At 40.1% G+C, this 72089-nt stretch overlaps 3 protein-coding genes across 4 annotated transcripts in view; all 3 read right to left on the minus strand.

The window, feature by feature from the left end:
- Positions 1 to 9458: 9458 nt before the first annotated feature.
- On the minus strand, positions 9459 to 33258 carry chrna6 (cholinergic receptor, nicotinic, alpha 6). The gene is made up of 8 exons (XM_035146886.2): positions 32835 to 33258; positions 22411 to 22550; positions 21374 to 21418; positions 18823 to 18932; positions 17191 to 17398; positions 15527 to 16129; positions 13748 to 14014; positions 9459 to 11765 (listed from the first exon to the last, which is right to left on the minus strand). The coding sequence occupies exons 1-8, from the start codon at positions 32890 to 32892 to the stop codon at positions 11640 to 11642; spliced, it is 1557 nt and encodes a 518-aa protein (XP_035002777.1). The 5' UTR covers positions 32893 to 33258; the 3' UTR covers positions 9459 to 11639.
- Positions 33259 to 46239: 12981 nt separating this feature from the next.
- On the minus strand, positions 46240 to 62109 carry LOC118101285 (neuronal acetylcholine receptor subunit beta-2). 2 transcript variants are annotated; one of them, XM_035146908.2, is made up of 8 exons: positions 61313 to 62109; positions 56454 to 56554; positions 53822 to 53866; positions 53616 to 53725; positions 50379 to 50905; positions 49206 to 49696; positions 48373 to 48518; positions 46240 to 47400 (listed from the first exon to the last, which is right to left on the minus strand). In XM_035146908.2, exons 1-8 carry the CDS (start codon positions 61356 to 61358, stop codon positions 47385 to 47387), a joined length of 1482 nt encoding a protein of 493 aa, XP_035002799.1. In that variant the 5' UTR covers positions 61359 to 62109; the 3' UTR covers positions 46240 to 47384. The 2 variants fall into 2 exon arrangements, with proteins under 2 accessions (XP_035002799.1, XP_035002790.1); XM_035146899.2 differs by having other exon boundaries at positions 56409 to 56554; positions 61313 to 62107.
- An 8544-nt stretch (positions 62110 to 70653) lies between these two features.
- Positions 70654 to 72089, minus strand: part of rnf38 (ring finger protein 38) — a 24954-nt gene continuing 23518 nt past the window's right edge. Inside the window, exon 13 of the mRNA XM_035178587.2 lies at positions 70654 to 72089. This exon is cut by the window's right edge and continues 1140 nt beyond it. The gene's annotated coding sequence lies outside the window, so the exon portion shown is untranslated.

A 72089-nucleotide genomic window follows, 5' to 3' on the forward strand; every position in this document is an offset into this window, starting at 1 on the left:
GCTTTGATTTATAAATACGTCATGAATATTTTTCACGGGATTTTTAAATTACCTGTTCCCTACAAACGTGTTCACATCGTGCCACTTTACCAACCACTCCGCTGTCTCCTTCTCGGGAGAATTCAAATTTAATAACTAGCATTGGCAATCTTTGTTCCAGTGAGCTAACGCACTGGATATGAGGAATACTTTTGGGGGAAATCAGACCTTGATCTGTTGCTGAGAGAAGAAGATTAATCTGGTAAATCTCAGCGGAGGAGATCACAGAAGCAAAAAAAAAGACTTAAGTGAACACAGCTTGTTATTTCATAGCTATACGAGCAGACTGTGGGTGTCCAACATTTGTTCTGAACTATAAGAAATTATGGAGATGATACTCAGAGAAGATCAGCTGTGTCATTGTGCAAACATTTCTCTTGCTGCCCACTCCTGTTCGCTGTAGAGCTCTCAGAGACGGGGTCTTTGATGAGATTTCTAATGAGTGGGTCATTAAAGAACTGTTATGATGAGTACTCTCAGAGCAGTTTGTGCCGCCGCAGTGGGCTGGAGGAGCTTGTGATTGCAGTTGTCTTATGTCAGATCATCCTGTAGATTACGTGACTTCCCTGAAATGACCTTTTGGTATCAGGGATATCTAGTAGCCTGAGGGAGCACTCAACTAAATGAGCAGCACGAGTGGCTGAGTGTATTGATGTTAAACTGTTGTGGTTTTCCCACAGATTTTCAGATTTTCCCACAGTTAGACTACATATAAAAACATTTTTAATACTGTCCACCTTTGTGACTCCGAAATTTGACTGATTTTGACAAGCACGTGTGTTGTTTTACAGTGTTGAACCTGCTGGTCTTCACATGTTAATGGAACTAGTCTGTTTCTAAACCTGCCTGTTTGGAATGTGCTGTTCTCTTGGTCTGTGTTAATGCTTCAGAGGTACTCCAGAATGACCCCTCGTCATTAATGAGTCTTCCTCAAACATTTCGACAATATACTGTCACTTTTTCATTGTTTGTGTGCTGGATGTGTGTGCAGAGCTTTTCACTAACAGTCTATGGTTCAGAGTGAAGTTATTTTGTGTTCATCCTACCTGGTTTATTTGCAGTGAAGTTTTCTCGTCAATGTTTTTCCTAAAACTAAACTCAATTATAAAAGGGTGAATGATTTACCCAACTAGCGTAAAAAAAAAAGTATACATTGCATATCAGTTATTTCATACATCTATTGAGCAATCAACGCAATCATCTGACCCAAGTTCACAACTTCAGCAACAAAGGGAATGCTGTGCTTTTATTTTGAAACCAAAGTGATTCTGTGAATGTTGTTTCCATGATGGAGATTAGCACCCTTTGCAGGTCAGTTCATTTTAATCTATCTCAGTCCAATATAATAAAATAAAAATCAAATTATCAAATTGATGTGGTGGTGTTTTTGATCCACTGTTTGACCCAGTTACCTTACCGCCACAGAGCGCTGGTCGCCTGTTCTGTTTAGGTTTAACACCACACCTTCCAGGACCAAAAAGAATACACATACCAAGTGTGAGGCCAAAAAGATTAAGTGTTCACAAGATATGCTTTCCACAGACAGACAGACGTTAATGGAATTACAGTAGATAGTAGTAGTAGTTCATCATTTAGGGAAATGTAGTTAATGTTTTTTTTGCAGAGCTTCAGATGAGAGGATCACGGGAGAGAGGAGACAGCTTGTCTGGCTCTGTTCAAAGGTTAAAAAAAAACCCACCCACTTAAAGCTCACTATTTTCTTGTTGAGTTTCATTTGTCAAATTTGTTACACATACAGAAAAATGTCAAGTTGTGGTTTAATGTGAAGTTATGCTGTATCTATTTCTTGAAGAACAGTAGTGGAGGGAAGTGACCTGCCTTGTTTCCTGGCAAGCTAGCAGGCGTGCTGGAAGTCGGTTTGTGCACTGCCATGTCCGTCTCCAAATAATGAGTCTAACATGAGGGTTTGTCATGTATGAATAACTGACAGCTTCTTTTTCTTACCCCACCAGACTTGATGTTGCCATGTTCCCAGAACTGAGTAAAACACAAGTTGTTTTGAACCACAGATCACTGAACACTATTATATTATTGACATTATAAAATTTACTCACACAGCTGTTTGAATATAATCAATAACAGAAATGTTTGAGTAGCAGTTCTGCTTGGTTTCAATGGGTCCCAAAACATGAATTATTAAGAGACATGGGGTTTCTTCCTCCTTAGTTCTAGGCAGCTTGTCTGACTGGATGTTAATATTGCTGCATTCTGCACTACACTACTACACACTAGATTGTTCATAACAAACATCCTGCTACTATTTGCTGTCCATATATTGCAAAAATACACTGATCAGCCATAACATTTTCACCAGTAACTGGTTTTATGTTGTGGCCGATGGTGCAGTATCAACATTTCCCTGCTGACCCTGGAAGAGCCTTTTCTGTTATGCACAGGGATAACAACCCATCTCCCATCCCAAATGGTTTGCCCCACCATCCCCTCCATCTTGTTGTCTAGATGAGGAAAAACAAGGAGCTGAAATGTCAGGTTGATGTGTGGAACTGCCTTTGGGAACTGGGACATGGAAAAACAAACTTGTCTCTGATCCCCAAGACAAAAACTCACATGCCGGAAGGTTTTACCGAAGGAGTTTTAAATATTTAACAAACAAGAAAACATGCTTAAAGCATGAATAGAGAAGTACGCTGACAGACGTAGCTATACAGCTACTATAGAATTGCACTGATCCACACACATTTAAACATTTAAAGAGTTAGGGACAACAGGACAGGTCTTAGTCATGTTTGTAATCAATAAGAATCTTTATGATGTAACCAGAAAAAAAAGATACAGTTAATTTTGAGTTTTTTTGTTAATTGTTAATTCTCCACATGCTTAAATCAAGTTTTCAGAATAGTAAAATGTACTAATCGGTTCAATGAGTACAGAGGAATGATCTGTACAAGGAGCTTCGTGGAGGACTCAGACACATGACTTATACATGGCCTTATTGGTGCCATTTGCAGTTTTCTTGACCGTATGATGACATCATACCACTTCCTCTCTGCGGAAAGACTTTTTTGCAATATAGTAGAATATCGGTGGTCATGTTTGAATAGTTAAAACCATTTAAGAGGTTTTACTAAATCCATTTTGGATGCTTATTGTCAAAGTTAGAAACAAACTGAGCAAACCAGTCTAACTACAACAGGCTTTAAGCTGCATTAATTGGACTTTTTTGTCAGTTAAAGGCAGAACAAGCTCCAAACAAAACACTGACATATTATCACCTTAAAAAGTTGTTTATGATGAACCATGAAGCAACATTAGCATTCATTTACAGTTGTGTCTCTGGTGATGTTATTTATTTACTCTCCTTTTGCTCTGTTGTGTCTCCACCAACTACTGAAGAAAATATCTGTTCAGCAGCGAGTTGACACATTTGTCTTGTGCACTGTGTGGTCCTGCTCTGCATTGGGTTTATTAGAATTTATTTTGATTAAAAATCATATGTGTTTGGTTGCAGCGGAAACAAGACAGATTTGATCCATTGTTAATGTAAAACTGTTGAGTGGTGCAGCTTTAAACAAGTGCAAAACATTTATTTTATAATATCTGACTTAGTTTCAACCAATGTGTTTGTCACAGAGCTTTTTATAGCAATGTAGGAAAACATCACTAAATATAGTATATGTTTGCAGTGAAATCATAACATCCACCCCAGTGTGCTGTGTTGTTGTACATCTCCCTCCCACTGTTCTGTCTGAAGTGTGCCTGGGAGAGCTGTCGAATTTAACATCGAGCATTAAATCGTGTGATTTCCTGCCTCCGCCAGCCATCAAAGAAACACCTCTCTGCTGCGGTGGACCATATCTCTGTCTTTCTACTTTTCCTCTCTGCCTCCTCCTCCTCCAGTATCCCACAGCAAGCCGATTTCTCAAAAAGGGAAAGTCCGCAACACCCTCGTAAGTACAGGAGGTAAAAGGTTAGGTAAGGATTTCCACACACTAAACACCTTACAAAGTTTTCAGAATCAATAACAAGGTCTGTGCACATGTTAAATACACGTGTCCTACAGAAACCTAGAGAAGAGAGAAATTGTTAGATGTGTATTTTTTCCTGCTTGATTCCTGTATGTGAGTGTGTGTGTGTGTGTGCGTGTGTGTGTGTGTGTGTGTGTGTGTTGAGTTTGTGAGTTTACTACCGCCAAGGAGGTTATGTTTTCCACCCTGCCTGTTTGTTTGTTTGTATGTTGGTTTGTTTATAAGTAAGAATACAACTTGACCAAACTTGGTAGAGGGATGTGGTATGGGTCAGGGAAGAAACCATTCAATTGTAGTGTGGGTCAGGAATAGGGGGCAGATACAGATTTTTTTTAAATCCATTTCCTTAACATTTTCACCTTTTGCCCAGGAACGAATTCATTGGTGTTTATGAAAAAAGTCAGACATATAGGAAACTGATATCTATATGATTGTGTGTAATTTGGTGCAAGTTGAATGTTGCCTTGGTGGAGCTATGAGCTATACTGAGTGCCTCTATGTACATGTTGCTGTACTAAACTATAATCTAACTGATTAGCATTTTTTTTGAAAGGAACTGATACTGAGCTGTTCTCCTCTCTTTTTTCAGCCACTATATGAGTCTGGGCAATGTCCCATAAAGCAACAAAGCTTCAGATAACACAGTTTGAAGCCACACATCTGAATACATGTTTTATTAGAATATAAAAATTATGACGTTTAAACCAATTTTCAACATTACCATAAACCCTGAAATTCATTTTATCAAAGATGATCTGTTATTCATCCTCTACAAACTCTTAATAAAATAAACGAATGAATGAATATATATTAAACGAGCCACATTGAACAAAGCACGTGGTTGTTTTTTTCGTCATCTATTTTCACAACTTGGCTTTTAATCAAGTCATACGACAAGATTTAATATGCCAGTACGGCACCGAAAGGCAATCTTCTACTGGGACTCAGATGTGAATTTGTATTACATATGATAATATTTCCCATTAGGATTGAGCTCCGTTCCTTTTTGCAAATCCCAGGGGAAAATAGAGAATGAATCACGCCGAACAATGTAATTCCAATTCTGCCTGACATTCCAATTTCCTCTGACCTCCGTTACTAAGAGCCTCCCATTGTAGATGGCACTTCATGGTACCGTGTTATGCTGCTCCATGAATGTTTTTTTCATTTCTCCTTGTATCGTCTGCCTTTGAGCATAGAGCTAAAATTTATTAAATCCAAATCAAATTGCAGGCTTCTACACAAATTGTTAAATCATGTGACAGAGCACAATTAAAGATCCATGATTTTGTTCAACACAATGTTTCTTACAAGAAAATCCATTATAAATGCCAAAAAGCTTAAATGTGTCAGTGTTGACCAATTAAGTGTCTCCATTCAAGAAAATCAATCCAATCTTAGAGGTTTGTGTTTATGTCGTTGTGCTTGTATTACTCATGAAGTGCAGGTGAATGTTGGTTCACTAAATGTTCTCTGCCCCTACAGAAACTTTGTTATGGGGACAAAGACATTTTGTCCCTACAAGATAAACAATTAAGTTAAAAGACAAAGACTATTCAGTTTTTAGTCATTGCTGGACACCAAGATTTGGCAAGGTGAGCCTGTTTTGTGACCAATTGTCCAATCATCCAGGGAATGGGACACAGTCTCAGAATAATCCCATTAAAAGGCTAACCACTGATTCAGACAGATGTTTGCGGAGCCAATCACAATATCTGATTTAAGATACAGTCTTGCACAAATGAGAAGTAAAATTCAAAAATTAGCATATTTCTCACCTTGTACAAGTTTGTTTGCTGCCATACATATAGTCATTACTGCCCCCTGTGGCCAAATGGGTGTAAACAAAAACCAAGCATTTGGGTCCAAGCTCCATGCAGGACAAAGTGTTGCTGTGGGACAATTCTGCAACTTCAGGATTTCTTTCAATACCAACTAATTATAAAGATGGACAACATGACAGATCCTCAAAAGTAAAGCCAAAACATCTCTATCACCTCCTGGTGGCTGGTGACTGCTGTACGGATCATACACCCAGCCCCCTACATGTTAGCATATGGCACAATACAGCATTTTAATCATTTGTATTAAACACTAATTGAAACATGCATTCAGTGTGTTCACTATTGTATGCTGCCCATTTAGTCCAGTTCTTTTGGTAAACCCTGACAAATACAAGCAAATTAAGAAACCATCTTCTTCAATTGACAACAAAACAACAACAAAAATATGTTTCCAGGGTACGATAAAGTGACGAACTCCACTGACACACACTTTCCGTTCAATGACAAAAGTGTTATTGTTAAAATAAACCCGAAAAATTACTTTAATTGAAGAAGACACCTGTTATTTTCTGTGCACCACTTTTATAATTGGTTGTGGTGTGTTTTTGTCACTAATGTATTGTCAAACTCATGAAGATGTTTCCTTTATTTGTTTGCATTTTGTATATTATAGCTAAGTTAAGTCTCTTTAGTCAATGGAATGCCCTCCTAAATGACAAAAGCACAAAAGTCTGTGTGTGAGTTTGTGCTACTTTATGTGCAGGCAGACACACGTCATCCCTTTTGTAGCCGGCAGCACACACACACATTGTCTTTTCTCCGTTTTATATTCAGAGTATGATGTCGATATGGGAAACAGAGTAAATTAATTATTCATATCACAGTAATAATGATTAGAACATTATCCCCGAGCTGTCTCTTCCCTCTCTGCTGTGCAAAAATGTCATTGACTTCACATCGTCCCTGCGTGTCTGTGTCGTTACCCACTGATGTTGCTCAGCAGTGAAAGCTGATCATGCTGTGCAAGATCATGTTGTACTTGATATTTCCTGTGGCCATTTTCAAGTTCACTTCAACATTTATGTCATCAATATAGTTAGGTCTTTTATCTTAATGACAACTACATGACTCGGGGAGAATGTGCTACTTTCCTCCTGTATGTATTTCAGTTGGTTGACTTATTGAACACGCACTCAGCGTTAAGTTGTGTGGATCTTGTGTTGCTTTGTAAAGACTTTATTTCAGCTGTTACTCCATCGCGCATGTTCATGCTACAGTCACAAACACATAGACTCACAGATTTGCAGATAATTACCAGTAGACAGGCCACGCTGCATCCTGAGGCTTTTGAACCACTGAGTTACTGAGACAGTGGAACTCTCTGAGGGATTTATCTCTCACATGTCTGGGTCGACAGGAATCAAAACAGGAAAAACCCTTTAACTTGAGTATATTATTCTGTGTCTGTCCATGGGGCAACAATTAGTTGTGTAATGCTACCACATTTTGTCGAGCTCAGCGTGCGCAGTTTTCTTCCAGAGCAGCCTTCTTGTTAGCTCTGTCCCCACTCTCTGGCTCTGTCACTGCATCACGGAGGCCTCTGCAGCCTCTGGGCTACAGTCATGTGTTTCATGCTCTGATGGCACCATAACTTACCATAAAAGAGATTATCCAGTGAGTCAAACTGCTCTCTGATCTCCCCTGTGTGTGTGTGTGTGTGTGTGTGTGTGTGTGTGTGTGTGTGTGTGTGTGTGTGTGTGTGTGTAGTCATGTCTCCCATGAATTACTCTCACATGCAACTATTCTGCATTAGAGATGTATGACCCACGTTCTGCGCCAGTGTGTGAGAGTCAGTGGGCAATGTACTGTATGTCTTTACCTTAAGTGGTCAACTTGGATCATTTCACATTTTAACAACAATTTTCAGTTTAGTATAGAAAAAACAATCCAGGTGGCAAAAGCTCCTGTGGCCAGATGCATGTGGACAAACCAAACATTTCACCTGCTATGATTGTTCCAACGTCTCGTTCCAAATCCATTCTGACAGCCTCATCAACTCATTCAGAACAGTTTCCTACAACGTTCATCCAAAGCATTAGAGGAATCAGGCATCACTGTTTGGTAATATTTAATAAAGGTGCACTTTGAATGAGGAGATACAGACAGTGGTTATTTATTAACACTATTTCATTTTTCTCTATATGATTTTATTAATTTGCTGTTCACTTATCTCACTTAATAAACAACAGGACTATTAATAATGTACAGTTTATTATTATCCTGACCGAGGGATTTTTTAAATTTTTTTTAGATTATGGTGACGTTTCATTCATGCATGCGTCAGTTGAAGATTGTTTTTACTCAGCTTTAAGATTCATTACTGGTAAGAACTACGATACTTATCAATGTGAGTCTCTGTTCGGGGAGACACATTTATTTGTAAGGCCCTTATTGGTTTTTAACCTCTTACATCAAACGCGCAAATTGCCAACAGTTTTTAATTAGCTCAGTAAATCCAGTTTTTCTCATCATCCACTTGCAACATTGAACAACATAATCTAAACCTCAGCTCATCTTTATCCTCTGGGCTTTTCAAGTTTTTAATCTCACCTTATTTTACCTCCAGCCGTCCTTGATTCATTTGTTTTATTCGATTCGATTTAAATTTAATATTATGTTTTGTATTGATTCTTAAGACTCTTGTTTTAATTATTTGGTAAATTTAATTGTTTCTTCTTTGTCTTCTCTTGGTGGCTTGAAATGTTTTGTCTGTTTTCTGAACTCAGCTGTATGTAAATGAGGTCTCTACCGCAATGTGTTCCCGAGTTAAAGTAAAGGTTGAATGAAAACTTTGAGTCTTGACACGAAAACGTGTTCCACTATACCTGTGCTCCTATAGTACAACAATGAGCTTAGACATATCAAAAGTACACAAAAGTATTTGCTTCTTTTTTATTTATGACTAAATGTTTGCATGCTGTATGATTTTGATTTGCATAGAGGGGTGTAGGAGAGAATATAAAGAAGAATGTAGAACCTGGGGATACTATATATCACATATAACCCAAATAATATAGAAACAAAAGACATTAGTGTAATAGTAAATTTAATCATCAGTTATAAAATATGTATATATGAGAATTACTGATTCATTTAAACAATAATAATAACTTTATTTGTATAGCACTTCACATCTAAACAAGGTTACGTAGTGCTTCACACAAAAGTCCATGGAAAAAATGAAGAATCGATTGTAATAAAAGATGTTGTGTTCAGTCCAATTTAAGAGCCAAAGCATAACATAATAAGGTCGAGACTTTAAGTTTGTAACGAAAACCCAACAGTTCCCAACAGTAACCTGCAGCAACCGTCTCTACCAACGCAACTTAACTTTCCATATGTAGACTATAGCTGAGTGACTGGCCCTCTGATAGATGAATGTGGTTATCCGGCAGTGTCATGGATAATGGTGCATTTTATCTTAACACTATAAATTATGTCTGAATAGCACTAAAATGTCCGGTTTTTAATTTGATGTTGCAGCTGGAGATTTAATTATACCTCTGGTGGCTGTTTTTCAGAGTAATGGCAACAGGACCATTTTAAAACCTCTACCAGGGAGACAAAGTGAAGAAATATTGCATTTATTTTTCAGTTCCACAAAGATCATTTGTACAAACATGTTTGCTCCTATCAGCAGATTTTTTTCAGATGCATCCGGACATAACAGATAAAACCGAAAATGGGATAAATGAAACCAAACATGTTTCTTTGTTGTGCTGTAATCTGAGAATAATGTTTTTGTGGTCAAAGCAATCAAAATGTACGTCATGCATTTTTCCTGCACTGCATTTTTGCTCTTAATGGTAAACTTAATCAAAAGTGACAAGAAAAAATAAGAATACATTAGCCATGGAATTGGATGATAGAATCCTCTCGCGAATTAATAAATGTGCTGCTATTTCAGGAGCAACTAATCAAGGACAAGTTAATCCAATGTTTACCAGGCCAACCAATTACCTTGTGGAACATTAATCAGAACATTTATAAACACATGGTTTCTAATTACAAAAAGAAGAACAGCTTGCCCTTGTTTGTTAAAAGCGTTAACAAATGTGCCAGAAATCGGAACACTAATTGGAAATGACACGTAGAAGCAGAGAGCGGGATCGGCTCTGACAGCGAGCGGCTTGATGAATCAGAGCGGGGAGCGGGTACGACAGTCATCCGTCAGCTCGATGGAGGGGGCAGAGCAAACTAGCTGCTGGAGGTTTGAGTTCAATGTGGGAAAACTGTTTGTCTCATGTCAACTGGAGGTGGAAAGTTGTGAGTTCACTAACATCTGAAGGACTAATGGATGTGCCCAGTTCTGATCCTAGCCTAACATACGTACCTCGGTCGATCCATCTCTGCCTGCAAGGCCTGAAAAGCAATACTTACTCAAAATAAACATAAGACCTGAATGTGTCTGTTTGACATCTTTTTTATCATATAAAGTTTTTAAAAAAAATGACTGTCATAGAAATCATTTCTGTAGAGATAGCATATAAAATTTGCAGTATAGCTACAAAATGGAGCTTAATCTGAACACAGTTAACTGCTGTGTATAGAGAACCAACGTGGAACTACGGGTTTCTGTGTCTTAAGTAATAAAAGCTCATTCAAAATTCCACTTACTGTTATTAAGTACAAATACAGCATTAGAACATAATAGAAATGGATGTTACTACGACTACGCTTTGAAACAATCTAATATTGTGTATTTAGTCTTTTCAGCAGCCTTCAATGAACACCATCTCCCATAAGCCAATAGTTTGCAGGCTCAATGTTATGGCTTGACAGAAGAGATGAAGCCATGATGAGCAAGTTTGGCTCCTTTTAATGGAGATGTAGTTTTTTTATACAAACTAACTATCATTTAACTTGGTGTTAAAGTGAGTATTGTACTGGTTGATGATTATCTAACAAAATGCAAGAAAGCTCATTGAACATGCTTCATTTTTTTTCAGACACCAATGAAATAAATGCTGAATGACGAACTGATCTACTGAAGCTACTGGAACAGAGGCTATAGACTGGATGTGAGGTCGTGGCTTTGGCTCCCTTTTATTGCTCAGGGTGCAGTTATTGATGTTGGTCATGTCTGGATTGTACAATGTTGTTACACTTTTTTTGTGAACACTTTTTTGTCTAGTGATTCATTCCACATAACATCATGAGGCAGGAGATCCTTTCAGTCAGGATGGAGCAAAACAGCCTAAATTCTAACAGTAATGAAACTAGCAGAAAGAGTGTGACCACCAGCTCGCATGAAATTTACTCTATGGAATGTGGTGTAGTTAAGCCACATTCAAATCAAACATTTATTGTATTATTAATTATAATAAAGAATATTTCCTTGAACTAATTTCAATTGACAAGTAAGATGAAAGAACTTGTTTATTATTGGAAGAAATTATATTATCCCCTTGATTTCTAAGGAGGTCATCCAGAAGCAGAAATCTGTGTTTTTTCTGTGGCAATTTTATTTTCATAAAATGAGCAGCTAAAAAGATTAAAATTAAGGCTTGAAAAAACCTTTGTGTCCGTTACTGACCAGCCTGCAAACCTAAAAAGAACCATAGCCCCTCAACTTCCCTGCTCCTGTAGTCACTGCTCTCTGCGAAAGGCAAGAAGCAAAACCAGCACATCAAATAATGCTTTGGGACTGAAAACTCTGTTTTCTGATTCATCAACTGAGAACTGAGAGTTAGTCACTTGTTCAGGATTGGTCGACACAGGGTCGCAGCAGACCCTGATCGGCCAGCGGTTATGAGAAGAAGCCAAAAAGCGGCTGGATGAAGAGGCCTGTGGTTCCCAAGATGCAGACGGTCACAAACACCCAAAGGAAGATTCTATCAATCACCATGGCAACGTACTTCCAGTCATCCTCCACCTGTGAGCAAGGAAAGGGGGAAGTGTGAGAAGACAGAGGAAAGTGTCAGTGGATATTTCTTTATTAGAAGGTGAAGGAAGGTGACTCAGAATCTCAAGAGGTGGGAGGTTGTGGGGGCCAATGGGGTGACGGGAGGATTACACACGTGGGATGGAAAGACCAAAAAAAAGAGGACGAGAGGAGAGGAAAGAGTTGAATATTTCTTGTTAACCAGCAGAAAATTAATACATAATTTACACATGAGGAAATTACTATGATAATCACATTCAAACCACAGCGTCAAAAGAAGTGACAGGCGTTTAGACAAAGTCTGATTGAGGCGCGAGTTTTGCATATCAAAGGCTGCTGTTCCCCGTTGGGAGATTTCACCCACAGTATTTATAACTGACAGAGAGAGGAGGGTGAGCTCTCCACTCAAATCTTAAATTATTTTGCCTCTAACTTACACTATTGTTAATTTATGGAGCAGGTGAGCATCTGCTGCAGGGCTTCTCCGAATCACAGCACAGCTCTCCCAGGCCACTGCTGCTCAGGGTTTTTGCATGAATACACGTTTCTGTTTGCTTTCTATGAGCGATTGTAGATTTATGCAAATTTAAAAAAAACAAGAATATCATATCTCCCATGAGGCTTAGCTCTGAAGTTTCGTCAGCTGTATTTATTAAAATGGTAAAGCTCAAAATAGTCAAATTACACTTACAGATTAACAGTCTGAACAATGTGTACCGCCGACTTTTAGAACGACTCTGGTTCCAGAAGTAAATTTCCAATTTCCTTTTCTCCATTGACGTTTTAGAAAATCTGTTAAGGTTACTAACCTTTTATGTCTGGTTCCAGACATAAAAAGGTTTTATGTCTGGAACCAGGCCGACCAGCTACGAGATGAATAGTGACCATTAAAAATGTTTTGATTTGGAGCAAAAAATGATGGAAAAACGAAAAAAAGGCAAAGTACATAATTATTTTAAGAGTGAAGGAACTACGCATCCCATAAACCATTGTGAATGATCCATTGTTGTAGTGACTGTTATTCATCTCTAAAAAAACACAGCATGTCAGAAAGTGAAATCATTGCTGCTCTGTGGTAAACATATAACAGAACACTAAACCATCCGATCGTAGACAACATGATTTTTGCGGTTGTGGCAGTAAACAAACAGCGAGCTCCACCAATCACAGCAGTCGCTATAACACCTCTTGTGGTGGTGCTAAGTCTACCTTGGAGGTTTATAATATTTGGTCATCAAGTTAAACTAAAGTTAAAATCAACACAGAAGTAGGAGTGTCTTTTAATGACTTGAATTTGTGCCTTTACCAGAAAAAAACTACTATACTAATAGACACCAGTATACTGTTATAATGCTCTGGTAAAGGTTTGGTTATAAACTTTGAGGGTTTGTCTTCGCTATAGATCGTATATAGAGATGGACAACATGTATCCACTTCCTCCCACTATCCAGAAATTAAACCAAGATATTCTGAATACGAACGCTGCCAACTGGTGTGGAGCTGTGGTATCGAGGTCCACCATTTCACAACCAATCACAAGCCAGTGTCAGCTGTCAGTCATGAAATTTCACCCATAACTAATTAAAACCAAACTTACCGGAGAAAGGAACACTTGAACATACATCAGTGTGATAAGAAATACTTGAAATGATGAAAAACATCTTTGAGAAAAATGTATTTGAGATGTATTTTGACTTTTTAGTTTAGCCCATGTCCCTCTGCTAACATGTAGAGGACAGGGTTTATGATCTATAATGCAGGCAGCCACCAGGGGGCATTTGAGACACTTTGGCTTCACTTTTAGGGAGCTTTCATGTCGTCCATCTTTATATACAATCTGTGGTCTGTGCATTTTTGAGGACATTTACAATACAACAGCAGCTCCGAATGAAAAACCTTAAATTACATAGAAAATCTTTTTTTCATATTATCCACTGATATTCAGTGATCAGTTAAAAAAAGGAAGGACTCACCTCTTTGGCCTTGTTGCGGCTCCTCATGTTCTCAGCGATGTACTTGACGCTCTCTATGGCCTGTTTAATCTCAGGTGAAACCACAGAAAAGGCCACCACCGTGTTGATGCTCTGCGGACTCAGCTGACGCGGCATCTTGTCTGGAGTCTCTGCGCTCTCGTTTCCATGCTTGCACGGGCAAGGGCATTTCTTCCCAGTGCAGCCCTCCACGGAGGACAGCTTACTGTCCCCAAACTCCAGACAGTTGAGGGAGCCTCCTCCGACCTGCTGAAGATCACAGCCAGAGTTCAGATCATGCTTCACATCCTACTTCCTCTCAAAGTAGACACTGACTGGCAAGAGTTTCGCACTTCCAGTGGAGTTGGAGGTGTGGGATCTCTGAGAGACACCTGTGGGATCATGGCAGTACAACTTCTACAAGGGAAAACTTTATCTTTCTCCTCAGAGCTCACCATGACGAACTTGTTGAATACATCTGTATGTGTGGTGGAGCTGAATAAATACATTTTACTAGTAGAGAAAAAACGTGTATTGCATCAGCTAGCTCTGTACTTTCAGGAAGCAAGTAACTTAATCCCAAGGCTTTTCAGTATTCCACCAGAGGGTGTGGGAGTGGTAAGGCCTGGTAGAGATTCTGTCTGTGTGTGAGTGTATTTTTGCAGATGTGTTTTATATATGGTTTGGGGTTTTCTGTATATTTGTGTGTAAGAACCCCTTGCAAATGAGATGGCTCAATTTAAAGGGCGCATCCTAAAAATGTATCCCAATAATAGACAGAGAGGGAAGACTTCTTATGATTTAACAAACAAGCTATCAAATGGTCACAAACACTTGGTTTCTAATGTCATCACCACAAATCATGCTACTGCTTACCCCTTAGAAATGTGGTAATATATTCTAAGAGAACAAGAATAAAGACAAGGTTGTAAAGGCGGACAAGTCAGAGGATTAGTTTTCATGTTTATGACGTGTGATGATGTGTAAAGTCAACCTCAGCAGTCTCATTTATTAACAACATCTGTTTTTATCACTTATAAGAGCTTGAAAAAATAACAGTGGAGGTATTAAGTGATGTTTTCTATTTCATAAAATATGATGTGAAAATGTCTTGAGCTAGTCATAACCATGGATCTTAAACCAAGCATCTATTCAAAAGCCCATTAAAACCTCATTAAGTTCAGGAATCTCTAACGTATTTGTTGTAGTTTGGGTGTTGTGCAGCGTTCTGATATCACTCCACCACTGTGCTCAAAGCTCAACAACTGTTCACAACTTAACCTAAAAACAACCTGTAATGAAAAGGATGGAAATTGTTTAATGTATCCAAACTGGTCTTTCGCTCAACTACTGGGTTGTTTTTGTCTTTAGCTAATATAAATGCAATTTCCTTGATTCACAGTTTTTCATTAAATATTATCGATTAATAAATCTACTCAACACTTAGCCTTTGCATTGTGCTCTTTGCCACAGACAGACGTACACTAACGTGTGCAGAGAACCTCTTGATCCTGTGGGATTCTGAGGGTTCTATCCTCTCACTGACTTTGTCTGAGAATATTCACTTGCATAAAGAAAAGGTTGTCGTACACCGTAGGGGTGGGAGCTTTTTCACTACTCCGTATTATTAGTTGACCTTCAGGTGATAAAAGCCTACTATCACCACTTCAAGGTGAATTCTATGGTTTATTAAACAAGTCCTATAAATGTAGGTCTTAGGTCAGAGCTATGATCAAGTGGACAACAAGTATGAAGGTTAATCAGCATCTAGGGACCACTTACCTGCATTAAATTCTTCTTCTTCTTCTTCCCTCCTCCGCCTCCTCCTCCCCCTCCAGCTCCTCCTACCTCCCCACTGCTGTCCAACCCCCCAGCCTTGCTGGCTTCATCAATCGGTCTCCGCATCAGCATAATCCTCGGCAGCACTTTGAGAAACACCGAGCGCACCCAACCCGGCATGGTGTGGGTCATCGGTGTGCGATAGTGTACGTTCAACACGAACACGGTGATGACGATGCTGAGGGTGACGAAGATCATTGTGAAGAGCAGGTACTCTCCAATGAGCGGGATGACCAGCGACGTGGAGGGGATGGTCTCGGTGATAACGAGCAGGAACACAGTGAGGGAGAGCAGGACGGAGATACAGAGCGTGACCTTCTCTCCACAGTCGGACGGGAGATAGAAAACCAGCACTGTGAGGAAAGAGATGAGGAGGCAGGGGATGATGAGGTTGATGGTGTAGAAGAGTGGCAGGCGCCGGATGTAAAAGGAGTAGGTGATGTCTGGGTAGATCTCCTCGCAGCAGTTGTACTTGATATCATGCTTGTAGCCCGGAGCATCGATGATTTCCCACTCGCCGCTCTCCCAGAAGTCTTTCAGGTTCACCTAGGGGATGGATAAAGATCATGTGAACACGGGACCAGGGTCAATGTATCACTTCTTAAAAAGACCATGTCAATGTGTTGTTGTTTTTTTTGTTTTGGTACTTTGGCTGTATACGAGGGTGCAAATCAATTTAAAACCAATTTTCACCTGGATTGTATGTCCTCATGCATCCAAAACCTGTTGCTGCGTGCGCTGATCACTGTGGTTTACAGTAAATGAGGAATTCATGTTACAGCTCTTACCAGCTGAGAAAAATCTCAGAGGAAGTGAAAAGAAAAATGTAAATGATTATCATTGATGAGCCACTCTAAGTAATTGCAAAAAGAAAATGTTTAAACTACAGAATGTTGTGTTTTACATTTTACTTTCAAATTTCAGTTATCTGGATTGTTCTTTTGTCTTCTTTTGCTGCATTTAAAAAGGGAACACGGTTAAGGGACACTTTCAGGACTTAGCATGACATTTTCATAAAAATGAACCACTCACCAGAGATAGACTTTTTTTTTTAAACAATTCAAATCAAATCAGCAGAGGCTGTGAGATATCCTTCCTTCCACTCATCCATTTTCTGTACATTTATGATGTAAGAGTACACTCTGAATGGACAGGTCACCAGAGATGCTGAGATTTAGTTTGACTCATTGTATGAGTCAAACAAAATGCTGGATCCTACACCTCCCACAATGCAACTCATTAACATATTTCATTAAACTCACTCTGCCTCACTTCCTTTTAACTCCGTGCTCCCAGTTTGTAGCACATTTTCTTGTATTTTGGCCAATATTTGACACTAACGACATTTCCATTTCATCATCAGGTTATTTTCTCAGGCTTCCTCCAGAGCTACAGGAGACAATGTACAACTGTGTTCACAGACTGAGTAGAGCGCTCCATTATTAGATAACCTGTGCATAAAATAAGTGGAGTTCACATTTACCAAAACCTGAAATAATTAACGATGAATACATACAGGGGAGGAAAGAAAGAAAAGCTGAAGCACATAGATAATTTAATGATATTGGCCATACATTTCACATGGACACATGCACGCTGACACTGACCTTGGATCCAATAAGTACCAGGTCAATCTTCGCTTTGTCATACGTCCAGGAGCCAAACTTCATGGAGCAGTTTTGATAGTCAAAGGGAAAATAGGTGATGTCCATGGGGCAGGAGGATTTGAAAATGGCCGGAGGAACCCAGGTGATGGTGCCATCAAACTTCAACAGAGCCTTGGTCTTATCAGCCACAAGGAAATCACCTACAGCGCTGTATATGACGTGTGTGTGAGTGTGTGTGAGTGTGTGAGTAAAGTGTTTCCATGCCATTAAAAGTATGAGGCGATATGATAGAAGCATACGCGGGTGTGGAATAGGACACAAAGGTTAGAGGAAGGCAGAGACATTAAACAATGAGAGGAGATATGGGGAGAAAATGGAAGCGAGGAACAAAAGAGAGGGGAGGAGATAAAAAGGTGAGGTTACAGAGGTAGGAAAGAGAGAATTAGGCTATTGTCAAATGCAAAACTGCTCTGATTAACATCATGAATTGGTATTGTAAGAAAAATGAGACATGAATCCACAATTAAGTGAATTGAGATTAAGAGAATAAAACAAGTGGAGCAGTCACAGTGGAAATTGAACCTGGAAAACAATCATATCTAAATGTGATTACAATATAATCTGTTGCAGAGTTGAAACCGGTGGTATAAAGTACAAATGTGCTGAAAACATTTGGACATTAATGTCATATTTTGATGATTCTTATATGAGAACAAAAAATAGTTTGTCATTGTTTTCCAAATTCACTCACATGAGAATTTCTGACCATGGTCATTTGAAACTAAATGGTTAACAATGAATTTCCAGGCAGAGGAGCAAAATAAACCTGATCCTGAAATACTACACTGAAATGTGCTCTTTTACCCATGAGACATGCAGACAGGGAGCAACATTAACACTCAGTATGAGGGTTGTTTTAGGTGAATTGATGAATGTGATCCAATATTCACTCCTGTTCTAGATGAGTTTGGTCATAATCAACGTCTGAGGAAACAGCTTTGCGCTAACTTTGCAACTTTGCTGGTTGTCACAAATGCTGCTCTTATGCTAAACAGATTCCGGGTGGCAGGTACACATTCTAGTATGCACAACTGCAGCTTAAACTATGAGGTCTGGCTGTCTGCGTGGATGGTAAAGCACGAGAGAGAGCACGCTGCAAATAGTGCTGCACACAGCTATACAATGCAGCAACAGAGCGAAACACCAAGTTAAAGACATCTTATGTTATTATGAAGTGTAAAAATTGTTTTCCATTAGTTATGAAACTGATAAATTAAAATATAAGCTCACTTCCATTTCTCTCTGGTTTTATCACCACGACTGATGCCTTCCACATTAGATGTAGACATCAGACCTATTGTTACTATAAAAAAATTCACTGGTGCAGCTCTCAGATCAGAGCAAAGTCTTGGGGTTAAACAATGTTGACAGTGAGAAGGATACAAATTACAACATTTACCCAATCGACCAACCTGACATCTTTTTAAGTGGGTTTGAGGCCCGATAGCACCATTATTTCATTCTGGCCTTTCTTCCTGACAGTCATTATTCATGTTTTGCATGGCCTCAACTTCCAATAATGGTGTTTGAAGCTAATGAAAAAGATAACTGTGATGATGTTGACATGCTCACTTGTTGTAGAGCACAATATCAGGTCTCCAGATCTTGTTTGATGGAACTCTAATGAACTCAATCCCGTCAAACTCAACCGGCATCCATCGCAGCTTGTAGTCATTCCATATCTGAGGGAGAGGAAGAGAAAGGTATTTTGAACGTACCGTGGAGTCAACCATCTGTTTAGTGTTGGCATTGCACACTGCACACAGTATCAGCCACTGGAGACACACTCCCTCTTGAGAGCATTTTCAAATACGTGTTTATACTGCAGGCAGAACCTCTGTAACACAGTAAAGCCAAATAAGGATTTCAGTTTCACTGAGCTTCTTTATTGCTTTTGCACAAACAAATGTGCAAAATGGTATTTTTAAAGCAGTTCCTTCTGGGAATAGACTCAATCCAGCTGTAGCAGTAAATAAAAACACATTCACTATTGTCACTTATGCATGAGGAGCATCTTAGAGGAGAATGTGAGTAAATAGCTCATTGAAAGAGATGAAGGATGAACGCGTTCACTTGCTGTTCTGTCAAAATACCTGCGGGTAACATTTCATGAGCCGTAGATCCATTAGTCTTGGTTATTTGCATGTCATTCAAGATGAATTCATTCATTAGCAAGGCTGATTAATATCCTGTTACGACTGGGGAGCTGTTAAATTAACCACTTCATGCTACACTGGCTTTTCCATTTATCTGTCCCGGCAGTTTATATCATGATTGGCTGGAGATGTAATCCCTGATAGGTCAAAGAGTGCGGCTTATTTTTATATATAATATAAATAATTATACATGTACTCTAGGTGACATGACATTCAAGCAATGAGAGAAGCAAACAGGCACTAAAAACCTGATGATGTACTTGATCTGAACTTTACTTTTTAATGCAGCATAATAAACAAACAATAATCAACAAATCAACTATTCTCACAAATGGATGAACAATTTTAACACTCCTTTCACACAGTCAGTGACAGAATATATAAATGTCATAGGGAGATTAGAAAAAAAAGAAGTTTGAATATATATGTAATTTATTCTTATTTATTTGATGTAAGGGATGGTCTGTCTTTGGGAACTCCGACAATAACATTTATTTTTCACCAATTATAATAAGCTAGTACAGTGAATTAATTCATTTCTGTTTTTAGCGAAGGACTGGCTGAGATAACAAGAATGCATATTTTGTCGTATTTACCATAAATTTAGTTAATTTCCCTTTGTCAGTAAATGTGTTATTTCAATAGTATTGTCCCATTACACATATGACATGCAAAATAACCTAAATAAATTACTTAAATGTATATATGTATATTGAATTGCTCATTTCATCATTTCATTGCCTATTGATTTAATTGCAATTTTCTTATTTGATTTATATTTTATAACCGAATGTAGCTTATTAGATATAAATTTCAATTTACTTATTTTTGTATTAATTAAATCAAACTATAAATACATTTAATTGTATATCAATATAATTGTGACCCATTTAGTGTTTAACAGAAACTGGTAAACCATTAAACATAGTTCTGCCCTCATGCTGACCAATAAAATGGAGAAGAAAGAGAAGAAAAAAACTACAAAGAAGAAGTCGTTCTACATTAATACCAGTTAAAATTAAGTGCTCTTAACGCTCACATAAAAGTCAGCAGTGGAGCTTGGTTTTAAAGAGTATAGAGTGAAGACATTTAGAAAGTGTTAGAGATGAAATCCCCTGCAGTGTAACTGCAGAACAGATGCATTATAGTCATCGAGGGGGGGGGGGGGCTCTCTGAAACATCCTCCATTGAAAACCCACTGGCTGCGATTCAAAGTCTTGATGAGCGACCATGGTGTTGACACAGCTTCTCATTAGTGATGCCTTGTTATAAATAAACAGCAAAGCCATTACAAACAGCACATGAGATCAGCCTATACAGGCCTTTCAATGAATTTTAATTGGGAAGCTCAGAGATCACAGAATGATCTTTTCCAACGCCGAATCGCATCAGTATCCAACTGAGGTCTTTCCATGTAGTGCAGTTACTCAGTGATTTAAACCCTGGCAGTGTCTATAACGTTTGTAGTAGGACAAATAGAGAGAGAGAATGGGAGAAAAGGAAGGGGGGGGGGGAGCATAAGGTATCAGAGAGGTGACAGTTTGGAAGACTGTGGAGAGGTTATGGCTACAGGTCATCGCTATCGGTCTGAGGAGAGGCGGAGCGTGACCAACCATAATGCTAACATTGATCAGCAGCTGATTGTATTCAAGTGTCTGTGAGATGGGCTTGTGTTCTTGTTTACTTGTCCTTTCTCCTTTATTCTTACTGTGTTTAACATTTCACTGACGCCATTCACACACAAACACAGGAAGGCACATGCCCACCAATGCAAACATCACACACAGGCACTAACATTCACAGGGAGAGAGAGAGAGAGAGAGAGAGAGAGTGGCATCCCATATTGATGTCTGCTTAGTATGTATAGATATGTGTTAACCCACATGACCTGCCCTCAGGCTACCACTGTCTCTGCAGACCTGAAGAAGAGGTCAGGTCACTGAAGTAGTGGGTGTGTGTTTACTTACGTGTCTGAGCCATAAGTTTGTTTCCATGATCTGATTCACCTCATCCTGCAGAGACACATGGAGGAAAGGGCGTTTGCCTGTTAGCCTGCAGAATTCTGTGTTAAAAAGCAGAGCGTTGAAAGAAAATACAGGAATAAAAATTAAAGAAATGGAATTCCTCCTCTAATCTTTGACCTCTACAGCTGGAGCCAACTAACTGAAAAGGTCGACCGTGAGCAGGTTAATAATAGATGGAGAGGTTGCAGATGTCCCTCCCTCTCCACCTTTCCCCCATGACCCTTATTCAGTTTTGATTTGCAGGGCTGTGATATTTTCAGGCTTCCACATGACGCACATCGTCCACGTAGACTATGCCCAAGCCGAAAACGTGTGCGCAGACACACACATGGCGACACATTCATTGAACACACCCACACGAGCACGTGCACACACTCACCTTTACATTAATCTCACCTTGCCGAGCAGGCAGATAGAGCAACATATCAGTCCAGTCTGAAAAGGGCTCCTGCAGGCAATTTTCTCTTAATCTGAGGATTTCCATTCGGAGCTGAAAACCTCTTCTCACCGGGTGATACGCAGCAACAACCCACAACCCACACACACATACACACATTACCCCACCCCGTCCCCCAGCCCTGTTAAACTTCATACTGCCAAAGCAAAACAGCAGCTTATAACACCGTTTTCAGAATCGAGGAATCAGAGCAGACTAAATAAAGACTGCATTCACTTCCCGCTTTCACTCGCCTCGTTCCGCGGCTTATCTTTTAGCTTCTCGGTTTTCAAAGGTAGGAAATGTGATAAAGACGCTCATGGGAATGCGTCTCACTGTCGGCACAGGATCTCAAATACTGTTGAGACACAATGATCATTTTATAACATGGCGTAAAGATCTGAATGAAAAGAATGAGAAAAATTACGTCAAAACATGGTGGGAAAATGTTGTCTTCAGTTGATGTGTTTGTGTGTGTGTGTGTGTGTGTGTGTGTGTGTGTGTGTGTGTGTGTGTGTGTGTGTGTGTGTGTGTGTGAGCTTACAACTTTGACCAGCTGCGAGATGGAAACCTCAAACTCCACAGTGACGGGGTCGGAGACGTTCTCCACTGGTCTGATGAACTGGTTGTATCTTCTGAACAGTTTCTTGAACAGCCGGTCCTCTGCCTTGGATGAGAAGCAGTCTGAAGGGGGCAGAGGAAAAATCAACGAAATTCAGTAGAAGTTTAACTGTCCAAGTCATCCACATCGTCCAAGTCAGTTCTAATCAACTCAAGTCACGCTACAAAGAACATACATGAGAAACTGGGAGAAAAATAGACCATCCTCGTCTGGTTTTGACGCAGCGTCACTTCAATAAGTCCTTTGAGTGTGTGGAGTAAATGTTTTATGATTTCTGATAAAACCAACTATAAAGAGGTCTCTTTAGATCAGAGCTTCTTTGCTTAGTTCATCAGAGTCGACTTTGAACAAGTCTGTGGCATGAGATAACTTTCAGGGTTTTTCTCTGTGTTTTCTCTGGTTTAATTAGAGTAAGAGAATTGAAGAATGTTTTCTTACAGAAGGCCACAGTAGCCATGTCGGTTCTGAAATGATATGTCTGTATCATAAGTATGTGTTTCCTTATTACAGCTCTCACAGGGGATATGAGAAAAAGGAAAGAAAAAAGCTCATCACTCCATCTGAGACACTGATGCCTCACACTGTCCTTTCACCCTGAGCTGAGTGGCATGATGTCTTTCAGTCTCACCACTTCATTTGATTTTAATTTCAGTTCAGTTACCCATGAGACCTCAGTCATGAAGTCCTGTTTCCTGACCTGCCTTCTAGGGTCAAACTGACTGATGGCTCTATTGACCTTCTCCTGCTCTTGAGATCTCCCAGTTATTCACCATTCACCACCAATGTAAAATTTCATAATTACATATGTTTAACTAATGTTGCGACATTCATGAACGACCCTTTTCAACGGCTCTCTGGTAGGAACCAAGGGAACCGAGTCATACTTGAGAGCCGTTTGTTTTTATCAGTGTGCCCAAATTTCATCCACAGCGAGTGATGCTCCTCCCCTTTGAGAAGGGTTAGGGGGAGAGGGGACATAATAATGTCCCATTTTTTTCCTCAGGATTGTTCAATGTATTTTTGAAGCTATTCAACATAATCACCAAGTGTTTGTGATCACTTTTAAACCCAAGACGGTCCTTTATTTGTGAGCTGATAGCCTGAAGCTGTTTGCTTCAGGCTATCAGCTCACAAATAATCATGGTCGATTATGCCTCAAGGCCATGATTAAATCTTTGATGGAGACTGAGCTTTGAGAAGAGATCGTCATAATGAGAAACCATTGTATCTGACCTGAATGCCTGCATTAATTGGTTGGAGTATCACATTAAAAGGCTGTACTGTCTGCTTGTTAAGGTAACATTATGGGCAGGTGGTATATTACCATATCCAAGACAATCCAGAATAGAATAGAATCTCATTTGAGTTCAAATCAAATGCAAGGTCTAAATGGAGATGAATCACTGTGACAAGCATGTCCTCTTCTCTTCTCCTGACTACTGGTAAATGCAGATAGGTAGGAGTTGGCAGTTGCAGGGATTCACCCTGTATGTGAACATGATTTATATTAATTTACCTAAATATAGGTACGTGCTTGGCTAGACTGCAGCTTAAGTGTTATAAACATAGCCACGATATTAAGGGCCTTATTTACTAATTATCCAGGAAGGAAAGGAGAAGGCCTGAGGCACGAATCGAGCATGTCTGCCTGAACAATGTATGACAAGCTATTTTAACCCACTGCAGAGGAGTCGCAGACTGCAGCCTGAGGACGGGAGGAGATGCGCTGAAAGTTATTTTTGTAGCACATTCTCAATGTTATTTAAAAACACGGAGGTCTTCTAAGTTATTAAATGATAATAAATGTTAATGTCATAATGCAAATATTTTTCATTTTATTTATTTGTTAATTTGATAGGGACAATGCTCATACATGAACATAAATATAAAAAATACTAAATGTAAATACGCAGAGGTAGCAAGAATGCTAATTTACATCTGTCGTCTTAAGGCAGGTAACAAAAAAAAATGCAAGACAGTGCAAGTAACAAACACAAACACCAGTTCACAAAAACACAAATAGAGAAAAGGACAAAACACATTACACTCAAGCTTAATTAAAAGTCGCACTTCTGTTATGCCATGAGCCATTAGTCCCTGTTCCCCCTTGTGCCTCGTATATGTTAAAATACATATTTTGAACTAAATGCCGGGTCAGCGCCATGAGGAGTATTTTCACCTTAAGGGCATGGTCACACTAACATGAATGCAGGCGAATGATAACTGCTGCCGAATTACATATCATCGCTTGCTGAATGTGGGTAATGCAGAAAGTGACAGCAATGACAGCCAAGTGGGGTCAATCACACAAATGTTCTAACTATTCAACTCCAGAGTGGAATCTACACATCACGTCATGCCTCCTGAATGCTCTACTCAGGGGCCAAGCCTCACCTGAACCTTCTGGACATTTACCTTTTGATGTGGATGTATCTGACCTGGACTATCTCCTGATGTGTTCTTCATATGTGAAAAAAACACTCAATGGTGGGTCCGGACATTTTCCAGAGTTCATGTCTGAAAACGGCTTAAGGGATGTCACACAGAAACCATGCTTGTTCCCTATCACCTTCTATACATATCTACACCACGTCCTTCTCTGCTGGGCAGGTCTCAAGTTGTTTGATGGAGAAGAGGGTGTAGGAGGGATGGAGGGAAGGAGAGGCCATACAAAAACGGACAAAGCATGAAACAACTAAAGCAACAGAAAAATAAGGATAAGAATGAAATGAAGCAGTGAGACAAAGATGTCTACCATTCAAAAGAACTTTGAAGAACAAATGCCACCTGAGACTTTTAATTTTTGTATTCTATCCTCATTTGACTAAAACCAGTCAAATTAAGCTTGGGACAGATGAGCGAAAAATCCCTTAATTAATATGGACTTCTTTGGAGAAGGAGGATGAAACATTGCTGACCCTATTACATCAAGATCCCTCCCTCAAAGGTAGGAGATAACCCTCTTCATGCAGACAACAGTGACACCAGAAACCCAGATGGTGCTGAACTCCTGGTGACAGGCCTCTGGAGGAAAACGACGTGAAGAAACACACACACACCAAAACAAAGACAGGAGAAGAGAGGAGAGGAGAAGAAGCAGAGACAGATTGAAAGCAAAGCCTTCTTAAGATGTCACTCAGAAGATTATGTGAATCCAGACTTCACAGCCCTCTGTCTGGTAGCTGCCTAGCATGTGCTAATGCTATGCTAAATAGAGTTTAAATGAAACGTGGTACCAAACACTATGCATCTGATCCGTTTCAATACACAATGTTGCCGGCAGTATTTTTTTAAACGCAGGAGAAATAAAATGGAATAGAAAAAAAGAGCGAAAACAAGGTAATTTTTATAAAAAGATGAAAAGGTGGAGAAATTGGATGGACTGAAATGAACAGACATGGTGCTTCATCTACTTGTTAGTGTAATTACAAAGGCAGAGCTGGTGTGCTCTTAAACCAGGCCTTTAATGAAACACATGCACGCACGCACACACACACACACACACACACACACACACACACACACACACACACACACACACACACACACACACACACACACACACACACACACACACACACACACACACTTGCATGTGAGAATACATCCATTTGACATGGTACCACTTATGATGGTGAATGAGCCACAGGTTCCACCCACTTTTATTCCGAACAACAAATGCATGTTGAAGGGATGCACATGTTGCTGTTATAGGAGCAGCAAAAGTGTGAGGAACGGTGCAAAAGTGTGAGGAACGGATTAAAGCTTCAAACGTTAGTATGTCCGGGTAACTAGGTTACTGCAGAGAGAAAAAATCTGCCACTACTTCTGAAGCCAAAGATCATTTAGTTGTATTAACCTGTGGATATACCAGTTTTAAAGTCCAGTTTATGATTAGTTGTGTTGAAATGTGTCTTGGAAGTTGGTAGAATGAAGTTTTCAATCAACTCACAAAGATAACATTAATTAAAAAGCTTCCTAGCAAAAGTAGAACATGAGACCGATGCAGTTTTCATTTCACCACACTACTTCCTGAAATCATGTCAACGTCGCTTAAAAGAAGTTGGAGCAAGAAAAACAAGCAGCCAGATAAGAGACCATATACACAGCAGATTTGTTGACTGGTCATAAAAGCAACAGCAACACTAGCTCTGGTATATATAAGTGTCATGGTGGTTGGTGCGAGTCAGCATGAACCAGGACCCTAATCAGTTACTTGTGTTATTTACAACAGGGCTTTTCCTACTGTGATGTAATGGTTTCTGTGAAAAAGTTTTCTATCTTTGTATATTGTGTTTTTATTGTGAATGGAATTTAAATCTTCCAGTTTTGAACTTCGTAGTTGGTTCAGTAAACTACGCAACAGTTACACCTCACAGTTACTGGCTGTAAATATTTACTAATGCCTATGTACTAACCAGTTTGTGTGTTGCAGCCTGTTTTAATTTTGTAATGCACACATCCCAACTGATATATTTATAAATTGTGTGATGGAGGTCTTCTGGAAGCTGGTGAAAGGAGAACTCAGGCAGCAGCTGATGTCTTATGCAAAAGGTTTTAATGTAGACTTGATGCATCAAGGAGACCAGAAGGTGGAACAATATACAAACGCTAACAGTAACATGAGCAATTGTCACCCCCCCAAGTCTGAAGATGTCTCCCACAGCATCCCAGTATATCTTCCTCTACTTGCTTCACCCATTCCAACAGCACATCCATGAAATGCTAGAATTGCTGTCACTCTCTATGTTACCTGTAGGTGTTTGCATCCTATTGGATAGTTAAGTCAAAGTATGCATTCCTAAATCACGTTGCGTCCTCACGTCTTGCCACTGGTGAAATACGCAAAAGAGTTAAAGATGGTGCCTCTCTGTCTGGAGCATCTGAGTTAGATATGAAATTCCCTCAATGTAGACACTACAATGTACTGTTGGTTGGCCCTTTATCTATAACCTGACCTTGGGTTCTGCTTAGAGAGAAAAGGGAGTATGTGTGAAATGAGACAGGCTCTATTCTCATAGTGGTGTACAGATGTAATTTGGGAGGATGGTCAAAAAGTTCCTTCACATTTCGCCTTTCTTCTGGCCACTACAACATTTACAACATAATAGTACAACTTGACAGGTAATCATGTGTGTCTGTGTAGCTGTGTACATAGTTTTTGATCATACTAGGGCATAGATCTAGGGATTGTGACTTTATCATTTATGTCAGTCCACCACTTTGGTCTACATGAAAATGGTAGAGATACTGATGATACCCAGAGGACTTTGGTGATCCATTGACTTTTTCTCTCGTGCCACTATGAGGTTGACATTTGCGGCTTTAAATGAACATCTATTGGAGGCAAATTTAGTAAACAAACTTATGAACTTAACAAGTTTGATGATCCTTTGACATTATTTAAAGTGCCATCATCGGTTCTAGGTTTTTATCTTTTTTTTCTTCCCAATAGTACCTGCAAAACTAATGATATTTCCATCAGCCTTAGTTGAACTTAGGCTTAGCATGCAAACACTCTAAAGATGGTTAACATCATAATTTTAGCACTGTCATAATCTGCTTTCAGACATGCACTGAACTCGGCTGTGTGTGAGAATGCAAATGTCCGAGTGACAGCCCTCGGACAATCTTTCTCCTGCCAGCCTCCTAGTAAAAACTCTGGATAATGTCCGAATAAGCTCATGTGAGAACACAGAGGGAGATCCTACGGAGGATTCACCGCGAGCAAGTGGGTGTGTTTATGACGTTTTTAAGGATGAAAAGTGGTGCCATACACAGACGAAGATGTCAAGAGAGCTTTTGGTGATAAGGGAAAACGGTTGTGTCAATGCGCTGTAAACAAAACACGTGATCTACGCAGATACATTTCTACGTTACTTCCTGCCTCCTGCATGCTGAGCCACCCATCACCTTAATGCAGATGTTGTGTACACTGTGTTGTTGTAAACATGCCTGAGCGGAGAATCTCCTGCTGCGTCCTTCATATGTGAAAGTCCAGGCCCAATTGTGCGGACATATTTTGCAGTTCATGTACAAAAATGACCCTGTTTCCAGGATGACATTAGCTTGATGCTATTAGCTCCTCTGAGCCAATGGCACTTGCATGGCTGCAGACTGTAGGTATTGTTTATTATTGGTTGAGATAACCTCTCTGATAGAACTTTCTGAAAAAAGAATTTAGCCAGCTAAAGTTAATGTTAGAGGAAAGACGAGGATTCCTGATTACAGTAACATCAGCAGCATGTACGCTTAATGCACTCACAAGCACAGTATCAATTATTCAAGTACAAGTGCAGAATCAGTCAAAACTCACTTAGAAAGCAAGTTACTGCAAACATGCAGCAGATCCCGTGAGATACTTAATGCACCCAGATATGAGGCTTGGAGGTCATCTTGTATCCTGTTAAAAAATATTCAGGAGATGACTGTCATTGAGGGAGATGATTGAGAGTGAGTGTGGGGAGGAAGCAGGGGAGGAGTGAAGGACAGATAATGAGTGATTGAGAAGAGGAGACCATTTCATGGGGCTGTTTGAGAGGATACTGTAAAAGCCATTTAGCCCTCATTCCCCCTGGAGAATGCAAATGCTTTTAAAGGAGTGTTTGAGAGAGATAGAGAGGAAGATGAAGAAAGAGCGAGTGCAAGAAAAAGTGCGTCTTCACTTTTAAATCTTTATGTATAATGCTCACATGGTAAACACTGTATAAAGGAGTAATTGCTTTGCTGTGAGCCGCTCGGCTGGTACTTCTGCTTTTCTAACAGTAGCTGGAATGAGTGGAATGCATATGATGGAGATTAAACATGAGAGGGGAAGGAAAGAGACAGAGAGAGAGAGAGAGAGTGAGCAGAAAGGACGGAGATTAATCGCAGTCAATTGAGGTAGAAAGATGATGACGGCAACAGAATCTGAGAGACTGGTGACTGAGAAAATGAGAGGCAGGTGCAAAGAGCCAGAGACGATAGGGTACTGTGTGTGTGTGTGTGTGTGTGTGTGTGTGTGTGTGTGTGTGTGTGTGTGTGTGTGTGTGTGTGTGTGTGTGTGTGTGTGTCCAGCAAATGGAATAGGTGAGAGACATGTTTCATGCTTGTTTTCTCACCACAACGAAATTCCATCAAAACCTTGTAACAACTTCTGTTCTTTATTCTTTTCTTTTATTTGCCATTGGTCTTATTTTTTCTTTCTTTCAGCCGACATATCCTCTAAAACAGGGCCAATATAACTCTATTAAAAGCCATGTGACATTCACACAACACTGCACCCATATCTGTGTGCCCACACATTTTCACGCACACAGTAAATGAACTTTTTTCACCTTCAAGAAGAACAGATCAAATAGAAATTCCACATTATTCCCTTGAGGCGCTCTCCCTAAAAAGTGGGTTACATGAATTTGAATATGATTCATGTGAGAGAATCTTTGAGCCTTTATAGTCCAATATCTCAATGGTTTCCTCGTGTAGAAATTAACATTTTGTAATGATTGGGTATAAATAAAAGCCTGAAATGGTTGGATACTTTTCTCAGGGTTTCGGTAAAATGTCACCTTGCACCATCCAGAGAGAGAAATTTAAGCTTCATTGATGTGTCTTTTTTGGACAGTTTGTGTGTTGTGTTGAAGTAAATTTCAGGAAAAGCATTAAAAAGTCATCCTGTGATGGAAATCCAAAATATTACTCCAATGATGAGTGACTAATGAGTTTTTCATGGAAATTAAGAAAATGCTCCCACAGTAGAGGAATTCTGGTGAAGGCTGTGAAATCTGGTGAGCAGGTTTTGTCTTGAGGAAAACAGGTGGATGATGACAGTGTTGTGAGGCGAATGCCACAGTGCGAGGTTCTTCTCGACTTATTTATCTGTGACTCAGTTCATGTTTCGCCACGCCCCCTCGGCTCTGTGTTCTGCTCTATAAATGTTACTGTGATATAAGCCGAGGTTACCTCACAGCTACAAGCACACAAACACACACACACACACCTCATCAACACAGCTCACTGACTGGATCATCAGTCATGCATTAAAATTAAGAGAGCAGCCTGTATCTGAACACAAGGGACAACATTGTGAAATACCTACAGGCTAAAATAGCACATTAGTAGTAGCACATTAAAAATGGCCTAGTAGCAAAATATGTTTACACTACATAAGTTTGTATGTTCATGTATTTTTATGTGGATTATGACCTGTGTGGGCTGGAGATGGCACCGGAACGGGAAATGCATACTTGAATTTGTCTGCTGTGTAATGGTACCCTACCTCGAATTATTGACCAGTGAGTGTTAGCCTGTGCTCACATTAGTTAATGCAACGTTGACTCCCCGAAAAATTGTTTTTAAGCTTGTTTTTATATTTCTAATCTGCTTTGGAGGATAAGTGATTGCTACCGCAGTCATATCACCTAATGTCTTCTCAAATTCAGCTGGTGTGATACATTTACTCTGCACAGAGATCAGGGGGGTCCAGGTGAACAAAGCAGGGCTCTAACACTTTTACTTGAATTTGACGTCTTGCATGCATTGTGCTGTAAGCTTAAGTGTTGTTTAATATTTGTGTTTGGATAAATGTAAAGTGTTAATGAGGTTAAGATAACCAGGATGAACATTACAATCATTATTCATGTTTTCTTGATATGAATTTGTAAAATGAATGTGTGTGTGTGTGTGTGTGTGTGTGTGTGTGTGTGTGTGTGTGTGTGTGTGTGTGTGTGTGTGTGTGTGTGTGTGTGTGTGTAAGCCCACTCAAATCTTAAGGTGTACTTTGATGTGATACATGTAAAACAATCAATTGTCTGAATGTGCTCGGAGATGTTTGTAAATTTCCCTATGGTTTGTACATATGATTATTATATGATTGTGTGAATCTCTTTCAATTTTGAAATGTGTTCTCAAGTACAGCTCCGATTTAACATGACTCAAAAATAGGTCCACAACTCACTAACAATTTAAAAATGGTTGAGGTACAAACTTGGTTTCATATACGTCTCTGAAAATGGAAAGAGACAAAGAGAGAGAGAGAAAACACAAACACACAAACAGACACCTCCCAGCCGAGAGAGTCATGCATGGAATGAGGATGTGTGTGGAGTCTGATAAGACATAAAAGAGCCTATCTGCAACCTTGCATAAATCAGATAGCTGCTATTTGTACCCTTGGAGCAAATGTTTAAGTTAATGCTTTGAAATGCCGAAGCGTAATTACCCTGCATCTCCTCCACACTGTTGCTGCAGGTCACATCTAGGCTCCTGTCTCTGCTGCGGTCAGTGATTAAGTCACTGGGTGCATTTCAATAATAATAAATCCTTTCTTCCTTCCTTCCTACATTCTTTCATCCCTCTCTCATTCTCATCCTTCCTTCATTCCTTCCTTCCGTCCTACCATCTTTCCTCCCTCTCTCGTTTTCTTCCTTCCTTCCTTCTCTTCTGTCCTTCTTTTCTTCCTTCCTCCCTCCTCCTCTTTCTCCCTCATCCAATCAGGGTCATTTTATTTTAAATTGTTTACAGACTAACCTGCTCTCTTTCTTTCCTGCTTTTCACCTATGTTACATTATTAATGTTGATTCAGATCCACTCCGAACACAGCTTGTAACCTTAAAACACCCCCCATTTAAATGCAAGAATAAACACATCAAAGAAAAGCCAACACAACTTTTTATTAATGCAATAATTAGGGTAGAACGAAATTAGGTTATCAGACTTATCCAAGGACGCACATTTCCGGAAAAGGGTTTTTTATCATTTGCCTCCAGGCGGCCAATCCCCCCTGACTGAAAACCTCCTATCTGCCTTCTGCCTGAGTGAAGCACAGGCCCCGCGTAACTCCGCCACCGAGCAGGGAAACGCATCCTGGAAACAAATTATTATCTGTTTTGGTTTCCTCGCCTCAAAACAAAATTTGCATTCATCAAAATTCATTGACTTTGTCCCGGATTATTTTTAATTTACATTTTCTTTGCGTGGTGAACAACGTTTTAGCAGTGAAATCATGAGGCTGGAATTCACAGTTGGGCGTCAAATCCTTTTGACTTTGTTTCGGTTTTGTCTTTTCCAGAATAACGAACCTGAAAAAAGTTAAGAGACGTATATGACTATTGACGATAAAGCGCTTCTTTGGCTTTTACGCACGGGACAGAAACTCCTACGCCGACTTCTCACAGCTAAACGAATCAGACAAACTTACGAGTAAAACATCTTATACTGAACCATCACACAATGTCGATGTCGCCTGTGCTGACACTGACGCGCAGATCTCACACCTCCGGAACCGAGGGATTAAAATACATATCACATTTCTCCAGAAGCATCAGAAAAAAAGGATAAATAACTCTTTCTGGATAAATCCTCCTTACCTTGCGTTAACAAAACCACTAGAAGAAGCAGCAAAGTCCGTCTGGCCGCCGGCTGCATGTCTCCCCCGTGTCGTTTGGGGATCCCCTGCACTTTTGTTTTCTCTTTCTGGAGAAACGCTGTCTCGTTAATCGATAACAAAAATAATGTCAATCGCCACAAACAAACACGCGTCTCTCCCCTGGCGCCGTCTGTCTCGCTCTACCGGTGAGCTCCTTCTTGATCTGATCCGAACTTGCCTTGGCTCGTCTCCTCCCCTAAGAACGCAGAGCTCCTCTCCGGCGCATCCACACGGACTTCACACACTGGGAGGGAAGAAAAAAACCTGCCGGCTCACACTGGGCTCTGGAGGACAATAATGCGAATCAGTGGCAGGAACAGAAAGTGTATGCTTTAATAAGAATATGAGTCTAAAATCAGGAGAATCGTTTGACACTGACGTCTGCAAGTGTTGCACTCAGTGTGGTGTAGTGTGTGTGTGTGTGTGTGTGTGTGTGTGTGTGTGTGTGTGTGTGTTTGTAATTATAAACACCTCTGACTGTATTATATCACATCGGTAATCGGTAGTTGCTTCTCAGCCCGTTTAATCAGTTCATCTATTCACTAATGTTTGCGCTGTGGTGAACATTGTGCTGCCCGAGTTGGCGCAGAGGATTTCAGCACCACGGACAGCACCGATGAGTTCCAATGAGCGCTGTCCATGGAGCTGGAGCGATCTGAATACTCCTTCAAATAAAGGGACATTTCGCACATTATCAGAACTTTATACTAGGTTTTTATTGCGCTGGAAAGTTAAGTGCATCCTTCTGTGCCACATGTTATCGTATCCTGGTGCTTAGACCGTGTAGAGCGGCGTGTTGTGTCGTGTCCCAGCCACTAAACTGCAGCACTGCGCTGTGGCTGCTCCTGCGCTGAGGAGGAAAGTTTGTCCGTTTCTGCCTCATTGAAACGCGCTGCTCGTGTGATGAGCTCCCTGGGTGCCTGTTTACCAGCCTCCGGATCGCACTGATTAAGTTTAATTTTAGCCCGTCATTTTCCACGCTTGGTTAGACGTCATCAAGCGAAGCAATTAGGATGGCAGAGCTGTGCCGAGCTGAGCTGAACCGAGACAAGAGAGAATGTGAGGGAGAGAGACTGAATTTCCTTCTACATTTAATCCCACTAACACACGTATATACAATCTACATTCAACATGCTGATAAACTTTGGCTTCTTGAAGTAAAGTTTGAACTGTTGGCTCCATTACACCCTGTTAAATAGTTTATATTCACGTTAATGAATAGTTTCATTACTTATTGTTATTTAATGAATTATTCCCACAAACAGGGGCAGATTATGACATATACTAGTAGCCGAATACTCATGTTCACTCATCATACTAAAGCATTAAATATAAAAGAAAGCCAGCAACTAAAGAAATATGTGATACAGGTTCTACTATCTTGAAGCAGAGCTATTCTGCTGCCAATACATTTGAGTAGTTCTACTTATTTTGCTGTTGTTATTTTTTGTGGCCAAACTAAGCCTTGTGCAAATATATTAAGGGAGACATGGATAAAAATATAACAAAAACAAAACTTGTTACAAAAGTAATTACACAATTATTTTCTACCAGGACAGCCCACTCCTCCATCATCCCATAATGAGCTCAACTGTTCACAAAATAACACCGACTACTTTTTCAAATCATCTTTGTGATAAATAATAAATTGAAGTTTGCAAGTAAAGCTGTGCAGTTGTTCATTTAAGGATTAGAGGCACAAAATGTTCTGCAGAGAAATCACTGGACAAATAGATATTGAAATGAACAGTGATGCACTTTATTTCTAAGTCTAAGTATTTTTCAGTGTGTTTAAATAACACAATAACTTACTAATGTTATACAAAGTATTAATGTAAGTGTGAAGTATTTTAATTTGATCAAAATTGGTTTTGCGGTTATTGGACGTATAATCTATTGAAAGCAAAAGCAACTAACCACTGATCCACAGTGCCACATATCAAAACAGTTCTATTTTATTTAGTTTAATTTAATATTACCTTTTCAATTTTAAATTTCTGCAATTACCTAGATAATGAAAACCCTGCGTGATTGGAGGAAACAAATACCAAGCCAACTGTGATGACCTGCGGATGAAATGTTGCAATATTTAAGTGAAGCAGATAAACTAGTGTTGATTTCTGCCTAAGGGGAAAGTCTTGTGGCATATGGGATGTAAATACCACCATATATAGGTGAGTATGTGTGTGTGTGTACACTCGTGCTTACATGCACACTGTATGTCATGACTACCCTTTCAGCCTCTGGCCGTCTCACTCAGGATAAACACATCCACCTTCACCACAATGTCTGAGAGTTGTCACAACAAACAGTATCCCATCGTTTCAACTTCACGATATTGTGAAAATCTTCTTCTTTTTAGTGTAGTTGCTGGAAGAGGTTTGTCTCCGCAGACAAGCACTGCATACAATGACAGATGTGGAAAATCTGAATAAGCACAACAATGTAGCTAATGTGGTTTTGCTGTTGCCGGTGTCGCCATCTGACAAGTGGCGAGCTCACCGTGTGGTGTCATGACACACTCGTCTTCACCAGCCTCATCAGTGAAGCGGTTCAGTAGAGGAACTAGGTGGGAATCAATGTTTCTGCCAGGATTGTTTAAGGTGATGCACCACAGCCTGTCCCGGCTGCTCTGCCCTGGGCGATGTTTAATTCATCGGGTTTTTTTGTAAAAGCTGGATGCACTGACTCCAAAAGCCATTAGTGTCGTCTTCTTTTCTGTCCATTCTCACTTCGGTCGTCATCCCAAACAATACATCAACTTTCTTTATCAATCAGTCTCTATCATCCTTGTCTTTATCTTCTATTGCTTTGGTTCCTCTTTGTGTGCTTTAAGACAGAGAATGGTTCCATCCCTGCACCTGCTTGCATTCGTACAACGCACACCGGGGCCATCTCTCTGCCTTGAGTGAAACACAACACATAAAAATATCTATCTCCCTCGCTAGAACTTTTAGACCATCCTGAATTATTCACGTCCACATATCTGCACCACATCTCCTGACCCTGATGGAAGTGCTTTTATTTTCAACCCCAAGTAATGAAATCTGGATGGCCCTCTTTTTTTATTCTCACTGGCATGATTGTCTCACTGAGGAGGGTTTAATGGAGCGGAGGTGATCCGAGGCTTCTGGAAGCTTCCAGCAGGCAGGGATGTGGATATCATGTGTTCTTTATACGACGGGAAGAGGAATAGCAGCATAGTCTGGTAAAGAGGTCAGGGTTACAATATAGACGGATGGTTTTTAGAGGTTTACTGCTGTATCCAGATAATCACATCAATCAGATTCACCAGACAGCTGTCCCCTTTGAAAATGGCTATAACCTGATGCTACACATGACATAAGTTTATTATATCATGGAGGAAACGAGGTAGATGTAGTTCATCTGATGCAATCTAATGAGGTTAGGTGAAAGTTCCGTTCTCGTGCATGCCTCCTGTGTTACATGCATTGTTCCTGCTACCTCTGGGCTCCACCAGTTTATTCTTGCTTTTCATCCAATCACAACCTGAGATGCTCCCTTTGAGCCCATCACCTAGAAACTGTCTTATTTTTAAAATGTTCTCCCTCCCTCCTGTCCTTCAGCTCAGTTCAGCACTGTGATCAATGAGTGACCCACCTCCACCCTGCACCACCTTAACTCTGGAGGTCATCTCCCTTTAAGCATCTAACCAGAAGCCCTCCATCAGGCGTTCCATCTTCGTGCTCCATCCCTCACCATCACCACCATTGTCTAAGGTAATTCCTCACCGTACCTAAAGCACCTAATTCATAGGACTACTTCCGTGGTGTGCTACTTCCTGCTGGGGTCTAAGTACCAAAGTCTATTCCTCTGTTCACAATAAATTTAAATGTATTCTAATTTCGTAATTTTCCTTTCTTTCTCTGAAAGTCTCTCCTGATTTTAATACAAGTAACATGTAGTGTAGCATCTTTTGTATTGGATGTACTGAAAAGTGTAAGAGTTTAATCAAGACTTTTCTGACACAGTCTCAACAAAATCAATAACTCTCAAAGAGGTGGGATTTATCACAGGGCTTAAAACTATGACCCTGAAGATTTTCATTAAATCAAACCTCGTTTTTTATACTGTTTATGGTCAGCATTTTTTCCTGCAACAGATACCCAGTGTTCAATTTATATTCACTGATTGTCTCTCTGTACAGTAATGTTATTAACAGAGGTAGCATTGCTATATTCAAGTTGCCTGCTCAAGCACAAGTGATTCACAGGAAACAAGTTTTTTTATTATCCAGCACAATCTAATCTTACTCTTATTCACAGCATTAAAGCAACATTTTTATACCTTAAAATAACAACTACAAAATAAGTTTGATTATAAACAAACTTGTAATTGGGAGAATGGCATGTCTGCCATTGCCACAACGTCCCCTGGATGCCTGAAACTGCACTATTAACTGTTCCGAACTGTGCTGGATCATTTCCACCTGCTTTACGGCACCACGCACCAACAGCTAGAGATGGAGCTAGCAGCTAGCTATTAGAGACAACTAGCTCACCATTCACTCATTATCTACTCACCACTATGCCGGACACTTTTGGAGTTTCAGGGGAAAACAGCAGAAAAATGGAAATCCAGTTTGGAAAAGTAACTGGTGACCACTTCTTTAAATGTAAAAAAACAACAGAAAAAATCATTATATGCCTCCATACTGCTCCTGTGGTGTCATCCAAGCCCCGACATCCAAATTCGATTTGAAATGGTGTTTTTAGCCTAAATGTCCGCTGTTATCCTCCTAGCTCTGAGCTTTTTTTCTGTTGTTTTATTATGTTTGAAGAAGGAGTCACCAGTTACTTCAATTATATTGGATTTGGCTGCAAAGCTGTTTACCCCTGAAACTCAAACACATCACCAACCCCTGCATCTGCATAGTGGTGGGTAGATAATGGATTTTCATTTTTGGGTGAACTATCCTTATAATTTGCTGTAAAATGCAAACAGAGCATCACTACTGCTGCTACTGCTTCACATTTAAAACCTTCAACTGACATCACTATATCTTTTTAGTGTGTAGAAAACTAGTGCAGATTTTAGTACTGTTTTTAAATTAAAATGACACACAGGCTTTGGCTGCACTCCTCTGTTGTATTTCTGACAAAGCAGCTGATCCATGAGCTGCATCTGCTTTCACGGCAGTAATCACAAATCACTCAGAACAGGAGTCGGAGGGGTTATAGAAGAAGGACTTCACATGCTGACTTAGAGAAGGATTTATGAATAACTGCTGCGACCCCGGCCTGTCATCCATAGATAGTAATTCTTTCTCCGGCCTCCTGACATCATTCTGGTTGAGGTCAGCATTATGTAGTAAAACACATTTCAAAGACAGTTTCTTTGCCTTTGGTTTTAAAGTTCATAATTTAAATGATTGAACGTCAAAGTACTCCTCGAGAGAGTCTTCGTTTGCTGCCCTAGATGAGAATGTTGCAGGCAAATTAATAGAGTTGAACCTCTCTACACAGTGACAGTAAACAAGATCTAACTTCCTGTGAAAGTGTGACGTTACACCGTCAGCTCAGTGTTAGTATAGTTGTGTTACATTTCCTTTCATTTAAAAAATAACACGTGGTTCTTTGTTCATAGCATCTTTATTTAACGGACAGTTTATGTTCTGAGTTGGTTGCACACAGTTTGGACAATATTCTGTCTTTTTCTTTAATTATTCTGTGTTTTTTTTTTTGTTTGCATCAAGCTCCCCTGGACCTTACGCCTGCATGAAGTGGAGGCCGAAGCATGATTGAAGAGGGGGGGATTAGATTGAGAATGGGTTGAAACTTTCTTGTTTGACTTTGTAATTATTTGTTGAAAGTTAATCCGGTTTGTTTGTGTATCTACTTATTATAATAGGTTGTTTATATTTGTATGTTGATAGTTTATTTGGGTAGTTAATGTTTGATTAGGTTTCCCCTGTGTGCCTGTCTGGACTAGTCCAACTGTGTTTATATACACCCAGTGAAATTCCTTTCTACACCTTTGTCTTTCGCCTTTCTGCTTGGTCCCGAACAGAAAGTGTAAATAAAATATTATTCTTAAATTAACTTTAATGAATGAAATTAATTGTAGCGTTATAGTTGGTAAATTCCTGGCTGGAGGATACTTGAGCAAGACACAGAACTTCAAATTATGTTATGAAGTGCTATTTATTAATTTCTATTCATCTGCATATCAGGTTGTTTCTTTTTGATAAGGTGTGCCAACAGGAGCAATCATCTTCTTTTTGAGCCAAGGATTATCAGCTTATTGCACATGTGTACAGATAAAAACAGGTGGAAGCACAGACACATGCACACGCCCACACAAACACATCTGTTCATTTGTGTGATTAAGCAACGCAATGATTTGATTGACTCCCCTCACATAAACCTTAGAGCTTTATAACTCTCTTATATGCTGTGACTGTATACACACCTGAGTGTGCAGCAGACCTACATGAGGATGATTTACGTCACCGGCAGGTTCCAGCCAAAGTGAACATGCACACAAAGAAAGCACGTGCACATTCATGCTGACATGGTTTTGTGCTGGTTTTGCAAATCGTTTGTCCCCTGGGACAGTAAAATGTCATATGGTGTGGTGCATGTGGCTCAAAAATGGGTTAGCTCCCTCTGAGTGTTCTTGCAATGAATTGAGTTAGGGATGCAAATGTCTGCCCCAAATTACATATAACCCCCCCCAAGCTCACTAGTTTAAAGTCCCTGTACATGTATGTGTACACCCAGCCCCCCCTCCCCCAACCCCTCCATACACCCACATACACCCACACATGTTTCTACATCTATCTTAACCCTAAGCTTTACCATCACAAATGCCTCAACCTAACCCTAACCCTAGCCTGAACCAAATTCTAACCCTAACCCTAATACAAAGTCTTAACCCCGAAGCAGCTCTTTGAAAGTGGGTCAAGTTACGAAAATGTCCTCACTTTCCCAAAATGTCCTCACTCTAGGTTGTAGGCTCAAAATGGTCCTCACAAAGATATCTGTACAAGTACACACACACTCAGGCAAATCCCTGAGTTCCACAGGTCTCTGAGTGAGTGGATTACGAGTCGTAAACCGATGGGTATAAATGTGAAATAAACGTGGCAGCTCACCAGGCAACACTTTGACTGTTACAGCTTGTGATAGCGAGGGAAGGAGTATCTGACACTCAAGCCAAAGGCAAGGGGAATACTTAAACATGCTCAAAACCCCTGTTAGTACATCATAAGTGCTGTCTAAGAGCATCGCACTCATTACTGTCAGCAGAGCTGGGTATCTTTAATTCATCGCTGCTGCAGCAGAAAGGGAAAGGGGAGTATAATTAGAGCCCAAATGTACTGTCAACACTGGGGATGTTTTTACATGGGGTGGGTATACAAAATGAACAGAAAAGCCAAATTAAAAGTTAACTACGGAGAACAGTGCATCAGTGCAGAGCAGACTGTGTCTGAACGGAGCAGGGTTTTAAATATTCAAAGATGGCTCTGACATTTGTTGGGCATTGGTTTTTCACATTGCATTTATTTCTCAGTGCAGTGTTTCTGTGCTGGTGTCCTTTTTGGTCATCTCTGGCCACACGCGTATGTATTTACACACACACACATTAGGTGACGCACAGAGCGATCAAATATTGTGTGCTGCTGAAAGTGGGTTATCCAGTGGGACAAGCTGACTCAAGCCATCATGCTTCGCAGACGATATCTGAAGGACCCACAAAGACAATGTGAAGTCAGACAATGAAATAGTGCAGGGTCATTTTGGAGAGGCCTTATGCTGGACTGGTACAACTTTGAGTTGGCTGTCTCTCTCTCAGTTAGTGTTTGCTTAGGACTGAAGAACACACAGTTTGATTGTGCCATATCTAATGCAAGAATGCTGCGGCCAGTTGATCTGTAGTTCCTCGCTGGCAACAGCAGCCATTAGAAGCTGTTTGAATCAGTTCACTGGATACCAACACACGCAGGTGTAGGCACACAAACACTGGTATCTGGCACGCAGCTTGTCCCATGTTCTAAGCTATCTGGGCGTGTAGCATGAAAAAGGACAGATAATTGGGTTTATCACCGCTGTATTTTTAGTTCCCATTTCTCCACGAGCAATCTACAAAAGACTGAAGGAGGGGGGGGGTATCTGAGCGCAGAAATAAAGAGAGTCGGGAATAACTGAAGGATATGGAGGAACGAAACTGAGAGGAATGGAGGTTAATAAAAGGAGGAGGGAGAGAGCAAGAAGGAATGGGTGACAGAGATTGAGTTTGGCATGTGTCCAGGTTTGGTGGAGTGTGTGTGTGTGGAGCAGTAATGTTTCCGCCCTCAGGCACCAGAGCGGGGAGATGGAGCAGAACGAGCCCTCTGGACGGCTGCTGGGGCGCCTGACAGACCCCTGCTTATTTAGGAGAGCAACCCTAGGAAACTTCAGCAGCAGACGGTGCCAAATTTTCCACCACGAGGTAGACAGGGCAAATGTTTCAGGGCATAAAAAATTCAATCTGTTGGTTGTTGTGTGGTCTGAAGCATCACTTCATGTCGGTAAAGAAGATGAGAAAAGTGTTGACGGTGAAAGCTGATTCATGAATTTTCGTTTAGTGGTGCTCAGGATGCAAAACAGTACAAAACTAAAACACAAAAATCCGCCGTGACCCTCAAGGATAATGGGCATATGGATGGATGGAAAGAAAACGTAGCATACATTGCACACTTAATTAAGAGTCTTACATATATGTATTGTATATTTACAAGTCAAACGTAGCAGACTTATTCTCCTTCTTGCCAAAGTTTTGATGAACTTTCACGTCTGGCTGCTATCAGAAAGACGATAGGGACGGGGAAACTATCCCTGAGATAGAAATAGTTTGGTTCAGATGAGTTCACAACAACAGGAAAATGTCCGGAACAATCAGGTGACTGGTGGCGGGAGATTATGTACAAATTTCACTGAGGAAATCACATATTTTTTTACAATCTTGTTTTCTCACTTTTTAAAATTTCCCATTTGTTGCAGGTCATTAACTAGCCACACTTTTTCCCAAAATTGTCCTGCTCTTTTCTCACATGGGCTCACCCTAAAATGTTCTGAACATTACATTCAGGGGCTGGCAAGAGAAGTTCCAGAATTTGTCGAAGTCAGCTCCGGACGGTTTTCAAAACTTCTCCTGTCAGGCCCAAAGTAAAATGTAAAAATGTCCGGATCAACTGACTCTGAGCTTTGCCTTCTAGTTGTGTCCCTATTGGAGGTTGTGTATCTTTGGATATATTGTTTCCACCTGCTTCCAGTCTTTATGCTAAGCTAAGCATCTTTCGTAGCTTTAGGATTGAAGCTTGGTTTTGTTGACGTTGTGTGAGGGCTATGGTTGAGTCTTTTGAGGTTGTGCTTTCATGACATGGTTTAACCAGTGGGATCCCCACATAAGGCACAGTGTTAGCTTCTGAAGGAGGAGACGTATGCTGTCATAGAAGGAGCTGAGGGAGGCAGCTAAGGGAAGCACAAGTTTGACACATTATGATTTGAATGTAAAGAAATCATATTCTACATACTTACTTAAATGTGAATTTGGCCTATTTCCTTAGAGGCATGTTTCTGAAGTTGGAAGAAGGCAAACTAAAACTGAATGTTTAAATAATAGTGGGTATTATGGAACTTAGGGTCGATTGATACAAAAAAGTTACCTTCAAAGTTACCTTTTAAAAACCATAGAAAAACACATATAAATGTGTATAAATTAACATAAAATAAAATAAAGACACGTTGGCATTGTTTTCTTTTTTCAGGTCAGAGCATCAACCACTTAATGTGCAGGTCCCTGCCTCTTCAGAAGAGAGCATTTAGAACATTTTCATGACAATATACCTGGCAACACCAGGAATTGACTTCAGTTACCACAGTTACTGAGTCATAGTAAATGGACTAAAGACTCAATGTGTGTTCAAGTGTGTGATGAAGAAAAACTGCTGATATACAAAGCTGGTAAAGCTAAGCACTTAAATTTTGACTGCTGAAGGTCAGCTGAGGTGGGATGAGGTGAGCGTGAGTGGTGGCTGGTGGAGGATGGCACAGAAAGGAGAGCTGGAAAGAGATCAGTTCAAAATGCACTGTCCTGGAAAAATGCTGCTTCAGTCACTGTAGGTACAGAAGTGAAAACAGCGATGTTGTTATAGTAATGTTTTAATGACACACCGAAGCAAAATAAGAACTGTTTAATTCAAAACAAATAATGTAGCACAATAGTAACCTATGTGAACATAAATCATAAATGTTATATATAAATGAATAATTAAGAAATCCTATGTCTGCGAGTATCTTTTGTCCTACTGAATGTAGTACCCATAGCTCACAAACCACTCATCTTATCGGCTTCACACTTGGTATGTGTATTCTTCATGGCCCGAGGAAGTGCAATGTAGAATTTGATGCAATTTGAACACGTGATAGGTTCAATATCAATAAAAAATGATTATACAGGCAAACAGTGTGTGGGGGTGGGGCAACGTGCCTTCAGTCTGTGGACCGGGTTGAACATGTCTTCCTCTACGTCCTCAGACAAACAACTGCATCTGCAGGTCAACATCTGATCCCCTTCATGGTAGCAACATTCATAGAATCACTTCCTGTTTGGTACTTTGTCTTCAAAGTAAAAGCACGTTTGTTTTGTTGTTACCTTGTGAAATAGCTAACATGTCATGTTAGCCACCAGTGAAATGTATATATGAGCTGCACACATGAACAGTGGAAACTTTGAGGCCAACAACAGAATTTGGTTGATCATGGAAGCACAACAGCTTCATTGCAGATAAACGCAAAGTTTGCCCTTATTCAACACTTTTTTCACGCAATTGAACTGACAACATTACTTTGATCAGCTTCTTCACATATGAAGTGATTCGATGTGTTCTCGTATAAAATATTTAGTTTGCAAGTTGTACTTGTGCATGTGTGATGTTTTTGTTTTTTTACAAATTCAATCACGACCCCTTGGTAACGTGCGCCTGATGTATTACCAAGGCTGTACACAACAACATTACATTACATTAATACTACAGTATGACAGCTGGCCCGCTCTGTCCTCCTCCTTTCCCCCAGACACAAAAGGCATCACATCTGTCACCTTTATGCTCCAGTCAACCTCATATTGATAGGGAGGGACACGTGGTAAATGTCACATACACACACGCATGCAGACACACACACACACACACACACACACACACACACACACACACACACACACACACACACACACACACACACACACAAGGCAGGAGGGAGGGAGGTTGTCGATAGCTGTCCACCACAGCAGAGAATTTTTGCTGATGTGCTGACTTCAGGAATTGCAGCTTCACTTTTGCTGAGATAAAGGATTTGTGGAAGTTAAATCTTATCATAGTCTATTATATGTGCATGTTCATTCATGCAATGCTACATAAAAAGTAACAGGGAGGTCTGTCTTCATGGGTTCCTGACCGTTGGAAGGTGATGTTATTTTCACCTGAGCCTGAAAATTACCTTTTTGTTGGCAGATGGAGTACACAAATTGGAGCGCATGCGCGCGCACACATGCACAGGCACACACACACATTCATTGTCAATGGAACCGAAGTGCATTAGTGTTGAACACATTTCCTCTTTTGTCAGGCTGAGGACATACACACACACAGCCAGAATGTCCATTAACAAGATTTGACCCTGCGTGTGGATACAACCTTTTTCCACATCACAAACTGAGCCACCGACCACAGCTTAAGCCTAAAAATGGTTTTAACATAAGTGTTTGTGTGTGAGAAAAGTCATTTCACAGAAATTCACTGCATTATTTTACTTTTTTCCCACAACCAACTTTACATGTCATAAAAATAGAGTAAATTACTTTTATTAAAAATGTTGACCATGAAATGTAAGTTTTAATTGGTAAATCAAAATAAGAAAATTGTTGTGTGTAGTGATTTTTTTTACAGTATCATTCAATTGCTTAATGGTCTTGAATGTGAAATTCTATTGAATTCAATGTAAAAAATTTTAAAAATACACTTCCGATGCATTTGTATTTCTATTTAAAGTGTTTGAATCTTTTGCTGGCAGACTTTACTCTGTTTTTCTACTGTTTTTTTTACACTGTGTGTTTGCTCATAAATTTCACTAGTTAATTTTATCTCACCAATGACTTTCACAAACAATAATAATTTTCACAGGACAAATGCCTGTTTTGTGAATGTGGCAGAGCAGCTGTTACAAGCCTCCTCTCACACAAAACACACACAACTGCTTGAATGTCGAAATCTGAGCTGTTTGATCAAAACATGAAAAAGGAAAAGTTCAAAATGCATTTGAGGTCATCCACATAAAACATATGACACATCAGAGTCATTACGCCAAATTTTGAAAAGTATAAAAATAGTTTTGTCACTTTCTACTGACTCTGCTTGCCCCGCTCCACACACTGAACACCTTCTTTTTATCCCTCACTGTCAGGACTCAGCTTCAGTGTTTGCAGAATGTCAGTTATTCCATCCACAAAAAGAATACACAGATTTTTCCTCCACTAATAGTTTCTCTATCCTCTCTCTCTGTGTGAGAGTGATTCACTTGTGTCGAACACCTGCTATTTCATCTCTGGACAGACGGGTTCATTCACATCCTACACACACTCCGACTACACAGGATCAGAGAGATTCTGAACTTGTACAAACATATTTTCACAGCTTGTGGTAGAATATGACTTTTTGTGAGTCTGTGGCAGAAAATGTATGAGAGGTTCAAGTTTGTGACATTGAAAAAAAGCTTTGTGTTTACGTGAACTTTACAAAGATTTGTGGCGGTAGAGGTATTTTGAGAAAGTGTGTTGTCAAGGAAAGTGTTATTGCATCCCCAACAACCACTTAAACAAAGTCAGGAATTAATAAATAGATAACCTAAATAAATGAATAAATAGATATATAATTGATATTCTTTTTTGGTTAAATAATATAATAATTTCATTCCACTTCAATAAACCTTCCCCATCCTTAAATCCATAATTACTTTTGCAGCATATTTTTCCACTTTCTAATTGATAACTATTAACAGAATCCACATCCTGGGCTTTAGACATAAGTATCTTTCCGAACAAAATTATCACATTTGTTTGTTTGTTGGTTGTTTTGTTTGTTTGTTAATAGGATAACTCACAAACTACTCAACTGATTTCAATGAAACTTGGTGGAATGATGGGTAATGCATGGATCTCGATTTGAAAAAAATATTCTAGATTGAATTTGAGGGGACTCTTGGCCCTTGTATGTGCTCTACTGAAAAGGAGCTTATGAAACTCCATGTTGCAATATAGACAGAAATGATTGGACACATTCCATCTCAAATTAAATGAGTTGGCCTCCTCTTTATTAATGGCATGATTTCATCATTTACATCTGTGCTTTTCTTACGATGACATGTCTGTGTGAAAATGACCTAAACCAGAAAAGACAATGAAAGACTTAGTGAACTCATGTTTGAGAGAAGAGCAACAGCCCAACATAAAATTCACAGCTTTTTATTCATCATGTTGTCCTAGAGTACAGTCAGTGTGAAATGTGGATCAATGTATATGTAGAAATATGTGTATATATGTATATGTGTGTGTACATCTTCATCCACTTTTCTTTTCCATCTTCACGTCATTATTGTCGTTTTTCATTTTCATTTCATCACATTTTCTTCGAGGAGTCTCTGGGTTTTTCCGACAGGCCTCCTGATTTTATATGGCAAAAAAACAGCGAAAACATTTTTTAAATAAGAGAGTGCAAGTGAGGAAAAAATAAAAGAATGCCCTTTTTTTTATGTAAGACAACGCATTAAGGGGAACAACACGGCTCTGAAGACGGATGGTGGAAATGAGGCATGAAGCTCTGAAGCAGAACGGAGAGGTGCATTCATATTTTTATGAAGAAAAAAGGTGGAGAAAACAAAGTACCTTTGCTTTGTTATGATGAAACTTAGTTTGAGAAGTGTAGAGAAGAGGAGACGTATGATCCATTGTACTGTGCCAACATGAATAATTGGTATAATCTCTTATAAAGTCTTATTTTTCACATGAACAATCCTGCAGAGGACAGCAGGATAAGAATTACCAGCGGTTTTTTTCTAGTTTTGAGGTTTGTGGTTTGTTCTGTACATTTTGAAAGTTAACGCTAAGGAAAATACTCATATATTGTGTCTAAAACTGTGCACAGACATCGTCTTTGCTTGACAATAATGTCCTCTGGATAGAAGTTATATGTTATAAAAAATATCTTAAGATTGTCATGCTTGTGAAGATGGTGGAGCTTCGATGAATACATAGTCCAAAAACAATAAACCATGCAGTATAAAAATAAAAGTGTTCCAGCATTAAAGGTCCACGGCTGCAAACACAGCTCGTGCAGCCGGCTGCATTGATTCAGCTCTCAGCTGGTGTTCTCCGTCAAAGTTCCTATGAGAGATGCTTACTCAGCTGTTTCCTTTTCAGTTCCAAAGAAATCCTAGAAATCGCGAAACCTACGGAAAGAAAACCAAAGTGTGCTTAATATGAGGGAGGACATACTGAATTTATTCTGTCGCATTTTCAAACAAATATATTTGCTTCACTTTTCTAATACACAGTTCATTTAAACTATTTGACCTAAACAAGTGGGTACCTCAGCCAAGGAGGTTATGTTTTCACCCCCTGTCCGTTTGTTTGTTCGTGGGTTTATTGGTTAGTTTGGTTGTTTGTGAGAAAACATGCACATAAACAACTGAATGGATTTCAATGAAACTGTGGTGAAGGAAGAATCCATTAAATTGTGGCGTGGATCTAGATCAGGGGTCTGATGCAGGATTAATCGTTTTGTCACTTTCTCTAACATTGCTACGTAAGGTGTTTTGAGACATTATCACTGTTTTCCCAGGGAATACTTCATGGATCTTCAAGAAAAGAATTAGGCACCTTCAAGAAACTGATGTCTATGATTATGTGACATTTGGTGCAGTTTGAATGAATTTAAAGGGACTGATTGGCCTTGCTGGGAGGGATGCGCTCACGGTGCCATTCTGGTAGGTGCAGGAATATCAAGTTTAAAGTTTGAGCTGTGTAAATGAAAAGAAAAGTTAAAGCAGATTAAAATACTATAGTAATAGCCTTAGTCAGTTCTTCCTGGCTCCTGTTCTCATGATTTCTTTCTTTGATTTGTAAAATGTTGTATTAGTAAGGAAAGAAAATATGATTGTGTAATACAATTGTTGATGCACAAATTTCAAATTAAATCTCTAGGTCCTATACATTTGGAGCTGCTTTAATTCAGAACCAGTTCTCCATACTGACCATGGCTTAACAAAGACCATGACTTTGATACACAATGGAGACACAATGGAGAGTGTGCACAGTGTCAGTTCATTTGTAGTCTTACATATTTAAAGAAGAGTCTTTGTCAGGCTATTAGCTGCAGTGCTGTGATGCATGTAACAGTGCGCTTTGGTGTGTGAACTCACTCAGTGTCGTCAGCAGTGGGCGTGTTATAGCTCTGGAACAGCGGCTGCATGAAGAGCCCCAGTGTTCCCGTCACACACACCAAGATGAAGATCCACAGGAACAGACGGTCTATCACCATGGCCACGTACTTCCAGTCCTCAATGATCTGAAAGCAAAGCCACAAGTTGAATTATTATAAGAGATTAAGTTATGTCTATAAAGTATGTGTGTGGAGGGAAATCATCGGATCACTAAAAGAGCGTACATTTTGAAAGAGTTCCTAAAGTTTTGCGTGTAAGCCGAAGTGTGTTATTAACTGCTGCCGTGGCGACAAAGCTTCTGGGACACCAAAGTGTGTATCAGGTTATATTTTTAACTGCAGTGCAGCCGGCTGATACTGAGAGGAGGAAGCTTGATGAAAATTGCCACAAGCAATTACAGCCGCAAAACTTGTTTGTAATATTTATTAGATGTGGGAGTCTTGTGGAAGTTTAGAAGCCCAGGGGTGAACAGTTCTGGGGTGAGGGTTAGTGCTGCGTTCAAATACTGTGTGGTCATAAGTGGGTACGTGTGTGTGCAGGGTTTTCTGAGGATATCCGATGTTTTCAGAAAAAGGGAGATGACTGACAGGTTGGGAAACTGTCACAGGGAGACAAAAGCAAAAGCTTAATGATTTTAGACGCGGCATGTTAGATGTCTCATCGTGCCCTTATCATCCCTCCCTGTTGCATCTTTGTCATCATCCATCTCGGTAATCTACTTTTTGTGCGTCTTCTCTTCCTCCTATATTCTTTATTTCCTATTTTTAATTCTTTGATACTGTCTATTCCGGCTCTTTTGTGTATCCTCTCACCCCTTCATCATAGTCCTCTGTCTTCATATGTTCAGAGATGTATCTCACTCCATCCACTGCTTCCTCCAGATCTGCATCACATTGACCATCCAAAGACCTCTGCAAGTCTGACAAACCACCGCCCCCATCTGGGGTGTCGCCCACTCCCCAGCAAAACCTGTGGGCCATTTCCTCGTTCACGTAGATAGAGTCACTGTCTGTTGGGATCCCGCCGAGCCTGATGTTGGAGTACTGCTTCTTCTCTGTGCAGCTCTGGGACCGGCTTTTCCTGACGGTACTTCGGTCGGCGTACTTCTGACGGAGTTTGTTGCGGATGTTGGAAGAGCCTGGGCGCCTCATGAAGAGGAAGGTGGGCAGTTGGATTAAGAAGAGGCGTTTAACCCAGGCGGGCATGTGGTGGGTGGAGGGGGAGCGGTGGTGTACGTTGAGGTTGCAGACGGTGCTTACGGTGGAGAAAGTGACCAGAACCATGGTGAACATCAAGTATTTACCTAGGAGAGGGGGACAGATAGAGAAAGAAGAAAATGAACAGATACATAAATAAAATTGATGGTAGCTCAATTCAGTTCACTTCAATTTCATTTTAAAGCACCAATTAAAACATGCATTTTAGACATTTTATTTCAATAGCGAGATCAAGGTGGCAGAAGCAGAGCTTCCTGGATAAACATGTGAATGGAAAGATTATTAAAGTCCAAAAGACAAATCACCAGAGTGGTGAGTTTGAAATGACAGAGATGTTTTCCTGTAAATAAAGTGTTGAGTTGCAAAAAGCCTGCCACAAATAAAGGACCAGCACAGGTACAGTAAACAATGACCTTGGCCTTGACCTACTTGAGAAATGGATCCATTTATCATGTTGTATATTTTGCGGTAACACTCGCAGTCTGTACATGCAGTACAAGGACTTGGATTTAATTCCATGTCCAATATTTTCAATGTATTCTTGCATCTGACAATGAATTTAACAAGGAAATATGTAAACATTTAAACAAAATAGCATGGATGCATTTTAAGAAGTATATAAATCCTATTCAGAATTCCCAACATTCTTCAGTTGTGATATTATCATCAAATTACAGGGAAAGATAAATCTGGCAAACATGTTTATTTTGTTTGTTTCATATATTAAATACACTCAGATGCACACAGACAAACTTAAATATGACTGACCGATGAGTGGCACTGCTAGAGAGGTTGGTGGCACTATCTTGGATATCAGCAGCAGGAACACAGTGAGGGCCAGCAGCACCGAGATACACAGCGTCATCTTCTCTCCACAGTCTGACGGCAGGTAGAAAACCAGGATAGCCAGCGACGTGATCAGCACACACGGGATGATCAGATTGATGGTATAAAACAGCGGCTTCCTCTGGATGACAAAGTCGTAGGTGATGTCCAGGTAGGTGATATCGTTGGGGTCCTCGTTTTTGCGTGCCGGCAGCGACACGATATCCCACTCTCCACTGGGCGTGAAGTCGTCGCGACTGGCAAAGTCACTGGTGAGGATTAGGTCCAACTCTGTGTGGTCGTAGGTCCAGGAGCGGAATTTCAGAGTGCAGTTCTGCTGGTCGAAGGGGAAGTTCTGCACCTCGATGGCACAGGCCGATTTGTAGATTGCCGGCGGGAGCCAAAAAATGTCCCCTGTGTTGGAGACTACCACGTTGCAATAGAAGGAGACCTCATAGACACCATCGGCACTGTGACACATTAAAGAAAGCATTGAGTCAGACTAGAAGAAGGCATATGAGGCAAGGCCAATAATCTAATCTAATAATCTATTCACTTTCCTGCTGAGAGTTAGGAGAGAAGATCTAAACCACTGCAACAAGTTGATTAGTGAGCTTTAGAGCTGCAACAGATAGATTTTTGTCTCCTTTAGACAGAGGCTAGCTGTTTCCTTCTACACTAATCAGCCACAATGTTAAAACTACTTTCCTAATAATGTGTAGGTCCACATGGTGCCATCAAAAACAGTTCTAGCCCTAAAGGTTTCAGGACTTGAGCATCAGACCCTTACAGTCCTGTAAATACAGAGGTTTAGGCCTCCACGGATCAGACTTGCTTTTCCAGCTAATCCTACAGATTTTCAGACTGAATGAGATCAGGGGAATTTGGAACAATAAAATTTGTTTGCACTGATAACGCATTATCCTGCTGTAAGCGGTCACTAGCATCAGGTACTACTGTTGTTATGAAGGGGTGTACTTGGCCTGCAACAATGTTTAGGTAGGTGGTACAAATCAAAGTTAGATGCAAATGAATCCTTGGATGCAATGCTTTGCAGCAGAAGATTGATCAGGGGAGGGTTTGCTTTTCCTCGACGGGTTTGTCTTCTTCCCATAGAGCAGGGGTCTTCAATGTTTTTCAGGCCAAGGACCCCCAAACTGATGGAGAGATGGAACAGGGACCCCCTACTATATATATTGTATAAAATTGTTTTATATTAAACTGGGCCTAGTGCCATGTATAAACATAGCTACCCTGTTATTGTGCATTCAATACTAAGCTATTCAAATAATACACAGGTTCATATATTTATGTTTTTATTTTAAAGGGGACATAGCATGCCCATTTTACCACAAGTTGATATGGTTCCTTGGGGTCTTAATGAAATGTCTGTAACATACTTTGGTCAAAATACCACAAGGATCATTTCAAACAGCACCCTTTTTACCCTGTATAAAACAGCCCTCCACAGAGTGACCTGTTTTGAGTGCCTGTTCCTTTAAATGCTAATGAGCCAGCTCCCCCCTCCCCCCTCTCCCCCCATGATTTTAAACGATATAAATTACATATTTTATATGCATGCAAATATGCATGTAGGGAGACTTCCAGTGCATTGTTATGACACAAAACCCAGGAAGCTCAATCGAGTCACTCAAGCATGACGTTTCTGACTTAGAGGAACCATAACAAAACGCGCAAGTGTTTTTTTCCCAGAGTTTTTGGGTTGGTAGACATGCCAGATACCCACATTAACGTGTAGAAGCACTAACAAAGTGGAATTTGCATGCTATGTCCCCTTTAAACATACATGTAGAAGGGACAGTGAATCCTCAAGCCATCTGTGGATGGCACACATACTCCCACATTAGTGAGATGACTGACCCTGATGAGTAGCACACAACTTATCTAACCTTGGACGGATGGAGGTTGTCAGGCAGAGGGTCATATCAGCCTCAGGCTGCAGTCTTGACCTGTATTTGTTTTTCAGGTAGGTGAGTGAGGAAAATCCACTTTCGCAAAGATGTGTTGTTGCAAAGGGCTGACTGAAAGATAATGTATTCTGCCTCCATTTATCCGTTCACTACAATATGTTGGATTCGTGTTAATGTGTATTTAAAGACATTTAAATTAGTGGGAAAATAATTGGTTGAAAAAAAAAATTTTAAATTACAAAAATTACAAAAATTGTCTAATCAACCAAAAATTTCATGAATTCCGTGAATTGCAGAACCCATAGGGGTCGCGGACCCCCTGTTGAAGACCTCTGCCATAGAGCATCCTGCTGCCATCTCTTACTCCAGGTTAAAGACGCACATGCACCCAGCTGTCAATGCAACGCAATGCAATAGAAAACATGACTCATCAAACCAGGCCATTTTATTCCACTCTTACATTGTCAGGTTCTGCCACGTCTCTATCACTAATGTTTTCTGCAATCTGTGCTGTAGTAGCTCTTCAGTGGGATTGGACCACATGGGCCACACTTCCCCACTTGTATCATCCTGGGTACCAATGAAGCTGATGCTGGTTGTGCTTCCTAGGACCACTTACCACTCAACACCAGTAACACCCCCCAAAACCTGGAAGTGCTCAGACACAGTAATGTCTGTGTCCATTTTTCCTGCTTCCAATCATCGACTTTAAGAACTGACGGTTCATCTGCTGCCTCATCTATCCCACCCTGTGACAGGTGCCACTGGAACAAGAGAACCAATATTTTTCAGTTCAGCTCCGTGCTTTCACTGTTGCGTCTGATCGGTTTATTTAACAGACAGATATGAGCGTGGCATCGGTCTTAGCACCTAACTCTCCGTAGGAAAGCTCTCTGCTAACCACTGGCTCTGACAATTCCATTTACACTCGCAGTGATTATAATCAGACAAACCCAATCACTCCCTAATTATTGGCTGAAGTGATAAAGAAACCAGATTATTCACTAATCTCCTTCACCTCAGCAAAAGCAGAGAGAGAATGCAGAAGATTTTCCCCATAGATAAACATGCTTATTTTAGCCCTAGATTGGGAAAAAACTCTTAATGCTGTGGAATTATAAACTGTACACACGTACACAAAGACTGTACATGCAGTTATATATTTTTTAATTACACTGACTATAAAACAATATAAATTAAATACGGAAAATCTGCTCTTCTCTTTGTGGGATGCCATGCATCTACTAACTTGTTGTAGAGCACTATATCAGGAAGCCAGATGAGTTTGGATGGAATTCGTAGTTTCTTGATGCCTTCATATTTTTCTGGGTCCCATCTCAGCCTGTAATCGTTCCATTCCTGTGAAGAGGGCGTTCATAAACTCCATTACTGACATATACACCCGCATACTGAACACTGTGTGTGTACTCAGCAGTGAGCAGGATTGCACTGTACCTGACACAGCCACAAGTTGGTCGTCATTATCTGCTCTCTCTCATTCTGCAAGAAAACATCGGTCATCTTGTCACACACTACGCATCATTTCCATCATATTCTACTTAAAAATAAACATTCGTGTATTATCACAATGTTGTCTACTGGCGGTGGTTTTAGCAAGACACATTAAAGGTCAAACTCAAATATCAAAGCAAACCTTTAGGGGGTGGACACAATATCACAAACAGTTTTGGGCAATATTACATACCTGTTTAAACCTTCATAAATGTCACAGATGTAATTAACTGTTGCAGTGCAGCTTTGCACAGGATATTTTGTGTCCTGCCTGACACATGCCTGATCAAAAGTTAAGGATACGAAAAAATTTAAGATGCATTATTTTGAGTTATTTCAGATGTTAAAGATGTAAAATGAAATGCTTCACAAGGCATCTGAATTAAGGTGTGCCGGCAGAGGCGTGAAGAGGATGTCAGTCAAGGACCGTGTGCACTAGCATTAAGGCAAATTCATAGTTTCTACATTCGCCAGTGCCCCATGGTCATCATGACGAAAAATGTTGTCATCCACCCGTGTTCGCTAGAAAACGCACAGACCCGCTATGCGGACGTCTGCGTGCAGCCCAACATTTGTGACCTTGCTGTACGTGTCGACTGCGCATGCTCTGGGTTACATCATATCCACCTACTGAAATGGAATGTGGGATCAAGTGTGCATGCTTGGAACCACCGATGTGCATCATTTTAGTATGAACGGAACTATGGGCATGTACGTGTGACCGGAACAAGTATGCAACTCTCAGTGGAGTTAGGTCAACCCTTTAGGCACTGATGCATAACTTAGCAATGTGTAACAATAATGTGATTATAGTTCTTAATAATAATGTCATCTTTATAGTGTTCAGTGAATAGATTGATTGATACGGTAGCTGCAAGCTTGGCTCAGGGGCTGGAGTTCTGGGGGCACAGAAAAGAAAGGAAATATTTCCTCTTATGTATTATTTACATGTTTACAGTGTCTCCTATTTCAACTAGGAAGGATTTGCACCGCCCTGCATTTTTTAATTCGTGCCATTCACTTCTGGTCTATATCTTGTTTACATATGCCACCACCTTGAAAAACCTTCGCTGTCATGAGTATATGTCGAATGGTTCAGAGAGTTTGCAGCACACACACTGAATAACAGGCTTCAGACAATATTCCAAAAACACAGATAATCCAAGGATGGATTACCTTTTTAAAAAAAACAAAAAATGATCTCTCCATCCATTTTCTAAATTACTTATCCTGAGATAGAGGGGAAGCCGCGGCCTTTCCCAGCATGCATTTTGTGTCCACCCTGGACAGGTCACATGTCTATCAGGGCTAACTCAAAGGGAAAGGAAAACAGATTCACCCAACTGAAAGCCAGGTCCTCTAACCTGCATGGTTTTGGCAGTATGACACATTATTAGGAAGCTTTTAATATAACACATCAAAAATTTATTGAGTGCTTTAATATATTTACGTGGCTGTTTTTAAGGTCCAATCAAGTTAATGTAATTAAGCAGTTTAAGTAAAGCAATCACGTCCCTTAGTTTCAGATGGAGATTCCTGATAGAGCTGAGGAGACAGCGGTGATTAGCTAAAAGTTGTGGAAATGTTATTGGAAGTTCTTTTCCTATAATCAAACTGTCAGAATGTCTGCCAGGAGAAAGGCCTGCTGCGTAGAGCAATGCTTGGATTTAAATGAAGTCGCCAACCACACAAGTGTAAAACCTGCACGTAAATAATGCAGGGGCAGATCCAGGGGCAGGGCCAGGGGGGCCTGAGCCCCAGCAGAATCCTGATTTCTAAGTGCCTTTGTCCTGTCATAGTCTGCCGTTGTGGCAATACACTTTTGAGGAAAAACTGTTTTGTAATGGACTCTTGCCTTGGTTTACTTGTGTTTCGATTTGTGTTCTGTTTGGTTGCTGTTTCTGAGTTCTCTCCGTTTCCTGTTTTATTTTGAGATGATGCTCCTTGTGTGTCTCTAGCTTAACTTTCTGTCATTGTCATGTTCCCCCCCTTGTGATCGTCTGCACCTGTTCCTCATGTGTTTCACCAGTGTTTAATCATCCCTGGCTCCCTTGTGTATACAAGTCTCTGTGCTTCTGTTTGTCCTGGTCAGTCAGCTTGTTTCCCTCGTTCCCCTTGTTCCATGTCGGCTGTGTGTGCCAAAGCCCTTCTTGATGTTTCTCTGTATATTGATTATTTGGATTTTTGTGCTTTATTTCTGCAAGAGCCTTTGCTTGAATTAAAGCCATTTTAGTTTTTTCACCTAAATGTGTCTCCTGCATTTGGGTCCACCTGCTCACCACAATAAGACAAAAACACTTTCACATGTATCGACAGAGGCTTAGTTGTTGGGTCCAGGTGACAAAACAAAACAAAAAAAGATTTCTGGGTGAACTCGTTCTGGGTCGAGCTTATGCAGAGTTGCAATTTGTGCATCGTGTTCCTGCTGTAGACAATCCAAAGAGAGCTGCGGTGTCGTGGTGTTTTCTTGGTGTGTGTCCTGAACTCGCTTCATGTACACACGTGTTTGTCTGTGTATTTAAATACTTACTACGCTGATAAGCTGCGACAGAGACACCTGTAAGGAGATAGTGACCTGCTGGGTCTTATTGACCGCCGGTCTGATCAGTTTGTTGTAGCGCTCCGGTCCCAACAGGTAGTTCACCAGCCGCTCCTCTGCATTCTCTGCCCTGCTGCCTTCAGGCAAAACACAAGAAGTGAGGACACATTATATCCTGATAGTGTACAATTAGGACCCAGGTTATGTTTACATCGTTCAAACAGCCACATGCACCTTTACACCTCTGTTGGAAAAGAACACAAGTCAGTCAGCCAAACAGAAATGCCGCAAGTAAATAATTGCCATGTGTTTGTCTAGCAGAGCACAAATTCTGGTAGAAGGGGTAATGTGTTTCCCTCTCAGTGTAACACCACATCCTGTGTGTGTGTTGCAGCTCAGAGCTTGATACCCTCTTTATTGCAATATGTTTTCAGTCCAGTGTCATCACGAATGATGAACAATAAACAAGTTGGCTGTAAATGAAGTCAATTTACCAACGGCCATCAAGGCTGAATCATGTGTGTGCCTGTGTGCCTGTGTGTGTGTGTGTGTGTTGCAGTCTCACGCTTTACTGCAGGGTTTTAGAGCAAAAGAACAAACAAAAATCCAGTCATGCATCCATCCCTGTGAGAGGATCCCTCAAGCTTTGTGTTTCCTCAGCCCTAAATTATTGGTTATGTAAAAGCGATGGTATGAATAAGTCAAACCCACTCTCTTGGCTCCCGCAGCCATTATGTCTCTACATTGTCAAACAAACTGACAACAGCGCAGACAGCGTTAAATATCTGGACTGCCTCACCCCCGCTGTGCCACATGAATTGTCTGTTTTACTATGATTAGCGAGCAGGGATGTTCTTTTTTCGGCGGCGCCCTGCTGCTTCGAGTTTTCATGGCACACTGAACGCTGGATTTTTCAACTGTGAGGAACAGGGAGCGAGGGAGGGGAATCTATTAGAACTAAATGAAAGGGGACACATGATACACTGAAGGTTAACCAGTTAGAACCTTACTCACATCTAGCTTTCATCTCAGGTGGCCCCGATGAGGCAGAACAGCCTGTTGCATGAACATGGCTGCTAATGCTTTAGATCACATCCCACTCCTTGCAGTGAAATAATGACATGTAATGTTTTCACAATGGGTAGGTGGTCTCAGACTTTTGGATCCCACTGTATATAAAGGCAATAAAGGAAAGACTTATGGGATGAGTCGGTATGAGAAAGGGAGAAAGATTAGGGAATAAAGGGGTAAAATTATAAATGAATTACACGGTAAGTACAACATAGTTAAATGTCTGATTACTTTTTATTAAATGCAGAGTGCAATAAGATAGGAAGTAGGATAATAAGTCCTTTATTAGTCCCACAATGGTGAAATTTGCAATAATACTGTTACATGACAAGGCATGAAAAATGTGGTGAAAGTGTTAGTCTTAAAATTATGATTTAGTCACAGAGATGATAATGGTAATTACAATAAAAAATAATTAAATGTATACTAATATTGATTTTACGTTTCACATTAATTTCGGTTAGCTTAGTATAGCTTAGCATAACAGGAATCTGAAGGGAAAGAGCTAATCTTTATAACCAGATTCTTCATGTGAATAGACAGAATCTGTTTACGAAGGACAAAATGTTCTAGTTTGACCAATCACGTTTGAGCAGGCTTTGGTTGCCTGCAGGTAAACAGTCCATGTGGCAAAAGAGGTGGAACTCATTGACCAAAATGCATCGGCTATCTGCTTTTTAATTTATCTGCATTCATTATGTTAATAGCTGTTAATAGCGATTTGCTAAAATGCCGTCTGGAGCTAAATCACCTACAAAAAGCACCACTGTTTGTGATTTGGTAGAAACATTCGACCTGTGTGATAAACAAAACTCGTGGGAGTGTAAACGGTGTATGGTGAACACAGGGCAGAGTCTTGGACCAGATTTCCACTGTCTACACCCGAAACCCCAAAAATATTGGCCAAAATACTACTATAAATACTACTATCTGCATCTAAAGCCCAGTGACTAACATTTGCTTTCTTATTTGTTTGACCTGTACCAAAGCCAAAGTGCCAAATGACCATATAAAGGGTTTGAGGAGGGTGGGGATTGATTTTTTGTATCTGGCTATTTGTTAGCTAGGATGAGCGACTTCCTGGAGGCTCTGATGCTTGACGCAAACCAGGTTAATTTAATTGGACAGCATATATTTAGAGTGGGAGAAGGCTCTGGTCTGCATTTATATATTGAGCTGTGTATGATTATTTGCAGGACAGGAGTTGTACAAGTGCACGACTGGACTTGTTAGTGTGCCACTCTGTCAGTATATAGATCTTTTCTAGTCCTGATGACCACTCAAAGCGCTTTACAGTAAAGGTTTGAGCACTTTCTCTATCATGCATCAGTCACAGCCGTCAGGAGCCATTTGGTGTTCAGTTTCTTCCCCATTGACACTTTGGCATCCAGAATGCAGGAGCCAGAGATCGAACCACCAACATCCTAGTTCGTGGGCAACCCACTCGACCTCTTGGCCCACACTACGCCCAAGAAGATTTCCCATGTGTTACATTGCAGTGTAGATTAAAGTTATTATTTCTGTGAGAGCCTGTGTGTTTTAAATAAATATTGATGTGCAGTCTGTACCATTTTGTGTATTCAATCTCTAAGTTTTACAACAGCTTCAGTCAAAGTGATGAGGCTGTCACTGAGAAGTGGTGCCAAACATCATAGCATAGTGCAAGGCCCATTAAAATCTCCAGGCCGTCAGGGAAACACAAACACTCACAACAACATGGTAGAAGACACACAGAAGTGCTGTGCGCCTTCTTGGTGTATTACATCATTTAAATAATTCAGACTTGGACTTGTGGAGATATTTGCCTTGATGGATGCTGCAGAATAATGTTTTACATTGTCACCTGTCATACCTGATCTTTGTCGGCCCAGCTGTTTACGTAGAGCGGATATGAAGAACGATGGCACTGATTTTGTTTTTCGCCTTGTAAATTTTGGCCTTTTTATTTTTTTTTAAGCCCAACAAGCCAAAGCTAAAGCCTATCAACTTCATTCAGTGAGTACAGGATGGAAAACTCAACAATCCATGAAACACAAGGTCATGTTAGAAAAAGGAAGCTCTTCTTTTAGGAAAAGTGTTCCGCTTTAAACACAGATGATGGTTCTTTCTTTGTGGGAAGAATAAAATAACCCTCTATAAATTATTCAAAGAGCCCATCTGCTTTTACTTACAAGTATTTTAAGAGCACAAGCACAGGAGACAGTTTTTAAAAACCTTTCCCTGAGGTAAAAGTTGTAGGAAGGAGTGTTGTGGCTGCTTTTGATTTGGAAACCCAGAAAGAGATGCACTAGATCCACTCTCTGAGTTGAATTCTCTTTTTCACGTATAAGAACTTACATTGTTGATCAAACACTATGATCAATTTGAATAATGATTTCACAAAACAAAATTTCAAGTGAGACAGCTGTAAAACAGCCACTGTGCCTTTCAGCAACATGATCTAAACACTGTGATGGTTTGCAGAAAAATATAAGTTCAAAATGTTGTAAGCTACCATTAACAATGCAAAGGTCATGTCCTCGATCTTCTCTCTAGACACTTTGGGGTTTTAACAGTCTGAGAAAGAGTTAAAATCCTACAAATACACAGTGTACAAACAATGAGTTATTTAAGGCTGATTTTGCACAGCATATAATCTAAATGTGGCCATTTCTTACAGAAAATTAGTAACTGACATGTTATTTTAACGGAATACATCAGGAATAGAGTTTTTGTTCCTTTGTTATGTTTATGGTCTGTGGAGGAGGCTTTAAGATACTGGGAGATCGAATTAAATAGTTAAGCGTAAACGTTGAGGATTATGCTGTTTTCTTTAGTGGATCATTCTGCTTGTCAAAGAATACAGAATAATATTACAAGTACACACAGTGGACATCACCTCACAAAGCACATAACACAATAATAATAACACACTAACAATAACACAATAATTTCAACACATGATCAGTACCTTGAGCACATCTGCTTCTGGTAAAGGAGGATCTTGAATATATAGCTCAGTGTTTGATTAAAAGTCCATATCGAGTGCTCCAGAGCCGCCTTTCATGTGAGCTGTGTTTGATTATATACAGGAAAGGAGTTGTACATGTGTACAACTGGACTTGCTTCCAACAGGCTTCTTCAGTACAGGACACTGCATGAATTCATATAGGTTATGTCCTCTGCAGTTCACTGACACCAAAGTAACTTCACTTCTCTATGGCAGCTTATTTTGCTGGTGTTACTGGCATTACGCTACTGCTAGTGTGTGTGTGTGTACACTGTTCCATGTACATGTACAGGGATAGCATTAGGACTTTGAACTATTGTGAGCGTAAGACTTTTACAATACTCTCTATTACAACTTCTCATATCATGAACTCATTTTGAAGTCAGTTGTAGCTTTTAATAGATTTATTGAATGAAATCATAATGAAACTGTCCAGCCTGCTTTTTAAGGTTAATACTTGTTTTCAAGGTTCGAGTTACAATTATGTGATGATTGGGATTAGAGCTGAAGTTAGGTATTCAAAGATTGTCACAGGTTAGGGTAAAGGGCTATGGGATGTATGGTATGTCACTGAGTGGGTAGTGGGAGGAGTGTGTGTGTGTTTGTGTGCGTGAGAGAGAGAGAGAGAGAGAGAGAGAGAGAGAGAGAGAGAGAGAGAGATTGGAGTGGGTGCAGGTTCATTTACCTCATCATTTGTCATAATTGCAGATTAAACTTGTAAAATTTACGTGAGGAAAAAAACGTAGAACTCAAAACAGTATTTTTCATCATACCTAACTTAGCAGAACACTCTTCTTTAGACGAATAAAAGTAACGTGAACATAAAACCACTCACTTGTGAGAGACAGAGTGAAGAGCAGGAGAAAAGTGCTGGCCGTCATCTCCTCTCTTCTTCCCTGGACCAACTTGCTCCTTTGTTTCAGTCCGTCCTCCAGAGAACAAGTGTCCTGTGTTTAAATCCCGTCGTTCTGCTGTAACCCTTCCTCCCTACAGTCTCCTCCTCCTCCTCTTCCTCCTCGGTCCACCGGATGCCTCACACCTGATCCGGCTGCTCGTCTGTGGCTTGAATCTTACGCAGCGCAAAAAATACAGAAATACACGAAGTGACCTTTTCCTAGTATAGTAAAGAGGTTACTATACATTTTTATTTACAGAAGACAACATGCTGGTGCGTGAGCCGGGCTGCCCATGGTGCGCCACAGCCACAAACCGCGCTGTCGATCCAAAGCCAAAAGTCCGGAAGATTGAAGTTGACTGCTGTCGATCAAAAACAAGACGCTCATTTAACTAGTTCCTCTGTCGCTCATGAACACACTTCCAGCGCTCACCTGCGGTAAGTTCACTCTTTTCCGGCGAAACGCAAGACGAGTTCTTGTGCGTAAAGAGATGAGGCGCAGCGCAAGGTGCCAGGACGCAGGACGCACCGGTTCCTCAACTACAAGGAAAGTCCACAAGGAAACCAGGAACTGATTCTTCCATGAAACTCGCGCTGAACGGAAGAGAAGCCAGAGAGATGAACAGCAGGAGGAAGAGGATGTGGAGGAGGAAGAGGAGGAGGAGGAGGTGTGTTTGCTGCTTGAGCTCCTTGAGTGGAAACGATTCACGTCACGGCTGAGAGTGATGTTCAGCTGATCCGCTGTAGATGACCTCTCTCTGCCACTGGTGCTTTAAAGTCTTTACTAGACGACTAGCAACAATACAGAATCTCTTCTGTATTGTTGCACTGTGGAAACACACAAACGTCCACATCAACCATCTACTCTGCTTTTACTTGCAACTTTCCAGAAGAATCAGCAGATTGTAGTGAAGTCTGTCTCTATAGCAGAATATATTTTGGTATATAATATTATGGTGTGTATATTAAGGGAACGTGTATTATCTTATGTTGTTTGGCCTATTTGTAGACAAAAAACCAAACTTGTTTCATTATGTTTTATTTCCTGATACACGTATAAATACTTTATTTAACCAGGTCTCATTGTTACAACAATAAAAACACAAACAGAAAAATTCAGATATACACACATATAATCTTCCAAGCATATTTTAATAGGGATTTTAAGAGCATCCACAGCTATTTTCTTGATCCTTTCAAAATTGTCTTAACTTCCCCCATAGTAAACAGCTCTGACAATTCAGGGGGGGGGGGTTGTACTGGATTGTATTTACCCTTGATCTCCACAATCATAAGACGTTGTCATAATATATCTTATTGCTGTTGCATTGGAAGAAGTAAGTGGGGATTTATTTAAATAAGAAAAATACACTTCTGGTCACTGAGCACGACCTTTGACCTCTATGAATTGCACCTGGAATTGAACGAATCTTTGTCTTTCAAGATGCCCTCCAAACTTTGCCTAGTATAATTGTTTCCACAGCTCCTCCCTTCCCTTTAAAAGACCCAGAATCTGTGCATATGCAAGTATTTTAAAAACTTGAACCTGTCAGTGTTTGTGCACTGACAGGTTCAAGTTTCCACATATGAGTTGCATGTCAGACCAGGACTGTCTGGTTAAATTTAAGTAAAAAAAACTAATTTCTCAACTGTAATGATCCATCCAACATTATCCACCTCCGAGCCCCAATACGGACAATTCATTCTCGGTGCATTGCCAAGTATGTGCAAGGCTGGCTTTTATATTTGTGTGCATGATTTGAGATCACACTCACGCTGTTGTATACTCGGTGCAAGTGGCTATAGTTTGGTGGCGCTAAGAGGAGAGTCATGTAGCGGGCTATACTCTGCTGCTGAAGTCACAGTGGGGACAGAGGAAGACTTGGGTGTGAAAGCAGTGAAGAGGAGAAGACATGAACAGACTGCACCTCTTTTAGACATTTCTGCTTGTCGCTCATGAATAATCCATTGAAGATTCAGGGGCTAACAGTCAGAAGAATGCATGGGGGATGGACGGGTCCTTTATTATGAATATACTGTATTTTTGTTCTTTCTTTTGAGACACAATAAAGCAAATGGTAAAGATAGGAGAAAAGCACAATCACATGATAGATATTGGAAATAGATTTATGATATGGTGACCTGTGTGTCCCCCTACCCCACTGTGAGCCCATAACTTTATATGGGCTCATATAAACCCATATAAAGCCCCCAACACACATACACACACAAGATAATCTCCTAACACAGAAACCGTGATGTCAAAACAAAAAACCTGGTGAGAGATTTACTCCTGTGCCATTATTGATGGGTTTAACATGTGCATAAATCCCTCACAGTCCAGGCCATATAACCAACACATTACTCCCTTACACGGCCCAGTGGAGATTTCAATCTGCCATAATGGAAGTGTGTGTCTGCTTTAGTCAAGTTAACTGGCACGGGGGCGCCGCAGCTTAAGGCGATTCACGACACCCCACTACTCTAACTCCACTGCTCCATCACTGCCTCTGTCTCATATGCTGCAGGCTGCTACATTAAAGTGCCTGAATCATACCTGTCATATTTATGTATTTGTAGTCAGGAGAGAGTCGCGCGTATGGTGCGACCAATATATCAACATATAAACAGAGGAGGGGGCTACAGTGTTAGAGCTCCACGCACGTGAGGGTTTTAGGCTAATCTTTATTTATCCAGATGAGGTCTGCTGAGTGTGCGTGTTGGAGAGATTGCTGAGCTTGTAGAAAACATCCTCTCTTCCCATTCTCTCTCTTTCTCTCTCTCTCTCTCTCTCTCTCTCACTCACTCACTCACTCACTCACTCTCACACACAAACGCGTACACACATGGTCCCACCTGAGTGAGTTTCCTGATGATCAGCTCCGGTGGAGGTTTGCTATTTTATCAGAAAAATAAAAAGACTAACTGGACCAGAAGACCATCTCACATATTAAATCTTTATATTCTTTCATTTGTGCTTTTACCACTTGGAGTAAATAAATCAACCACCAGTTCAAACCCACCATATAAACAAAGAAATACCAAGATGCATAACACGTGTTTATTCATATACCTGATAATTCCACTATTCTATACAGAAAGACAAAAATTTACTAAAATGTTAGACAATGGTTGTACTGCAGGGAATACAGTATATAAAGGACACTTACACAACTAACAAGCATCTTGAAAATATCCTTCTAATAATAATTATACTAAAGAATATTTATATAGTACTTTCTTTTTGAATGTTACAAAGTGCTTCAGAAGGAAGCTAACTAAAATGACATTTGCCACATTAGAGATAAAGTAGTAAAAATGACTAAAACGAAAATAAAACAAATATAAACTGTAGAAATAAATGTAAATTAGACATTTAAAAAACTGAAGAAATAAAAACGGTAATAAATGCAAGTCAAACATTCCCAAAAGCTTACAACTAGGAAAAGGTGGTTTTAAGGTTATTCTGCAGGCATCCTGACCATATAACCACAATATTCCTTGTCATAACCCCTCGGTTATACAACAAAAATAGCCAAGGATGGAGGTTGGACAACTCAGCTAGAGGTGACGGGCAAAATGATTGACCTTTTCTTTTCCTCTGAAAGACCGCAGGCTACAACAAACACTTCTGGTGTGTCGGGGAGAGTCTGTGGCCTGGAAGATTTTTTTTTTTAGCATAATATTTGTCCACACACAAAAAAGCACTGTTGTAGATGAACGGGCAAACACGCATATGTAGAGGGTAACAGGTGTAACGAGCCACAGCCATGAAAGCCTCCGAGGTTTGGCCCTGCAGTGCGTCAACCTCCTGTGCTCTTACATCATCACGTTAACTCAGGGTGTTTTTGACTCAATGTGCTCTCAAATGTTGCTTTTTATGCAACTTGGGTATGTTTCAGTTGTTGGGCCATGTTGAAAGCTGATAAACTGACCTGACCTCCGGAGGGGCAGTGGAAGGCGTGTCTATTGTGGGCAGGCAATCATATATGAATTTGCAACATCATGAGATTTTCAACGGTTGAGCTGACTCTATTTTTATCGGCACGATTTTCTCATTATGGTTTACGATGTTTCCTAGGGCTGTGGAAGTGTTTTGTTCATTTCAGGTGGAATGACACTCCATGTAAAAACCATCACTTTACGGATCCATCCTTGGATCTTTTCTTTTGAAATCATGTTTTTCAAAACATCAGCAGGTGTCTCACTTTTACTTGTGACTCCAGGTCTGTTTGTCACGGCCGCTGTGACGGCTGCTACAGAATCTGCACAGAACGTGAACTTTCTTCTATAGGTGGAATATCATCCAAACCTCCCCACTGATGTGAAAAAAAGTTCATATTTTTTCTTTAGTTATCTGCTTATCTGCTTGACCCTAAGAATTCTTCAATGGATGGATGTGATGTGGCCAATGCAGATATTATATTATGTTCACCGCTAGGGGACAGTATTTGACCCAATTGCTGAAAATAAAACAGTGGGCCCTGTTGTGGTTTTATGACAAATTCATAAAAAATTATGAAGCATATTGAGACACTTATTATGTGTGTGTGTGTGTGTGTGTGTGTGTGTGTGTGTGTGTGTGTGTGTGTGTGTGTGTGTGTGTGTGTGCGTGTGTGTGTGTGTGTGTGTACGTGTGTGTGTGTGTGTGTGTGTGTGTCAGCGTCCTATGGAGTATGTGCCATACTGTGCCAAAAAAAAAAACATTCCTGGATCTGCCCCCTGATCTGGAACCGGACCAAATTCAATGGCTTCTTTTTCAAGTCATGCCCCACCCTGAACAGATTTCACGGAAATAACTTGAGTAGTTTTTTTGTAAACCTGCTAAATAACAAACGCAGACGACAACAAAACATCCCTGTTAGAGGTAAATCTTTTAAACTGGATTTACTGGATCAACTCCAGTACAGTCACCATCTTTACAGTCCAATGTCAATGTCAAAAGGTTCCTCAGAAGGAAACAGCTACTATCTACAATCTAAATGTATTAAAACTCTTTAGTTTGAACTGATGATCTGACAGGTAGAACTACAGGTAAAGTAATTTAATATTCATTTGCATTTGTAAATTGTGATCAGCAGCATAGGTGTGCCGACTTGACTGGATAGCGCCCCCTACAAAATTTCAACACCTTGCGGCACGTTTTACCAACATGTATAAAAATCGGCAGGTAAATGTTACAAGTCCAGACTTACAAAAAAGCCTCTAGGACCCAAACCCTAAACCCCAAAGGAAGTTGGCCATTATTTCAGTATTTCTTTGTTTTATTATTTCAGTATTTTGTCCATTTCTCATTTATTATTTGTTTGTTTTTTGTACTGGAAAAGTGTCCAACTCACAAGTTTAAAGTCGTAATGCTTTTCCTGTACATGTGCAGATATGCATACACACACAAGTATACACACATGTACACAGAGGTGCATCTGTTGCATTTAAAGCCGATGACAAGAAAACTGATGAGATGTTGAAAGAGCTGAAAGAGGGAGCAACACACTTGTGGCTAAGTTTTAGAAAGTTTCTCCAGGAAAGCTGATGTCGGCTTTATCTTAAGTCTGACAGAGATAACCACTTTGATCCAATGACACAGAGAAGGGTATAAAATAGTTGAGAATATTGATGTCACAAAAGTAAATCAAACCAAAACTATGTTAAATGCTCTTTATATTAGCATAAATAAAAATGTAATGTCAACATGAACTTAAAATCCCATATAAGGCTCAAAGATGTCTCCCAGAAACACAAACACAAACAGACTGTCAGGCAGTAACATGACAACACCCCATCAGTAACATCTATTCTCAAACTGCACTAACAGATTCATGCACTAATGTTGTCCTCTATCACATCTGATCTGTGCATACATCTCTACATGTATTTAATAGTTCCTTATCAATGACTAACAAATGGGCACACGTATGCTGATAAGCATACACTACTTCACCTCGTTCTACAATATATTCTCAGGGCAAAGAATCCTTTTATAATACACTACAGCACAGGTAAACAGTAAACAGGGACATTCTGTGAGACAACCAACCACATGTGAAATTTACATTCATGTGCATTACCCTGTCTAGAAAGTTTGCCTCAATGCTACTTGCTTTGTGAAAGGCAGCAGTCACAAACCCACAAATATTCGGTTTATTTTCATATTATACAAAAGAAAATATTTTTTAACAAAGCTGGAAAAAAAAGGTTTAATTAAAGATGTAAGGTTTTGTGTTTGTAGGAAGGAAACGTGGCTGAATAAAAACATTCAGTGATTCTTTGTGTCGCAGCCCAGTTCATGGGCCATGATGAAAACACAGGAAGACTCAAAATGTCACTTACAAAAAACATTTATGATGAAAAGTAATTGAACAACAAAAACAGATGAGGTGTGTTTAGTTTTTTACTGACATCAGTAGTGTTCATGTGGTTGCGTGTGGATAATGTGGCGCAATGTGTTGTGGCGTGAAAAAGAAAGCGAAGGCTGAATAAAAACAAGGGCTGGAAAGAGACGCTGTAAAATGGTGGTTCTCTTTCCTGTGCTGCACTGGGCCCAGATGCTGCTGCTCTGTGGCAGTCAGGTCAATCAGTGACTGCATCCAGCTCCACCTCAAAGACAGCACAGGTAAACACATAGGATATAACAGGAGCCGTCACATTTGTCACTGACAATCACATCGATCAAGATTACAAATCTGGGTTTTAAGTCATTCAATGTGGCCCCAAGACACGCTGATTATAATCTTACAGTAGATGATACTATTGCTGTGTGTGTAGATTAGTGTGATAAAGGTTCTTATATTAGATACAGAGCTGTGATGTATAAGATGTAAGAGATGCACCTAGTATTTATCTCTGCTGTGGTTCTATATGGACATTAGAATTTAGAATTTAGATTTAAAAAAAGAAAAGGTAAGGTAAGCTAAGGTACTTTAGTAACTTTAAAAAAATGTAGCAGTAGTTAGCTCAAGGAAAATGGGATTTTTTTTGTTGCAGGACTGAACCCAAATTCAGGGTTCATATTTAGGTGACTAAATCTGGCGAGGGCTGCAGCAGGTGAAAGTGGAGGGCGAAGGGGAAGACAGGCAGATGGACTGAGAGGGGACTGAGGGTGGAGGAGGGAGCAGGCGAGGCAGGGGATGGAGGAAAGGCAGAGGGCAGAGGAGGTGAGAAGGTTTTGGGGTGGAGGGCTGGGCAGTGATTGGGCAGGCATGGAGTTAAGCAGGCGCAAAGGTAAGCGGGGGACGGCCACATGGCACAGGGAAACAAAGGTTAGTTCAATTATCCAGGTTGTAAGCTGCAAACATGTCGTGCAGCAAGCATCACGAGGACAGATGTACTCACAGTGCCACAGTTGGGAAGCTGGAGGCCTCCATCCGTGAGCTTTTTCAAATTCAAATTCTTGTGCATCCGGCTTAACATGATGTGTCACTCACTGAGCCAGATTTAATTATGTTCCTAAACCTGACTTCTTCCTCATATGGGGAACAGATTGTCACCTGAGTATGCACATGATATGCAAATTAAGCTTTGGGGAAAAACAAAGCGCTCCTGTGTGGGCAAAAGGATTAACTTCACACTCTGAGGTCAGACTTGTTGCCAGATTTGTTTGTTACTGAAACTAAATTCATAAGTCATAACGAAATTGACGGCAGGTTTCTCTGTGTCCTCCTTAGATTATATATTTCACTCCTGTGAAATATTATGTGTACAAAACTTTAGTCTTTCTCCTCAGAAAAACTATAGTAAATATGCTAATTATGTTATTGTATCCTATATACAAACATAAATATTTATACTGTGTTATCAGGTCATTTTTGTCTACATAGTTTATTTAAAAAATCATATCCATCAATCACTCTTATCCATCATAAGGCTTTGCCTTTGCAACAAATTGATAGTTTGAGAACAGCAGTCAGGAGATGTAACGAAGTACATTTACTTAGTTACTCGTACCTTTGTCATCTATCTGTACTTTACATAGGGTAACTAGATTTATTTTTCAAGTACTTTTCACTTTTACTTCACTTCATGTTTCAGCAAATATCTGTACTTTCTACTACATATTTACAATGTGTTGTTACATGTTCACCATTTTATTTTCAAAGGCAATAAATAACGAGAAGGGAATTGGTTCACTGGTCCAATCAGAGCTGGCGGGTAACATGAGACAAACCTTCTGCAGCAGCAGCATCACTGTTGAAGAAGAAACTGAAGAGAGATCACCACAGAGCCATAATGATGTAGTTGACCTTTGCAGAAAGGAATGGGCTACACTGGACAACTACTTTTTCTTTTAGTCCATAAAGTATATTTAAAAGCAAGTACTTACTTACTTTTACTCAAGCAGAAAGGTTTATGTGGTACTACCACATACTTTCATTTAAGAAAAGGTTGGTCTATTTATTTGTACTTTTACTTAAGTGAAACCTTTGGTTACTTTCTGCACCACTTGAGAACAGCCTGCCAGTGTTCCTGCCCACTAGTGGGTTAGTATTGTATTGTAGAGGATCATTATAAGTAGTAGGGTCTTTTGTCTTCGTCTAAATTAAGTGTTTAAATCAGGGGTCTTCAACGTTTTTCAGGCCAAGGACCCCCAAACTGATGGAGAGATGGAGCAGGGACCCCCTACTATATATATTGTATAAAAGTGTTTTATATTAAACTGGGCCTAGTGCCATGTATAAACATAGCTACCCTGTTATGGTGCATGCAATACTAAGCTATTCAAATAATACACAGGTTCATATATTCATGTTTTTATTATTGTGTGTCACTGAATGTGTGCATTGCTGACTGAAATATCTTCTGCCTCCATTTATCCGTTCGCTACAATGTTGGATTCATGTTAATGTGTATTTAAAGACATTTAAATTCGTGGGGAAAAAAATTAAAAATATAAAAAATTGTCTAATCAACCAAAAATTTCACGACCCCCCTGCAGTACCTGTTGAAGACCTCTGATTTAAATAATTTGTGCTGATAAAAACATACAATGTGCTGCATCGTTGACTTAAGTCAAATGGCATCGGTAGGTAAAGGATTTTAAAAAGATATTTTGATGCTAAATAAATAACTGTCTCTGGCACTGGGATTGTGAGCTGGTGCATCTCATAGAACAAGACCCCGGGCCTCCAGTATAACAGACCTACACTGCCACCAAATGGACTATCCACAACAACACACCACTTATTTGTGCTTTGCACTTCAATGGCGAGGAAAGTAAAGAATTACATTTCAAGCCAACACAGACAGAGGAGTAGAGGACATGAAGAACTGGAAGACAACATTTCTAGAAGAGGATGTTATACATTTATTATTGATCCAACTTTTGAAATCCAAAAGATGGGGTAAGGGATTAAAAAAATCATTGCACTACTTAATAAAGTATTACTAGTAATAACTCTCATACAAAATGTACAAATGTTTGTTAAAAATGTCATCATCATAACAAGCCTTCAAATGATTTTGGTTACAGATATAATACATGATGAAACTACTATGACACCATTTTAATGATAGTTTCATAGAGTTTAAAAGGAAAAACAAAATGTTCAAACAACCCAACAACTTGCATGAAAAACATTAGCAAAATGAATTGATAAGCACTAATCATACTGGTTGCACCATTTTCTGCAAAGACATAAATAGTGGGACTGAGGTAATTGCTAGTGTACCAAGCAACAGAAAACTGTCCAACACAAAAACAATCCTAAGACACAAAATGGATGTATATGGTCATAAATATGACCTTTGACCCCAAAGGAAAACAGAACAATGACAGAAAATATAGTTTCCCTCCACTCCCATAGATATTACATGACTTTATACACTGACAACACTGAGGAGGAGTTGTAGAAGTTGAAGGTTCTCACAGATACTCTTTAAATCTAAAACTGGTTTCTACATGTATTGGTCTGATGTCGTGACACTGGATAGATTCCACTTGTACCTGGAAAATTAAGTTTTATAAAAAAAAAAGGCATCTCAGATGTAAGACTGTCGGCGCCGGGTTTAGCTTTCCAAAACGACCTTCTGTCAACACAAGCTCTGAAAAGGCCCATGTTAGCTTGTCATCATGACACAAAATACCACTTGTGATAAATAGTGATAAATTACATAAGAGTCTGCTCTGTGCACGAGGTGAACATCCTGGAGTTACATTATGACATGCTGACATAGGCCTTACACAGATTTTAAAAGGAAAATGTCTGGACATGTACAAATGTGCAGTGAGAACACAGAAGGATTAACGTTAAGTGATGATTTATGTTGTAATGCTTTGAAATTTTTTGCACAAATACACAAACTGTGAAAAGTGGTTTGCTGAGAATGAAAAGAAATAGAGTGTTGGTCTTAGATCTACGTATTAAAGTGCTGAAGTGTCAGATTTGCCGTCCGGTGAAACATAGTAGATTTAACTGTGACCTCTCAAGTCTCTTTATAACTAAGTGATGGAGAAAACACTGCATCTGTATCTGCCAACACACACAGAATGATGGTTGGGTACCGAGACAGGTACAGACGCCATATCTTCAACTGCCCGATTCCATGAATGAATCCACCTAGTCAGCTCTGTAATATCTAACTATTCACTTGGAGGAGAGCTTAGTGGATATGTGGAGGCAGATGAATAGTCCTGATTTGTTTCATTGTGTGAAGGAAATACTGCATCACAAAAAATGTATCTCAAAAGCTTCCACCCTTTACTCATTTCACATAGGAACAG

This window comes from Hippoglossus stenolepis, chromosome 2 (assembly GCF_022539355.2).
Source record: "Hippoglossus stenolepis isolate QCI-W04-F060 chromosome 2, HSTE1.2, whole genome shotgun sequence".
In the NCBI taxonomy this organism is placed as follows: Eukaryota; Metazoa; Chordata; class Actinopteri; order Pleuronectiformes; family Pleuronectidae; genus Hippoglossus; species Hippoglossus stenolepis.

Bases quoted from the DNA above. Each gene is read 5' to 3' on its own strand.
- chrna6 (XM_035146886.2), bottom strand. From the start codon at position 32,892: ATGCAGCCGGCGGCCAGACGGACTTTGCTGCTTCTTCTAGTGGTTTTG. The intron at 17,399-18,822 runs GTGAGCATGTCA...CGTCATATACAG, and splicing joins GATATTGTGCTCTACAACAA to CGCTGTAGGTGATTTCCTTG. The intron at 11,766-13,747 runs GTGAGTCCTTCC...CCTTGCTCACAG, and splicing joins GCCGCAACAAGGCCAAAGAG to GTGGAGGATGACTGGAAGTA.
- LOC118101285 (XM_035146899.2), bottom strand. From the start codon at position 61,358: ATGACGGCCAGCACTTTTCTCCTGCTCTTCACTCTGTCTCTCACAA. The intron at 56,555-61,312 runs GTGAGTGGTTTT...TTTTGCCTGAAG, and splicing joins CTTCACTCTGTCTCTCACAA to GCAGCAGGGCAGAGAATGCA. The intron at 48,519-49,205 runs GTGAGAGGATAC...CTTTGCTTTCAG, and splicing joins CAGAGGACTATGATGAAGGG to ATCATTGAGGACTGGAAGTA.